At 39.0% G+C, this 60,421-nt stretch overlaps 2 protein-coding genes and 1 non-coding gene across 5 annotated transcripts; 2 read left to right on the plus strand and 1 right to left on the minus strand.

The window, feature by feature from the left end:
* The first annotated feature begins 20,174 nt into the window (after nt 1-20,174).
* On the plus strand, nt 20,175-23,470 carry LOC143849914 (UDP-arabinopyranose mutase 1-like). Its single transcript, XM_077359212.1, has 4 exons — nt 20,175-20,565; nt 21,601-21,851; nt 21,954-22,122; nt 22,936-23,470. The coding sequence occupies exons 1-4, from the start codon at nt 20,242-20,244 to the stop codon at nt 23,287-23,289; spliced, it is 1,098 nt and encodes a 365-aa protein (XP_077215327.1). The 5' UTR covers nt 20,175-20,241; the 3' UTR covers nt 23,290-23,470.
* Nucleotides 23,471-28,534: 5,064 nt separating this feature from the next.
* Nucleotides 28,535-57,426, minus strand: LOC143851473 (DNA binding protein). Of its 3 annotated transcripts, XM_077360928.1 has the most exons (15): nt 57,117-57,419; nt 52,408-52,515; nt 52,075-52,209; nt 49,249-50,007; nt 47,630-47,779; nt 44,234-44,381; nt 43,532-44,059; nt 42,320-43,045; nt 41,096-42,165; nt 40,906-40,991; nt 40,578-40,796; nt 38,917-39,045; nt 30,311-30,676; nt 29,449-29,564; nt 28,535-29,008 (listed from the first exon to the last, which is right to left on the minus strand). In XM_077360928.1, exons 1-15 carry the CDS (start codon nt 57,216-57,218, stop codon nt 28,893-28,895), a joined length of 4,758 nt encoding a protein of 1,585 aa, XP_077217043.1. In that variant the 5' UTR covers nt 57,219-57,419; the 3' UTR covers nt 28,535-28,892. The 3 variants fall into 3 exon arrangements, with proteins under 3 accessions (XP_077217043.1, XP_077217044.1, XP_077217045.1); XM_077360929.1 differs by lacking the exon at nt 52,408-52,515; XM_077360930.1 differs by lacking the exons at nt 28,535-29,008; nt 29,449-29,564; nt 30,311-30,676; nt 38,917-39,045 and having other exon boundaries at nt 40,613-40,755; nt 57,117-57,426.
* Nucleotides 57,427-58,752: 1,326 nt separating this feature from the next.
* Nucleotides 58,753-58,824, plus strand: TRNAC-GCA (transfer RNA cysteine (anticodon GCA)). Its single transcript has one exon. It is a non-coding gene; the product is annotated as a tRNA-Cys (tRNA).
* The last annotated feature ends 1,597 nt before the right edge of the window (nt 58,825-60,421 follow it).

Here is a 60,421-nt window from a genome sequence, read left to right on the forward strand (position 1 = left end):
TTAGATTTGGACTAAAAATTGAAAAGGAAAGGCAAGTTTTGAATTTAATAATCAATTTTGAGAGTTAATTAAAATTGTTTACTAAGTTTGAGTGGAGCATGTGGATGGACCCATCCACTCACTCCTTAGTAAAATCCTAAAACCTCCCTCTCTCCACTGTCTCTCTTACTTTCTCTCCCTTTATAGGTCATGTTTGGCAACCATGAAAAAATATTTCATGGAATATTTGTTCTCCTAGTGTAAGAGTGAGGGCAGGCAGAGCCGTGAGACAGAATGGTCTGAGGAGGGGGTGAATAAGGTGTGCATGAGTTGGGCCTGGAAAACATGGAAAAGAAAAGAACTTTCTTAAACAGGAATATTTTTTCTCTGTTTCCCAACAGTAACATATGCCCCCCCTCTTGTGAAGTCTCTTGCACTAGCCCCACATAATTCTTTCCCCTTGGATAAACAGTTATTCCATGAATTTTATTTTCACTGTTGCCAAACATGCCCTTAAGGAGTTGAGAAGGATTAAAAAAAACACCATCAAAGGTGGTTGAAAAAAACATGACAGGCTTCATACAAACCTGAACCAAGCAAAACTAATTAACCAGGTAATATATTCCAAACCATAAGATTTTCAAGATGAATTTCAGTCATCAACATTGGTGGCCTTGAAGACTAAGGTTCATTGTTCTTCAATTTTAGAGTAACTTCCTAGTGTATTTCAGATGTTAGTGGTTCCATATATGGTAAAATTTATGGTCCACATGCTCTTAATTGTGGAAGACATGGACCCATATCATTTTGAGGGTCTCAAAGCTCCCATACTGGAAAAGTATGTAAGCTCTGTTTCTTTTGACGTAAAATTGGGTGGAAAAATTGGCGTAAAATTTGTTTATGCCCATTTTAAACTGCTGTCTTTGTTGCTAGAGGAATTTTCTGGAAAAGTTTGAATGAATAATTACTAGCCCAATGAAAGAAGCAGCATGAACTGCTGTCTTTGTTGCTCAAGGGATGGGGAAAACATAGTTGAAATGAAAATCACAGAATTTTTAGACCTTAAACAATAGCACAGAATTCAAATACCTGTCTTTCTATGAAAATCACAACCCAAGTGAGAAATAATTTTGGACATCAAACATATCCGGAATTGTCAGAATAGCATTTGATCGAACGATCGAACCATGCAACCTTCCATCGCTCTCTTTGCACACCAAAACCTCCCAGAGCACAAAATACTTCTCATCCTGCTTGCACTCCTGAAGCACAAAATCCTTCTCGACTTGATTGAACTCCCGAAGCACAGAATTCAACTCAAAATTCTCGTCAATCCGATCTAAATCCTCATCCAATGTGCACTATCAAAGCAACCACAACCTCCCTTCAAAGTTCACCAACATACAAGAATCATGGGGCCTATGCTTTGATACAGTATCAATTACCTCCAAGTCTTTCCACCTATTCTCCTCCACATCATACCCCTTTATCTAAATCCTCCTGTTTCCATGATTACGAGAAGCTTCCCTCTCACATCTGCACAAAACTGGACATATTCATGTTCTATCCCAACCACAGGGCAATGCAGAGGCGTCCACAAGCCAAGAACCGGATCAAAAATGTCAGCCCACGAACCAGAACTAGATGTCAAACCATTGATAGCGTAAATCTTCCCATTCACAACAACAGCAGAAAAGAAGTTCACAGTAGGACTATAGCTCCTCTGGGTAGTCATCATGGGGCCAGAATTCCAACCATGGTTGCCAGAGCGGGAATCGAAGGCTCCCAGGGAAGAATCCTACTCAAGGTTGCTAGAGCGAGAATCGAAGGCTCCCAGGAAGAATCCTGCTTCCTTTCCCAACTATTAGTAATGGCGTCAAAAACCCAGATGTTAGATGAATGAGTGCGATTTCATTAGGACGATTAGGCAAGAGGATGGAGGAACTCTCCATGTCGTCTATTTCAACGGAGAGATTTGAAAAGGGTTCGGCAGTACCAAGGGTGAGGCAGAGCCGTGAGAAAGAACGACCCGAGAAGGTGGTGAAGAGGTGTGAATGAGTTGGGTAAATAGTTATTCCATGAATTTTATTTTCATTGTGAAGTCTCTTGCACTAGCCCTGTATTACCTTCTTTCCCCTTGGGTAAACAGTTATTCCATGAATTTTATTTTCATTGTTGCCAAACATGCCCTAATGGTCTGTTTGGTTGCCAGTAAAATTTAATACCTAGGAAGTTTTTAGTAAAATTTTCGTTCCATCCCATCTTTGGTTGCCTTTTAGCACTAGAATTTTTTTAATCCCACTCTTGTAATGATTGCTTATGAGTATGACATGGACTCCTTGTCCCCTCTTTTTCTTTCCTAGGGAATGATGTCTTTCCTCTCTTTCTCTTTCTTCCCTCTCTCTCATCTCTTCCCATATTTGGTAATGACACCCATAAATTTTGATGGGAATTTTAGGAATTGTAGGAAAGAAAAAAAAAAACCTAGCAAATCCCATTAACTTCACTGTTGGGATTAAAAAGCTCCTAGGAAAAAATATTTACTAGCGATATGAATATTGGTTAGTTATGTTTTGTCATGTATAAAAAAAGTAGGAACTTGTAGAAGTATTCTTGGCTCTTTCGATTTAAAATGGGTATAAACTAATTTTTCTCCACAATTTCCACCCATTTTATGTCCAAAGAAACAGAGCTTTGAATAACAATGAACCTTAGTCTTCAAGGGCACCGAAATTGATGGCTGAAAATTCATCTTGAAAATCCTATGGATTTTAATCTATTACCTGGTTAATTAGATTGCTTGGTTTGGGTTGGACAAACCCTGTTTTTTTTTTGTTTTTTTCCCAATCACCTGCCCCTACCCCTACCCCTCTCTCTCCGCTTACGAAATTAATTTATCATGAAATAAAATTCCTGGTTACCAAACATGGCCTTAATTGTGGTAAACAAATTCAGAGAAAAATTTCTTCATAAGAAATGTTTTTCTTGCTATCCAAACAGGGCCTAAGGAAATAAATCTAGCCCACTTTGGCTGACTTTCAACAACAAAATGCTGTTTTTTTTTTTTTTTTTTGTTGGGAAGAAGTCTCTCCAACACTGCTTTTCTATTTTGGTTCGGGCATCTTAGCTCTCCTCTTAAGCAGATAGACCATACAGGAAAAAGTACAAGTGGGGGTCAATTGTTCGATGATACAAACCATTTATCATTTGGGCCTTGCTATGGATCGGACATGCATCAAAATCTACTTCCATAGGACGTTTCTAACCCTCCAATTTCTTGTCATGAATACAAATTGTTGATTCATTGTTTTATGACAGTATGGGCGATGATATTTTCACTCCCCCTGCAGTACGCATTCGCGCCCCTTTTGACGTGAATTGACATAAAGTTGCACCCGGTTCACGTTATAAGGGGCGCGAATGCGTACTACAAGGGGAGTGAAAATATTTAATGGCTCCAAATTGAGAGGTTGAATTGTACAAGAATTGATTTTGGTACATGAACTATCAATAGCATGGCTTAAGAGACAAATGGTTTAAATCATTGAAAAGCAAAGCTGGGCTCTACTTGTACTTTTGCCCACTCTTTTTTTTTCCTTGGAAAAATATGTGCATCCATCTTATAAGAACTTATAAATAACACTCTCGTAGTAAAAATCTAAAGCAAAATGATAAAACAATCCATCACCCTAATCAATCAATGGATCATAAATTTCCTCCAAATGGGGGTGCAAGACTGAAATAAGAAACTGCATTTGAAATAGATAGTAAATACATGTCCAACAACCATTATTTAGCTAACAGGCTGGTAAGGAATTTTATGCAGGGAGAGGTGCTCTGGTAAGGCAAGAATGTTAAAATCAACTGCATAGTGAAATGTCTACTCTGGTATTATCGGAATCAACGCAAATATCCACCACGATAAACTCAAAAGATCATTATGGTTCAATCTGGATGAGTGCTGGTTCATGGCTCTCAATTGTGGCTTTTATGTTTACTGCCAATAACTCCAAATCAAGAGGGGTGCTATATTAATTTGACCCATAGCAGCTATCTAAACCTGCTCTGATGTTCTTACTGATGCCTTAATTAGGTACGCTCAGTTTGATCAGACCATAGATCTGTGGGCTTGAATTTTAGATGTCGGCAAGGTTAACTCAAGTAGCTCCATGGCTATTGACTCTAATAGTCTTGTAGCGACTGCCATTAAAGATGCAAAGCCCAATAGATCCACACTTTTAAGGATAGAGACCTTTCGTATAAACGGAAGGAGTGCATAGAATCTCAGGTCTTAACTTGCCTGTAACCTCAGAGACTTGGAGAAGAAATTTTTGTGGTAGGCCTAGGCTGCCTAGCAATGTATTGAACAATTCGCATCTGGACTAAGGACTATATGTCTACAAGGACTGTCCCTAAGGTCACACTGACATCTGGTCAAAATAGCCACACAATCCATATAGATATTCTGAGAGCATTTCTGTATTTATGTGATTTTAACTAGCATGAAGGTGCTGCTCTGGAGGTTTTAACATCATCTGATCATCGCCAATAGCATGACACTGGATAGCTTGTGGTTAAACAATCCACTAGTTTTAAGCTCTTGTGTAATTCCACAAACAGATACAGGACAATGGACAATTTCCCACATAGTATCAATCCATCAAAGAATAGCACAGGACTGAATGTTCTTCTCACCCTGATATACTTTGAAGTAGTAAAATAAAGATCTCATAAGACTTCATAGAAAACTATGTAACATTGGCAAATTGTCATAGATATAGTCCATATGAAATCTGACAGGTAAAATCAAATATGCAAAGTCACAGTTGTTGATTTTGATAGGGAGGAACCACATATGGGTATGCATGCAACAGTACAGGAGATGCCTACATACATCGAGATGCCTTTCAATTAAGAACAAAAGACTGAGCTTCTTCATTGTAATTGCAGACCACATACATGGAGATGCCTACGTATTCGGACACAAGCATTGGTATATAAGCAAGAATTTCCAAAAAGCAAGCCTTGAATAGCACAGTGTGACAGAATTGTTGGGCATGCGTAGTCTTCCACAAGGGAATCGGTAACCATAACTGCCAATTGGCTTGCCTTGGTAAAATATATGGCTGATTATCAGCAAAGCTGATTCCCTATGAAGACAAGTGAATGACTTTTATTAATATCCAAATGAAGTACAAGAAGGCCACATAAGGCTAGCGAAAAACAAAGCAAAGTTATTGATGCAGGGTAAATGCGAGAAAGGTTTGATATTGAAGGGAGGGATGTGTATGGGCTGAACTTGGAAGGCCAAGTAGTGGAATAATCTCGAATCAAGTAAGCACAATGGCTTCACTCTCTGTTCAAATTAGTTATTCTGGGTCTCATTCACATGATTCTGTAATTGTCCATTACTAACCATGTAGAGAACAAGCATAAATAGATTGTGAATTAACTACAAAGAAAAGTGGAATTCCAAGAGGCAAATTTGCTTTTCACGACAGAACTGTCATGTTTGTTTCCATTCACATTCTTTTTCTAAATTTTTTCTGTTCTGGTGCATGTCAAGAGAAAGTAAAACATAAAATTCAAGATAGATGTATAGAGAAAATGAAAAGGTTTTTAAATCTAACATTTCAATTCCTTATAGAATATTTGATTCCTCACAGACTCTTATTAAGGACCTGGAAAATGCTACCAATGCTCCCACAATTGCCATACATATCTACAAGGACTGTCCCTAAGGTCACAATAACATCAGATTGTTTTGTTTTATCCAGTGATGCACCCATTACCTTTCCTACAAGGCCCTCCAATTCTTTCAGATGATCTGAACCGAAAGCTCGTATGTAGTATAGACCCTTAGGCCTCTTTTAGAGATGTCGTATAGACCCTTAGGCCATCAACTAACCAAGGTCATATGTAGAGAATTTACAAATAATCTCTTTTTCCAGGCAACCAAAACCATGGAGCCCTAGGACCTGTCGTATATACCCTTACACAATTCCTGTTATTTTAAGGAGTGACACCTAAGACCAAATAAGAGGACTGATTTTGCTCAAAAACCTCTGTCATTGTATTTTAACTATCATGAATAGTTCCAAAAATTGAACTAGCCCTCACGTATTGAACTGAGCTGCTCCTCTCAAGGAATGAAGATCACCGGACCCTTGTAGCTGATGAAAACGACATAAAGGGCATGACTTGTACCAATTCTATATGGACGAAATTTAAAATCACAACCGATTAGGAAGCCACTAACTGCAGTTCGGGGCAATAAAACCATTGCTATTTTCCATGTCAGTAATGTTTTTGCCCTTCACACAACTAAAAACAAGCATTAGGCATGCAATTTGTAGCTCTAATAGGAACCCAAGCACAATAAGGAAAATCCTCTAAATCTGCTGTCATGCAAAAAACTTATTGTGGAGTTAAGGAAGATTGTTTCCTTTTTAAAGAGGGTTTGATAACCAAACTCAAATAGGCGCTCAGATTGAATGCAAGCTGGTCTTGGAAGAACACATCATGCATTTGAAGAACCCACCTAAACTTCAGATCTAAGCAGCGTAGATGGTTCAATAAAAGGAAACTGATCTCTTGCGACACATTCCTTTCATTAAATCCCAAATTCAGCAACCAATTCATGTTCAATTTGAGATCAATAGCTGAAGAACATATTGGGCTTAAGATCTGGGACGAAATTTAAGCATAACACCCCTAAAAATACATTTAGCAACAATGAATTGAAGTTTTTGAACACTTTAGTTAGTATAATGTAGAACTGAAAAGACTACTGACTTCTTATTTGCACGGAATATAAATCAAGAGAATATGACAAACACCAAACCCCTAGTCAGAACCACTCAATTGGATTGGAGAGATCGCCATGATCTACAAACAAGGGTGAGATTGGAATGGAATGATCGAGGGACTCTTGCAATGCATTCTATAGAGATTTCGTTCGGAAGATTAGGCAAATGGACCTCCTCCTCCATCTCTGAAAGGGTATGGCAGTGGGAGGGAAGGCCACACAACACATCGCATGGAGAAGAAAGCAACGATAACAACTGGGCATATAGCCACAAACAACGACAGGGCCGAAAGCAACGCTAACGACCAGGCACATAGCCACAAGCAACGACAAGGCCGAAAGCAATGCTAACGACTGGGCATATAGCCACCAACAACAAGGTGGATTGCAACGCATGAAGCTCATGGTAACTTACTTGCCTTCCCTCCCCCCCTCCCCCCCCCCCCCCCCCCCAAGATAATTCTTGGGTAGGGTAGGGTTTTGGAAAACCTGACCCGCCCGACCCGAGTTGCACCCCTAATTCCACCCCTTGGATTCCACTTTTTTTTAACGAAATGTCATAACTATAACCAAATCCCGATCCCAACACCTGATTCTGCTATAAGTTATATCGGTGCTGGAATACATGAGATATTACCTTTGGAATGGGATGAAATAAACCATTGAAATCTCAATTTCCCACATAGTATCAATCCATGAAAGAATAACATAGGACTGAATGTTCTTCTCACCCTGGTACGCTTTGAAGTAGTAAAATAAAGATCTTATAAGGCTTCATAGAAAACTAAGCAACATTGGCAAATTGTCATAGATATAGTCCATATGAAATCTGACAGATAAAATCAAAGATGCAAAGTCACAGTTGTTGATGTTGATAGGGAGGACCACATGGGTATACATGCAACAGTACAGGAGAAGCTTACATACATGGAGATGCCTTTCACTTACGAACAAAAGACAGTGAGCTTCTTCATTGTAATTGCAGACCACATACATGGAGATGCCTACGTATCCAGACACAAGCATTGGTATATAAACAAGAATTCCCAGAAAGCAAGTCTTGAATAGCAAAATGTGACTGCATTGTTGGGCATACATAGTCTTCCACAGGGGATTGGTAAGTAACCATAATTGGTAAGTCTTGAATAGCAAAATGTGGCTTGCCTTGGTAAAATATGTGGCTGATTATCAGCAAAGCTGTTTCCTTATGAAGACAAGTGAATGACTTTTATTAATATCCAAATGAAGTACAAGAAGGCCACATAAGACTAGCGAAAAACAAAGCAAAGTTATTGATGCAGGGTAAATGCGAGAAAGGTTTCATATCAAAAGGAGGAATGTGAATGGGCTGAACTTGGAAGGCCAAGTAGTGGAATAATCTCAAATCAAGTAAGCCCAATGGCTTCACTCTCTGTTCAAATTAGTTATTCTGGGTCTTATTCACATGATTATGTAATTGTCCATTACTAACCATGCAGAGAACAAGCATGAATAGATTGTGACATTGTGTGTTAACTACAAAGAAAAGTGGCATTCCAAGAGGCAAATTGCTTTTCATGAAAGATCTGTCACGTTTGTTTCCATTCGCATTCTTATTCTAAATTTTTCTGTTCTGGTGTATGTCAAAAGAAAACATAAAAGACAATTCAAGATAGATGTATAGAGAAAATGAAAAGGTTTTTAAATCTAACATTTCAATTCCTAATAGAATATTTGATTCTTCACAGACGTCTTATTAAGGACCTGGAAAACGCTACCAACACTCCCACAATTATCATACATGTGTACAAGGACTGTCGTAAGGTCACAATAACGTCAAGATTGTTTTCTTTTATTGAGCAATGCACCCATCACCTTTCCTACAAGGCCCTCCAAGTCTTTCAGATTATCTGAGCCGAAAGGTCACATCTAGTATAGACCCTTAGGCCATTATCTAACCAAGAAATCTCTTCTAGACATGTCGTATATACCCTTAGGCCATTAACTAACCAAGGAAATATGTAGAGAATTCACAAATAATCTCTTTTAGGGTCTGCGCAAGGGGTAGGTTTGCGCATGAGAGGGATGCGTGAGAGATGCGATGAATGAGAGATTTTAGGGTGAGAAGATCTTAGAGATTTTAGGGATTTGGTTTAGAGAAAACCCCAAAAAAAAGATAGAAATGGCTTGCGAGAGAGAGAGAGAGAGAGAAAAGGGCGTGAGATGAGAGATAAACTCTTCTTCTTTTCTTCCCTCAAGATATTTGCTCTGATACCATGTTGAGAATAAGGATAAGGTAAGAGAGGAAGAAGAATGGAGAGGATGGAAAGTCTCCACCAACTTAGGAAAAAAAAAAAAAAAAAAGTCTCCACTAAGGAGCTCTCCCATGACTATAATGTATAAATTCAGGCCCGTCTAGGCATACATGTGTACAACGACTACAATACCCTCCGCACATGCTCATAATGACCAATATACCCTTCTACACTCTTCAACAACAGTAAGTACTTGATGGAAGAAGTTCCAAGAGATTAGCTTCCAAAATCAAACTCCATACTTTTTACTCAGAGACAGCCAGAGGTAGAAACTAATTGTCCTCAACATGGGCTGCGGCCTCAGACCAGTCTCAGAATCGTCAACGTCGTCGATCGTCAGCTCAAGGAGAACTCCCTTCATATAATCATACTCGTCAAGCAACAGGCGAAGTTTTTTTTTTTTTTTTTGTTCCTCACCATTAATCTAATTGTACAATGCATGGGTTAAAAGTTATTTCATATTGAAAAGAGACCGCAAGAAAACACTCAGAAAAAGTCCATAACAATTTGGGTTACATTACAAAATATGACAGCAATCCATATCTTCATCTGTTACTTTCAATGAACGATATGAAAGAGAGAGTCACTCTGAAAGGGTTCTCTACTTCTCTCTACCCCTTTCTACAAACCCTAATCCCTTATCCAGTAACGATACTTCCTCTGTATTCAGTATTCATTTACGAATGGGCCATTGGGCCTTTCCTTGGGAGCTTTATTTGGGACAACTGGAGTAGGCGGCTCCATCACAAAAGGGTGCAACTGTGTTTTAAATTGTCTGGGCCAGTGGGCCCACCACATAGACCAGTCATATATGATCATACACGCCTTTCCACTGATTTCATGTTCTACTGAACTTATTCACATAGAGCTTGCCCAAAATACCCTTTATTTCTTCAATTACCATCCTGATTAACTTGGTAATTTCACCTTGAACGTTCTCGGTGGCCCAAAATCAAAAAGTCAGATTATTTATTTGTTGAGGATAAAATGGGTGTAAAACAATTTTGGGAAAATTATTTTAAAAAATGCAAAGTTTTGCTGAAATTGTGAATCAAGGACAGACTTTTGAAAATCATGAGGGGTTGTCGGGTACGTCTTATATGTTTTAGAACAAGAATACCCTTTTGATTTTCACTCCACCTTTAGGCACGGATCCCAATGTCATTTCACCTACTAGGGCTGCCACAAGGTCGGATTGGGTTGGGTTTTTCAAAACCCTAGCCCAACCCTGGATCCCATTGTCTCGGCCCTAACCTACCCTGACCTTGAGTCAGGGCAAAAAAACCTCAACCCATTGCCCGCCCTACAGGGCTCAGCACGGCCCTGGCCTACCCTAATTGGGCAGGGCCAGGGCAGGCTGGCCCTGATTGACCCTAGTGCAAATACTTGTTAAGACTGCCAAAAATAAAGCAACCAGATATCATATAGAACAAAATGACCATTTAACATAGAAATTGAACAAAATAAGGCAATATGAATTCAACAACATGACGGGCAGCAGAGACAACTAATTAATAATAATATAAAGAAACAACAAACCAAGATAATAGAAAACATTAGCAAAAGAAACTTGCACACACGGTTCAATTTTATAATAGAAAACTTAGGGTCAGGCCGGGTCAGGGTGACCCAAGGCATTAACCCAGAACCCGACCCGACCCTGAGTCAGGGCCTAAAAAATGAACCCTGACCCGCCTTCAGAGTTGGAAAATCTAGCCCAGACCTTGTTCGGGCTCAGTAGACCTGGCAAACGGGGGGCCGGGCCGGGTCAACCCGCGGGTGATGCAGGTGCGGGTCACATGGGTTGGGTCAGAAAATGACCCGCATTTTTGCGGGTCAGAATTTAGGTGACCCGGTCAACCCACGGGTCACCCGCAAATTCAAACAGTCGTTTATTTTGGGAAATGTTGTTACTGGATTTTGATGAGGGCGGTATGGCCGGCACCGTGGGATGATCCAAACCGTCCATTAGATGGCCCACAGCCTAAATAGGTTGTGCCCCAAAAATCATCTCAATCGGTTGATCCTAACCCTCCAATCTATAGAAGGTTAGGATCAAGTGATCAACCCTCTAACATTCAGATCGGAGGATTGGGATCAACCTATGGTGCCAGCCACAACCTATTTATATTCTATGGTGCTAGCCACAACCTATTCAGGCATCAAACACTTAAAAATAGATTAGCATGACAAAATCACCATCCTTTGCATTAGAAAAAAGCCATCTAACTAGATTAGCATGATAAAATCACCACCCTTAAAAAAGCCAAATGACCCGCAGGTTGACCCGACTCGACCCGTGTTTTTGCGTGTTGGGTCACCCGCGGGTCAGTTTTGACGGGTCACTAAAACTCAGACTCGTGCTCGCAAATTTGCGGGTTGGTTGGGTTGACCCGCGGGCTCGGGTCACGTTTGCCAGGTCTATGGCTCAAGGCGGGTCAGGGCTGACAGGGCCAAACTTTCACCCCCATCACCTACCCTTCTCACTGTTTATACTCTTCTTCCCCAAGCCTTCCAAACAGTAAAACTCCATACTCATTGCCATTGCCATTAGAAAAAAAAACTCCATTGCCATTGCCATTAAGAAAAAAACTCCATTGGCTCTCTTTATTTTGCTTTGGATAATAAACCTAGGGAAATGTTATCAGCACTACTGTATTTTGATGACGGCACTCCTCACTTTATCAAAAGTACGGTATGGCCCGCACCATAGGATGATCCAAACCGTCCATTAGATAGGGCAACCGCCTAAATCATTTCCAGAGGTTGATCCTAACCCTCTAACCCTCTAACATTCAGATCAGAGGGTTAGGATCAACCTATGGAAATGATTTTTAGGGCACAACCTATTTAGGAACCACTCTTTTCATAATGAAAAAGCCACTCTTTTCATACTGGAACCACTATTTGATATTGGAACCTCTTTTCATAATGAAAAAGCCACTCTTTTCATATTAGAACCACTCTTTTGATATTGGAACCACTCTTTTCATAATGGAACCACTCTTTTGATATTGGAACCACTCTTTTCATACTGGAACCACTTCGTTCGGGAGTCCAAATATCCCTTCGGACTTCTGATAGCTGTAGACACCCCATTTTGACCAGACCCTAATTCCCAAAACCGAATAAAAATCCTAAAATCGAATAAAATCCCAATCCCGAAATTCTCAAAACCAAATCCAAACGTGAGAAAAGTCTAAAATTTTATCCAATTTATCTTGTCCTTCAGTGGATGTAAAGCTTCCGAAAAATTGTTACTGCTCTAAGGAATGCCCCTGCAAATTTTTAGAAAAATCGAACAAAATTTAGAGGAAAAGACAAGACAAGTTTGTCTCATTATCAATTGCGCTAAGCAGAAGAAGGGTCAATTATTGAAGCAGGGGCGTGACACTACCAATACCCGTGTGCAAGCAAATAAAAAAGAAAAGAAAAAAGAAGCAAGTGGGGTGTGCAAATATTAAGGCAAGGGGTGCTAATATCAGCACACCCTTTTCTTATAAAAGGGCCCATTCGAATTAGGGTTAAAGCGGTGGCTTCATGATTTTTTGTGTTTTCTTCCTCTCGAGATAGGGCAGCCGCAAGAGAGGAGCAGAGGGAGATAGAGGGGCAAAAGCAGAGAGAGAGTGGAGAAGAGAGAAACCAAGAGAGCAAGGAAGGAAAGAGGGAGGGTTTGCTGCCACCATCGCCATCTTCCCACCCCCATCGCCACCTCCACCGACGACCATCCTCCTCCACAACCCATAGCCACCATCAAACCCATTTTTCTTTTTCTTTTTTATTTACAAACCCTCTTCCACCCTTCTTCAACCTTCAACCACCTTCCCGCCGGCCACCGACTCTACCTCCACCATCTTCCCCATCCCACCAACACCACCATTAAAAAAAAAAAACAACAGAGGAGCTACAGAGAGGGAGGAGCAGAGAGAGGGAAGAGGGATCTTCATCTTGCCGCCACCTCCATCTACGCCGTCCACCGTCTCCACCACTTCCCCACCGACCACACCCACATCCCCCCATCTCCATCTTCAACTTTTTTCTTACAACCCTAAACCCACTTCAAAAAAAAAAAAAAAAAACCGAATCCATCAAAACAGCCACCACCACTCTGCACCTCCATATCAGCCATAGAAATCCACCTCAAAACCCACTTCAAACTCACCTAGATCTGAACCCCAGTTCTGCCCAACCTAAGGCCCATCTATTTCATCAAAACCCATTTCAAGACACCTAAATCCGGCCACTTGGTCTTCTCCGATCCCACGCCACCGGAATCCGACCAAACCAACTCCTACCCTATTTCGCCCAAACCCTGCCACCATCATCCCTTTAAACCCCCATCTACATCTTATTCCCATAGCCACCATCACCTTTATAGCAAAGCCACCGTTCCCCTCATTCCCTTTTGCTCGGCCACAAACCCATTTTTGTCTTCCCTACACCCCAATTTCACTACCAACAAACCCCATTCTCAACAAAACCCATCTCAAGCCCACATCAACCTCCATCAGATCTCCTCATTTTCCTCAACCCCTCAAGCCATAGTCTGCAATTCTGATTCTCCTCTAATCACGCTATTTTCGACATCCATTTGTAGACGCTCAGGATTTTGGGTGGAATTTCACGGCGTCTTGGCAAATCTCAAGAGATATGAAAAGAGAGGAGGTGATTCACGTTCGGCTCCTAATTCCTTTAGTCCGGTAACTCATTTTACCCCTATTGCCTCTTTGTGATTGTCTCCTTTGTTGTATTTTTTTATCAAAAGATTTGGATTCATTATTTTTCTCCCTTCATTGTTTTATGAATGTCAACATCTAATAATGTTGTGCAGTTCTTCACCCGAATATAGCTTTTGTTGTTAGGTTTCTCCCATCTTGGTCATCCAATTCATCAAGCTTAGGTGTTATGCACATGTTTTCCGTCGATTCATATTGGTGTGCATATAAAAGGGCAGTCAGCGTATTCATTTCAGTTGGATTCGAAGTCATGAATCTGTCCTTCCTTGGCTAGGTGTCCCCATTTTCTTGTTGATTTGATTGGGCTTGAAACTTTGCTCATGTCTTATTTGAGGTCATTAGCTATATGTACGCAGGTTTGGCTGTAGGATTTTTGAAGACTAGGATGGCCTCTAGTTAGAAAAGCCATTTCTAAATCCATATCCTGGTCAAGGATTTAAGTCCTTCACGGATTGAAATGGTTTTGATACAAGTGTTAAAATCAGCCCATGACTCTATTAGTACCTTAAGCCGTTGAGTTGTTATCACTAAATTCTGGGAATGAATTTGATTTGGGCCTTCTGTTTTCCATTTGTTTTACTTGTATGTCATCTTCCTTGTGGGATTGGTGTTCGCATCGTTACTTATTTGTTTTGGTCTCTATTTGATAAAATTGTTTGGATCAGTGGGATGGCTCCCCTGTTGAGACCTTAATTACAGTGTAACCCAATTTATCTTGCTCTCTTTCAATTGAATGAATTAGTGGCATCCATTTGAGAAAAATGATAGTTTTGATTAATTTCTGGGTAAATGTAGTGTGACCATTAGGATATAGTGCATATGCTAGGGCTGTTGTCAACATGCATGAAGCATAAAAATTTATATGTGGTCTCTTGTTGTACCTTTTCATCTTGGTTTGTGTCCCTTAATGCAAATATTTGATTGATACAGACTTCGGGTTCGATTCTTTAGAGTCTTAGCTCTTAGGATTCCTTATAAGGTTTAGAGGTTCTTTTCATATCATCTATCAGAATTATTCTTCTCACGTTCCTTGGGATTCTCCTTGCATTTCGGGATCCCCATCGATTTTGGGAACACTCGTCGGGTTTAGGCTATGACGGACGGCAACCTCTTGAGCCAAAACCCCCCCTTTCGATCAAAAGGGATAAAAATACATAAAAATCAAATAACAAAAAATCCAAAAAACATCAAAAAACACTCAAAAGCGTTTTTCAAAAAGATGTTTCGAACTACGTTGGCTTGATCCCTTTCCACAGGGTACGTAGGCAGCTTGGGACCGTCATCCCAAGTTTAGTCAAACTTTTCAATAAAATCATTTAAACCCTTCAAAAAAATCATTTCAGCATCCAAAAATATCTTTCAAGCTTTTCTCAAAAATACAAAAACCAAAATGGGCAAGGATGGTGATTGCCAGGTCACTCGGAGCCTTCTTTTCATTTCATTTCCGATTTTAATCGTGGTTCGCCGGCTTTATCGGTTTTCCGACGTTTTATCAGGTTTTGGGATGGGCGACGACGTAGCGTGGCCCTTTTACAGGGATTGTCCTTGCTGAGCCCAACGATAGGCTATGACGATCGCGAGACTTGTCCGATCTTTAGCGGATCAGGATCATTGAGCTCGATTCCTTTAGAATCGCTCCCTGAGTCTATCGAATGTCCCATTTTCTTTTCCCTGGCATTTTGGGTTTGCGCATACCGTCTATTTTTTTATTCCTTTCTTCCCTCGCATCTTTTAGTTTATCGTGTGTTTGTCTTTGGTTCCTTGTGTGTTTACTTTCAGCTTGCTTATTCCTTGTGCGTTTAGTTTCACATGCTTAGCTGTAGATATTTACTGCTTTTCTGCTTATCATATCTGCTATTACTTGCTTAGCTGTAGCTGTGCATGCGGATGTTATTGCTTTCCTAGATGTGATGGGTTAGGAGTAGATGGGTGAGTTAGGTTCCAGATGTTTACTTTCTTTTGCCCATCTCCGGGTCATGCATGCTTAGATAGACATTTTCTCGGGAGTACTCGTTCCAATTTCACATGATTTTAGCCCAAAACTCTTCAAAATTAATTAAAAATGGCATAAGAGACCAGGTGCTTGCACTTGGGCGAATTGGAGGCGCTTAACACCTTCCCCATTCGTCACCAGGCACGGACTTTTGTATCTCTGGTTATCCGTTGCAACAGAGTATTTCATGGGATCCAAGGCCTACTTCCTTGGATGACGACTCTTCTTTGTTATAGGTATATCTTGGTTCCAGGCTAGTCCTTGAATCGAGAGGTATCTCATTTATATCGCCACCCATGCTGTGAGTGGCACCATTTCGAGAGTTCCTTGGTAGAGCTCTCCTTCACATTGTGGAGATCTTAGAGGATCGGCGCGGGATCTCGTATCCCTCGCCCACCCGTCCTCGGGATCGGGGTCCACAATAGGAGTCCAATAGTTTGTAATGGAAGTGGTACCCAATCGGGAGTTTGACTCGGACTTTCGATTGTTTCCGTTGGACTCCCGATTGAGTACCACTTCCATCACAAACTACTGGACTCCTAACGGAAGTCCGAAAGGTCATTCGGACTCCCAAACAAAGTGGTTCCAGTATGAAAAGAATGGTTCCAGTATGAAAAGAGTGGTTCCATGATGAAAATAGTGGTTCTAGTATGAAAAGAGTGGTTTTTTCATTATGAAAAGAGGTTCTAATATCAAAGAGTAGTTCTAGTATGAAAAGAGTAGCTTTTGCATTATGAAAGAGTGGTTCCAATATAAAAAAAGTGGTTCCCAAATAGGTTGTGCCCCAAAAATCATTTTCATAGGTTGATCCTAACCCTCCGATCTGAATGTTAGAGGGTTAGAGGGTTAGGATCAACCTATGGAAATGATTTTTGGGGCACAACCTATTTAGGTTGTGGCCCATCTAATGGACGGTTTGGATCATCCTATGGTACGGGCCATACCGTACTTTTAATAAAGTGAGGAGTGCCATCATCAAAATATAGTAGTGCTGATAACATTTCCTTAGGTTTATTATCCAAAGCACAAATAAAGAGAGCCAATGGAGTTATTTTCTTAATGGCAATGGCAATGGAGTTTTTTTTTCTAATAGCTGGGTATGAAGTTTTACTAGGAAGGCCTGGGGAAGAAGAAGATAAATAGTGAAAAGGGTACGTGAAATGGCATTGGGATCCGTGCCTAAAGGTGGAGGGAAAAGCAAGAAGGGTATTCTTGTCCTAAAACATATCCGACGCACCTGACAACCCCTCTCATGATTTTCAAAAGTCTGCCCTTGATTTACAATTTCAGCAAAACTTCACATTTTTTAATAATTTTCCCAGCAGATTTTACAATTTTTACCCCCATTTTTAGCAATGGATGTAAAATTTGCTATACCCCATTTTACAATGAAAGAAGAACCAGAGCCATGTCAGGGAAATATTTTTCGCGGTAAATTACTAGGGGTGCGACTTGGTGCGGGTTGGGTTGAGCTTTTGCTAAAAAATGAATAGGAATCAACCTGAACCTGACCCGATTTTAAGGTAAAAGCTCAACCCTAATTCCCAAAAATCGACCTGAGTTGCATCCCTAAAATTAGTGTCTCCAAGTGGTGAGAGAGGGTGGGGCATGGACCCACTGCCAGGTGTACAATGACCAGGTCCCATTCTTATCACCATTGGATCTGGACTCATTGGGCAGCTCTGTGATGACCCAGCAAATCAACGGTCCTCATCATTGGGGTTGTTTTCATTCACAAAGGCCACATCTTCTTGCTAGTAGATATCTTGTTTTCTTTTGGCTAATATATGGAACTGTTTGGATGCATTAAAATTTTTTACTAGAAACTTTATCCATAGAAAATAAATTGTTAAGTGTTTGTTAAACTTATTTTTCGAGAGAATTTTTCCAAAATCCAATTTTCTTGCTATTTTCAATAAAAAATTGTAAACCTATTGGACCTTGGAGGGTTTTTTTTTTTCAAGAAATATTATTTTACATGAAACTTACTTAGAAAACAGGTAAAATTTTGTGTTTTGAAAATAATCCATGAATTCATTTTCCTGGAAAAAAACAAAGAAAATATTTTTTCTTCGTTCCAACCATGGTTTAAAATTTCGACTGAAATCCGAAATTTCGGTCCACTGACACCGAAATGGCCTTTCCCCGAAACGGTCATTTATTTTCCGAAATTTCGGCCGTTTTTGCCCTAAATTTAAACCAAAAAACCTTTTTATTTTATTTTAATATTTTACCTAAATTTTGGCCGAAATTTAATATTAAATAAAATACCATTTTCTTTGTGGTACCGGATTTCGACCGAAATTTAGAAAAATTCCAGGAGTCTGAAACCGGTACCGAAACCGAAATTTTAAACCATGTTTGCAACTAGCTTGGGGTTCTTACACCCAACTTCCTTTTCATAATAAAGGAGACCCCAATTTGTTGAGGCCCACGTTGGATATGCCACATTATGGTAAATAAATAGATCGGACTAGCTAAATGATCACAACCATTAGATGAGACTCCTCTTACCATAAATTGTTTCATGATCAATAGTCATGCATCCATTCGTGTCAATAGGGACAATTAATTCAGATCCTATATTTTCGCCTTCATCTGCTCCAAAAAGTAACCGATTTTCTCTCCTAAAAAAAAGCAAATACCCTTAAAAAGCTCTTCCGTTTCCCAGACAAAGGTTTGGTAATGGTTTTATTACAGGTAAAATTTAGTGAAAACTAGTAAAAGTAGAAACTCCTCCCTCCATGATAAAACTGTCTCCACGAGAATCCCCTACAATTTTTTAATTACCAATGCTACGTTCTTATGCCTTAAATAGTTTTGAAATTTTTTTACCCCTCTCACTTCATTGGTAAAGGCAATAAGTTTGAAAATCTCTCTCTCTCTCTCTCTCTCTCAAACAAGAGGAATTATACGATGAACACTTACGCATCATCCCATCCTTGATATCGATCCAACAACACCTTTAAGAGTTCATAAGGCATTTCTTCATATATTTCTCCTCGAATAAAGGCAAGATTTTATACAGTGTCAACCGGTATAGTCCATTATTTTTCAAAACTACCTGGGCCACACCATAGGAAGATCCAACTGTCCATTTGATGGGCCACTACATAAATAGTTTGTGGCCTCAAAATCATTTCCATAGGACAATCCTATCCCTCAGTCAATAGAGGAATGACATATTATCGAAACCTCTGTAGATCATAGGGTTGGGATCATCCGATGGAGATGATTTTTGGAGATGCTAGTTTATAATTAAAAAAAAAAAAGAAGAAGAAAAAAATATTAATGGTAGCCAAACGTGCCATAGGGCTGACCTAAACTCCCAAAATACCCTTCCTCTGCACAAATGAAAGGCCGCTGAGGTTGGGACTACCATGTTTTGATAATTGCACTAACTCATCTTCTCTTTTATTATTTAAACCTCTGTCAAAGATTGTTACAATTCACTAGCTTCGTTTGGTTGCACAAAAGCTCGGCAGCTGTCGGAATTTGCACAGTTCTCATAAGCCAAAGTGCCACACCCATATAGGTTTACCTGATGTTTTGAATCCCCAGGGCTTACCTGATGCGCGTGGTTTATGGGTAATTGCATGCGTCCATAGGGAATACTCACACCCTAAAAATTGGGGTGGGATTAGGGGTGCAACTCGGGTCAGGCGGGTTAGGTATTGAAGAACCCTACTTAACTCTCGGGTCGGGTCGAGTCGGGTTTGGTTTTTTCACGTTGATGTGTTGTAGAAAAAAACAAATCTTCACACCAAAAATCTCTAAATTTATGTAATCAAGGTATAAAATTAAGAAGAAAACTATATTTCCACATGATCACCTCAATGAAAACAATTATATCGATATATTGAAAAATAATTTGCTATGTTATTCAAGAGATAATTAAAATTATCATAGTACACCTACATAAGTCAGGTCGGGTTTCGGGTTTCGGGTTTCGGGTTTCGAGTTTTTTTTCTTTAAACTTGAACCTACCCAAGATTGAGCTAGGTTTTTAAACTAAAACCCGCCCTACCCAAGATCCATGATTTCTAAACCCAACCCATGCTATTTTCGGGTCGGGTCGATACTTGCACGCCTGGGTGGGATACCCTATGTCATTAAGAAAAGAAAAAAAAGCTCTCATAAGCCAATAAAATAATTTTATGCACTTATTAAAACATGGTAGTGCCAATATCACTATCCCAAAAAAAGTACCCCATATGCCTTCAAAAAAAAAAACAACGGAGACTTTGAACGATTCGCCCAAACACACAAGTACACAACACCCTACCTAGGACACTCCACACGTACCAACCCACCACTCTAGCACGTGCCACCACGTATATTCCGTTATAAACGTCAAACCCCTTTCTTTTTCTTTCATCTCCCCTAATCTCTCTGCCCTCTGCTTCTGCTCTCTAGATTTCAATCTCAGCCATGGCAGGAGCTTCAATCCCATCAACCCCTCTCTTAAAAGATGAGCTCGATATTGTTATACCCACAATCAGAAACCTTGATTTTTTAGAAATGTGGAGACCCTTTTTTCAACACTATCATTTGATAATCGTACAAGATGGAGATCCCACTAAGAAGATCAATGTTCCTGAGGGTTTTGATTATGAGCTTTATAATCGGAATGATATTAATCGGATTTTGGGTCCTAAAGCTTCTTGTATTTCTTTTAAGGATTCTGCTTGTCGGTGTTTTGGTTATATGGTTTCCAAGAAGAAGTATATTTATACCATCGATGATGATTGCTTTGTAAGTTGGGTTTTTTTATTTTATTTTTGGGATTTTTTAGGGTTTTCTTGATCTGGGTTTTTTTTTTCTTTTTGGGTTGGATTTCTGGTTTTTTTTTTTTTCATTTTCGTGGTGGGTTGATTTTGGTTTTAGGGTTTTAGTTATTCGAGTTATTTGCTTTGTTGGATCTTGGATCTGGTTCTGATTTGGGATTTATCTTTATTTGTTTGTGTTTTTCAATGGCACTTGTTCAAATGACTTTGATCTTGATTATTTTTTTTAAATTCTGTTCACAGTTTTTTTATTTTCTTCATTTAATCTGCAATATGCCAGTTTCGATGTCACTAACCTGTTAGTTTTGATTTGAGAAGTCTTGAATTGAAGGTTGATATAGTTCCATGATTTTATTTTTATTTTTTTTTCATTTCTCTTTTGAATTATTTGTACTCGATTTGATATTAAGGATGGGGGTTCAATTGGTTTCTTGCTGATTTTGTCTGAGATCTAATGTTGACTTTACTTTTTAGATCGAAAATTATGTTACCTTTATAATTGATGGTTTGCCAACCTGTGATATGTGTTCTGGTGTAATTTTTTTTTTCTGGCTCCTGTCTAGATCTGTCTAATTGCACCATTGCCTCTGGTTGTTGATCCCACAACATAAAATTGAAAATGCCCTCTGGCTTTTAATTGCCAGTTCGTTTTTGCCAAATGACTTGATTTTGGCAGAGTGGGGTTTGGTAGTTCATTGATATGTATATCTGAAAATATTTTCATTTTGATAAGGTTGAGAGTTGAAATTGTTAATTTGTGCTTTCATGTGGAAAGCATGTGACTTCTTTTCTTTGTTGTTGGCTGCTCTGACCTGGTTGGTTATTATACTCAATAGTAACATGATCTTATTTCTTAAACAAATATGACTTTGTTTCCCTTTTATGAATTTACTTATCGATGACAAATAACATCATTTAATAAATTTAAACTTGTGATCACTAGGTTGAAATGTGGTTGGGTTTTTATGGGCCTAAGCTAGAAAGCTAATGTGGTTTTATATAGGTTGCGAAAGATCCATCTGGAAAAGAGATCAATGCACTTGAACAGCACATAAAGAACCTTCTCAGCCCCTCTACTCCCTTTTTTTTCAACACCTTGTACGATCCATACCGAGATGGTACGGACTTCGTCCGTGGGTACCCATTCAGTCTTCGGGAAGGTGTTCCCACCGCAGTTTCACATGGGCTCTGGCTTAACATCCCTGACTATGACGCTCCCACACAACTTGTCAAGCCTAGAGAGAGAAATACCAGGTATCATATCTCTTACATGGCAGAAAATTCTTTTGGGAAACTTCAAAACTGACTAATACCGACCTATTTGTTTATCTATTGATGTTCTCTTATTTATTTCAGGTATGTTGATGCGGTTCTAACGATCCCCAAGGGGACTTTGTTTCCAATGTGCGGAATGAATCTGGGATTCAACCGTGAACTGATTGGCCCTGCAATGTACTTCGGGCTTATGGGAGATGGCCAGCCCATTGGGCGTTACGATGATATGTGGGCAGGCTGGTGCATGAAGGTCTGCTATTTTCCTTCAATCTCAAACATCTTACAGTTCTTATATCTCATCTGTCTGTTTGAACTTTGTTTTCAAATTGGCATTTTATTTTAAAGGGTGGAATCATTTGAAGTGATCTACAACTTTTTTGGTGATATGATGATATCTGTTTGCTTCCTTTGCAAAGTTGATTTGATGCATCTTTGGTCATGATTCTTTAGTTTTAAGATTTCAAATTTCCATGTGTAACAGAAGTCCTTTACGGTGATTTTTTTTTTCCATGTCCTTAGATTTTTTAATAATTCCCTTCTGACTCGTCGCGCCTTCAAAATGTGATGATGCCATTCTGTACAGTTTTCTCAGACTAGCTCCTAATATTTTATTTGTTCTTGAACTGGAGGAAGAAATGGTGTTAAGGGTTGACAATGTTTTGGATCTTTATATTACAAAACATTCAGGGGCCGTTTGGATACTTGGAGGATTTTATAATCTAGGATTGTAAAATCCTGGGTTTTTAGCTTGAAAAATCAATGATTTTAAAATCGTAGATTATAAAATCCATGTATCCAAATAGAGTATTACAGTTAAAACCTCTATCAGCTTATGAATTATGATTATATTATATCTCTTAAAATCTTGGAATGATGGATGGGTGTGCCATTGGGTTCCTTGCTTTTCTCAGCCTCTCATAATTTTCCCAAATGTTACTGTCCTCTTCTAAGTAGCTGGTCATAATGTAATCTGATTATGGGTTTTGTTGGTGAACAATTAAAAAACAGTCTAGTTTTATCCTCAAACATGGAATTTCTGACGCCCAATCTCCGATTTTTACAGGTGATCTGTGACCATTTAGGATGGGGAATCAAGACCGGTCTCCCTTACATCTGGCACAGCAAAGCAAGCAACCCATTTGTGAACCTCAAAAAGGAATACAATGGGATCTACTGGCAGGAGGAGCTAATCCCATTCTTCCAATCTGCAACCCTTCCAAAGGAGTGCACCACTGTTCAGAAATGCTACATTGAACTCTCCAAACAGGTGAAAGCTAAACTTGGTAAGGTAGACCCTTACTTTCTCAAACTAGCAGATGCCATGGTTACATGGATAGAAGCTTGGGATGAGCTCAACCCTTCTGGAAATGCTAAAACTGAAGTACCCATTAGCGCTCCGAAAGCGCTGAAAAACTAAAGAACTGTTCAACACCCTTTTGCTATCTTTTGACTGTATCTTTCTTGTAGTTGTAACTGTATTTTTTTTCTTCCCCCTCTGAGCTTTTGGCAGAAAGCATTGGGGGTATTTTTGCAGGTAGATTTATGCAATCTTTTCTTTTCATTTAGATAAGAATAAAAGGTATTTGTTTTGATTTTCATATTTAGTTTGTGATGATCAATGCTGATGGGGGGGGTGTCATGTTGAGCTTATTAATTTCCATCCATTTTTGAATGCTGGCTATTTGGTCTCTACTTTAAAAGGATGTTTGAATTTGAATTTTGAAATGTGAGTGGTGGTTTTTTGGAGTGGGTGTTTTCCAGTCAGGCCTAACTTCTACCCAATGCACTAAAGTTCTACTAAAAAGAATCATTTGGACAGAAGGTTATGGCCCACAACCTAAAGACTTGTGTGGAAAAAGAGGCTGCAAGTTTGGCAGCTTAGCAACAGAGTAGCATGGATATATCTAGGGGTGCAACTCGGGCTGGGCTGCATTGAGGCAAACCCCAGCCTGGCCCAATTCGAGCCTCGGGTTGAGGGGAGTTAACCCTAACCCAAGGCTCCTTGAAATCTCTCAACCCTAACCCAACCCTTGTGATCTGATTTTCCAAAATAGGTTGGGTTGGGTTGGGTCTGGGCAAATATAGAAAAAAAAAACATTATGCTAAGATTTTGAAAATCATGGGGGCAAAAGTCGGGTTGGGTTGCCTGAGGCCTCAACCCTAACCCAACCTGAAATTAAATCAGGTTGGCTTTTCCCAACCCTAAAACAAGGCGAGGAAATAGCAACCCAAGCCAAGCCAAAATCGGGTTGAACCTGTTGGATTCAGCTTTGCCCAAGTTGTACCTCTACTGCATGACTATCCGAATTGATCGCTTTCTTTCCACCATTAACATTAACTCATTAAGAACCCCGAAATTCAACAACTCACAGTGGAGAAAAGTCATTGAAAATTTATCTTTGGCCAATCTAGGCTTCAATTTTATCATTATTATTTTTTGCCCCCTGCCCCCCCCCCCCCCCCCCGAAAGGATAATGCGCCCCCTTGTATTGTTATTTGACGGAAAAAAACGTAAAAATCTGCCCACAATTCATGTTGAAGGGGGGCAAAAAATCATCTCATTTTTTTTATGAAATTATAACTGCTCTCTCCAAATAAGGGAGGAAGAATAACCTCCCTTGTCCTCCCCACCTCCTCCCACACCAGCCCAACAGATCTCTCAGCCCTCCCGGCGAGATAGCGGAAAAATTAAGACAAGTAAATAAGAATAAGAACAAAAAAACAATCTACATGACTTTTTATGTGGTGTCTGCGCCTAGGTGGGCGTTTTTTTTTTTTTAAAAATACAGTGAAGCCCACCTTGTTCAAAGATCATAACCCATTATTCATTTTAACAAGCACACTTATGTAGCAGGTCCATATAGACTGGCTATATATATATATATATATACATATTCTTATTCTTCCCATTTATTTATTCGTCCTAACTTTCTTGTATCATTATCAAATCTTTCCCATATTTTTCCAAAGTATACAGTTTTTTTAATGGAGACCTGCAGAGTTGCTTTCTCCACTTATCCAGCTATGGCACAGTGAGCTTCTCAATGTTCTTTGACGGTCTACCCACTGCTATTGACTCTGGAGAATGACTAAACCAGTGGAGGATGTGAAAAGAAAACAAAACACTAAGCATTTTTGGTCGCACAAAAGCCAGGATGGCTTAGGAGTTTTGCTTGGCAATATAGCATTGACATCCCAGGAGACATCTCTTGACTAATAATTGCATATATGGTGATGTGTCACCCTTCTCCCCTACCTATGATAACCAAGCAAAATTCACAAAAAAGTGATATTTTGCTGGAATTTCTTGGGAATGAAGCTCTCTTTCTCTCTCATACCTTTCTTCTCCCTCTGTATTGTAATGACACCCCATACAACTACTCTATGAGGTCGACAACCAAACATTAACCACTATTCTCCTAGGTAAGTTCTAGGCAAAGCCAATGCTTGTCTCCTCCCTGTTGAATACTTATTCCACTGCTCTCCAAGTCTATGCTGCGCAACCCAATAGAAGATGAATGGAGAAAAGGAAAGCAAAGACAAAGGAAAGAGGGGGAAATTGCAGACATGGCGAGGGCTCGATGCCATATTCTCCAGCTGTTCGTCTTCAACTATGGAAAAAAGTGCGACCTTAGATCTGTCAATAGCTGCACAAATGGTGCGAATTATCCTACAGTGGGTGCAAATAAATCATCACCCTAAAATAAAATATAGCCTTGGAGATTTAAGCAAAAGTATTTTGGTCCCATTTCAAAATGCTCTTCAAAACCTTTTCAATTGTACAAAATACCTTTAGAAGAAGAGAAATTATATGATGCCCGACCCCGTGAGAATGTAAAGGGCGGGTAAAGACAAAACCTGCAGCCTTAATCTTTTCTTGAATTAAAAATCAAGGGAGAGATGGTTTTCTCTCTCTCTGCCCTTTATAATCTCACGGTCGGGCATCACATAAGTTCTCTTAGAAGAATATTCCCCAAAACAGGCAAAAGTTTTCAAATACGTGGTTTCAAACTATTTTCCAAGTATCCTATTCTTTTATCTAAGTCCAAAACTTTTCATAGGTCTATCTAAAAAAACAATACCTTCTTTATCAAATATCAGATCACTGTGACTCTTGCTTCATTGGAAAGATCTCGGATAGATGTACGACTTCACTCTTGGGTGGACCGTGACAGGTGATTGCACCATTCCGAGTCAATCACAATTCAAAGTAACTCAAAACTTCCTTTTTCCTCTTAGGAACATACCAAAATATCCCTAAACATTTACCAATCAAAATCCAACCTCTAGGGAAGCCTTGATTCGTGCAAATCATTAGTTTAAATCCTGACCTTAAATATAAGGCAAAAACTAACTTCTTCTATGAAAACTCAATCAAAACCTTTCAAACTCCTCAAAAACGCTTGTGTCTTCAAATTAGTGTCTAGCACGAATTAGAGCACACAATTGCATGCTCAAATTTATGGTCCTAGATCCCCACGTCTTTAAGAATGATGCTAAGGCACAAGAGAAAATATAAAACAAAGTACAAGAAGAAACTAAGGAGATACATCAAACTTCTCTATCAAAGGTGAGCTCAAGAGGTTGAAGAAGGTCAATTAAATGTCAAAGCTTCTTCATTCAAAGATGAATAACCACACACGATTTAACTTTTGTTGGCGATCCGCATGGTCTAGTAGAACTGATGATGAAGATTACTGATCTTGTAGGACATCATGAAGCGATCCACGTGGTCTTGGTCCCATCCCAAACAAACATCCCATGCATTAGATGAAGGACTACAAAAATCAACAATTGAGCTTTTCTTGGTGAAACTTAAATGAGGACTGATCAAGACTTGGTGGATTGAGGGCTTAGGGTCATCCCATCAAGTTGTTCACGACGGCATTTGATCGACCCTTGGCTGTTGTTCAGATCAAAGGATCTATTCATGCAAAAGAGTTCGGCCCTATTCTGTCTCATGGCTATTCATGAACTCAATTGAGATGGTCATTCTCAATTGGGGAGGATGACTTTTGAGAGTACTAGAAGAGCACTCTGAGGCCTTGTATCTTAGTATGGCATAGTTAGAAGGAGAGAAGTAATAGAATCTTCAATGAGAAGTCTTAAGCGATGGAAGGAAAATAAATGGAGATAAGAATAGATTTAATTCTTTGGGTAAGGAAGAACGGGGTGATGTCCTCACTCCTCACACAACAAATCTTAAGAAGTTGGAGGAATATTATGGAAATATTAGACCTGTTTTATAGGTTTAATCTAAAGTTCCCACCAACACATCTACAAATGAAATGGCATATATTTTGGTAAAAGAAGGATTTTTGGAAAAGATGGCAGAGAGAGTTCAGTAAGTACTAGCCTACTAGGTGATACAATCCCATTATAGCAGTTTTGATTTTTAAGAAATTGGGTAACTATAGAGACATGACCAGCAAGAGTGAGGTCCATGAACCCTAATGATTGTTTATAAAATACTCGGGATAAACATGGTAAGAGATCAAGATAAGTATGGAAATAGGTAAAGATTATCCTAATCTATCCTAATTGCTTAATCTAGCACTAGATGATCCAACAGTAAAACCTCACTAGATCTGATATATTCCAACAAAGGACATGTTACGAACCTAAATTGGATCGCAACGTAATTTTTAATTTTTTGAATGGTTGCAATTTCATTCAATGAGAAAAAGGAAGACCAAGATGGTCCGCCAGAAAGCACAACAATAAACAACAATAAAAAGCAAGAAATACAATAAGAAAAGAAAAGAAAACGAGATCAAGCAGGGAGGAAATCAAACATCTCCAACCCCAACTTCCCCACACCATCATTAGCAAGCCCGTCTGCCACACTATTGGTGGATCTTCTAATGTGTTTGAATATAATAGATGACCCATGCACCCGATATGATTTCTCTGGGCAAATCTCCACGGAGGGACTATCGATCCGCAAAGCCACCGGATCACGTTCTTGGAATCTCCCTCCAAAATCACCTTATTCAAACAAGCTTTGTCCAAGCATTTTATACCTTGATAGACTGCTTTAAACTTCGCCTCACTGGTGTCAGCTATCCCAATAAGACCTGAAAAAGCCCAAATAACGATACCACTTGAGTCTCTAAGAACACCTCATATGCTTGCAGAACCGAGCTTACCCCAATTGCAACCTGATTGATATTCTTAGAGGGAAGATCAGCCTCTTGACCTGCTTCGAGGGAAGGGTCGGTCCTTTTTGTGTAAAAACACAATTTCTGGATAAAATTCTTCATTCCATTACAGATAAGCTAGTGTGTGTTTATATAAAACACTCAAGAGATTAACAATGAAAGATCTATAAAGATCTTGTGATAAGAATGGAAATAACTAAATAAAGATCAACCTAATCTTGATTAGTATCCAAATCATTCCTCGTTGTCTAATCTACGCTATCTGTCTAACCTACAACCCAAGTAATCCAATGACCATATATATTCCGCCCTAGTAGGGCCCCATCTAGGCACCTAACAGGACATCTCGCCCCATGCTGAGGTTTTACTCAATGTTTTAGTTCTTTTATGAATAATGGGTTTTAATTTCTCAAGAAAAAAAAGGTCTTATGGACGACAGTGAAACTGACTTGCATGCATTTTCTTTCATAATAATTCTGTAAAAGCAGATTCTTTTATTAGAGACAAAAAAAAAATTTGGGGGGGGAGAGAATCATTAAATGTTTATTGATCATTTTATTAGAGAGGCACATTCTATTATTACACAACAAAATCAAGTTATAGTCAAGCTTCAGTTACGAACCTTGGATGAGATGGCAAAAGGTCTTCCTAAGTTTTTTCTTTTTAATGATGACATAGGGTATCCCCATTCCAATTTTAGGGTGGGACTATTCCCCACGGATGCGCGCAATCACCCATAAACCACGTGGAAAGCCCTGGAGGCTCAAACTCGCGTCAATAGGGAGCATATCCATGACTTTAAGCCAAAGAGTCACACCCGTACGGGGCTCTTCTTAAGTTCTTAAATTCTTTTTGCTTATCAAGTTGGCAAATCCCTTGAAGATTGTCTATAGAGCAGCAATTGACATTCATCACCAGCCACTGCCAACGCACCTGATTTTGCATCAGTAGCAATGCACGAAACACCACCACCACCTGTTAAGAAAACAGACAGAAAAACACAAAATCAATCTCCAACCAATAGACCCTTTGAGCTTTACTCGCGAACTCCATGAAATTACTTCGTGTATTCAAACCCTTTTAAAATATAAATTTCAGAGTACAAAAAACCTAATTGGTAATGACCATGTTTTTAAATTTCGTCAGGAACCGAAATTTCAATATTTCGGCCAAAATTATAAGATATACACCGAAACTGAAATTGCCACCTAAATTTGTTTTCGGCTGAGGCAGAAACTGAAACAGAAACTGGAATTTCAAACCTTGGTAACAACAGCCATAAATTTAGGCATTTTCACCAAATCAATTTTGATTTATTCAATTTTCTTTTAATTTTTGTACATATAAGACAAAATTCATGACTTGTCATGCCTAATTCTAAGGGTGCCTATACTCTATCACCCGACCCGGCTTACCCTTTAAATGATGCAAATCAGCCAGTTTTATCCCTGTAGACAATTCCCACTTGTACACGAGCCCATCACATGTGCCAATAATCCCATGACCACGTGAAACACCGGCTGCAGAAGCCCTGCACAATGTAAATGAACTTGTTATGCATGCCATCCAACAAAGTAGGTAATCCAATAGAAAATTACAAAATGTGTTTTAGTATTCACAATTCAGTATTTAAAAAAATCAACAAGGGAGTTTTCAAGTTCAGCAAACCATTTCTCGCAAGCAGATGAATACAGTTACGCAAGGATTTACAGTCATGTCATTATTTTACTGTTAATAGATGAAAATTCAGACGGAAACATTTCATCAGCATTGTCATTCATCAGAAGTATGAGTTGAGTAGGTAAATCACAAATTATTGAGAAAACCTAAATCTCTGCCAGATCTTTTTCTTTTCTGTTTTTTATTTTCATAATTTTGTGTGCTTATTTAGTATTTTAAGGAGCACATTTAGTGGTTTTCTGAAGAAAAAAAACCCAATATCTTTCTGCTTCTATGTTCCAGCAATTAATAATTGATTAGGAGCTAATCAATGGCATTATTCAAAAATTAATCTGTCCTTCAAAATGGTCAATTCCTGAGCCAGTGATCCAGGATGTTATTTGCTCAGGGACTTCAAAAGTGATACTTCACTGGAGAGAAATTATGAGAAGTAATCCTTTTACATATGAGATATCCGTATATATAATCATTATCTACAATGTGTAGTTTGGTCTTTTCGATGAAAATTAACAGGCATTTTATTGAATACCTGAAGAAAGACATCATCAGAGTACCTCATTCTAAAATTTCTTAAGAAAATACAAAATTTGTATGCACCTTGGATCCAATATGCTTCCCATAACCACCATATTTTTCACGAGTAGGGCTAGCCTCCATCCTGCTGAACTTTTGTTGAGGTCCCCCGCATGATGGTTGAGTTGAGCCTCTGAATTTGACACAGCAGAGACAAGAAGCCAGACAGCTATATCTTCCCCACTTGATGGAAGAAAGGCATGGTTTTCACCAGCCCCTGAAAACCACTTTTCTGTTGCATCTATGATCTCTTTGGTATAGTCATCTACCTTAGAACTTGTCACAACAGGGCCCTTCTTTTGCCAATTGAACAGGCCAACTGGGAGGACCTCAAAGATTGAACTGCCTGGAGCAGAAAACCTAGCCAGGAAGACGCGTTTGGAAATGTCCCTGAAAGAAATAAAACACAAGCAGTGCATTGAAAGGTTGTAGATGGGGATAGTATAAAATTATACTTTGGAAATGCAAAAAAGATCTATAAAGGGAACATAGAACAAGTGAAAATATGGAAAAGGGTAAAGGGAAGAGACAAATCGACCAAATCTAAAGATGACAAAAGGTGGGTACTGCAGTGTCTAAGAGTTCCGGTCTCCAATCAGAGATAAACACAAGGCATAAAATATTTTTAATACAGGCAGAGCAATAAATAAATGGGTCAAATTCCAATTTACAATGTCAAGCATCTAAAAATTCCCACGAGCATTTCTAAGTGTGTGCTCCTATCAGAGATAAACACTACACATAAAATATTTTTAATACAGGCAGAGGAATAACTAAATGGGTCGAATTCCAATTTACAATGCAAGCATCAACAAACTAGCACATGGGTAATGGGTTATTTCAAATATTTTGGGACTAATTTGGAGCTGATCTTTCCAGGGACAAGAACTCTTGGCTAAGAAGAAACATGGCCTATGTGCTTAACAGATGCAACTCAAAAGTTGCAATCAATTCCACAAAAACTGTTAAAGTATAAAAGATTAAATAATGCCTTCTCCAACAGCTTAAGCTTTTGGTGTAATTGGTAGTTTGACATGGTATCAGAGAAAAGGTCTTGACTCCTGAGTTCAAAACTCCTTGATATTAAAAATCACATGTAATGGCCAACCCAAAAGAGGGGTCGCATGTGTCACGTGTAGGCCAACCCAAAAGAGGGGTCACATGTGTCACGTGTAGGCCAACCCTAAAAAGAGGGGCCATAGTGAGGGGGAGTGTTAGAGTATAAAAGATCAAATAATGCCTTCTCCAACAGCTTAAGCTTTTGGGGTAATTGGTAGTTTGACAAAAACAAAAGGGAGAACCATGCACCAAGTGATTCCTTCTTGTTGAATAACATGTATTAGGTTAGTTTAGTCATTAGGTGTATGTTAGAGGGTATTGTTGTCATTGTACATCACTTGCCCTATGTGGGCATATATATACAACATATCCATGAGGAGCTCCCTAGTGGAAACTCTCCATCCTTCACTCTTCTTCTTCCTCTTTTCTAACATGGTATCAGAGCAAAGATCATTTGGGAAGGGGTAGAAGGAAAGAAGAAGAGTCTATCATCTCCATGCCATTCTCTCTCATCTCTCTTTGCCTTTACACGCAAGGTGTTGTTTCCTCTTTTATTTTTCCGAACATCTCTCCTCAAATCTCCCTAATCTTTCTCTCTTGGTATTCTCTCTTTCTCGCAACTCTCTCTCATGCATATCTCTTTTTTTTCATTTTCTTGTTTTTGGAGTTGCCACAAATAACAAAGAAAAAAAATATCCTAAAATCTCTCCCCCAAATCTCTCGAAAATATCTCTTCCCTTCTTTTTAGTTTTCCATCCCAAATCTCATTCTTCTCTAAGTTCATACCCCTATTGGGTTCTTTCTATTTTCTTTCACCTCTCTTTATGTTTTAAATCTTTTCTTTCTTTCATGTTTTGAGTCTCTTCCCCCATCCTCTCCATTCTAATCTTTGTCGTTTCTCCTCTACATTCGTTGTCTTTTATGTATTTTGTGTTGTCCTTCAAGGTGCCCACCAAGTGTTCGGTAAAATGTCCAAAAGAGATTTGGTGCCTTGGACGTCTTCTTTTCGTTTCAAGTTGAAGGCCCTTGGCTTCAACTTGAGGGGGAGTGTTGTCTAGTGTTGTCATCTCTTTCTTTCCATTGTTTTGTATGTCTTTTGTGTTGATGTCATCTCTTTCTTTACATTGTCTAGTGTTGTCTTCTATGTCTTCTTATGTCTTTATGTTGTTCTTCAAAGGTGCACACCAAGTGTTTGATAAAATGTATAAGAGAGATGTAGTGCCTTGTTTGCCTTTGTTCCTTTGTCTTCTTCTTCAAGGCGCACATCGAGTGTTCGATGGAATGTCTGAGAGAGGTGTGGTGCCTTAGTTGTCTACGTTTCGTTGCAAGTTGAAGGTATTAGACCTTCAACTTGAGGGAGAGTGTTCTCATGTAGTTCTTTGTGTCTTTTCTTTAGGGAGTGTTCTTTTTTTTTTCCCTTGTTTTTTTTTCTTAGTTGTCTTTTCTTGAGGGAGTGTTGTCATCTTTGTTGCTTTTTCTAAGGGGGGTGTTGCCTTAGTATTATCTTCTTGTGGAAGTATTGCCTTATATCTTCGTGTTGTCTTGATATTGTCCCCCTTGTCTTGTCATCTCCGGGCTCATGTAGTCTCGCCCGAGATGGAGTATTGTTCGTGATTATGTTCTTTGTCTCCTTCGTCATGTGTCTTCTTTTTCATGTCTTCTCTTAGCGTAATTTTTACGCATTAGTCTTTTTCGGCTTTATGTCTTATCCTCTCTTTTCCTAGCTATAGGTTTCCATTCCCATCGTTGGTCGGCTCTCTTACAGGCGACGGTATTTTCCCGTCGACCTCTCTTTTCCGAGCGATGGTGTCCCCATCGTTGGTCGGCTCTCTTTTCAGGCGACGATGTTCATGCCGTCGACCTTGTACCCAGACGATGGTGTTCCCATCGCTGGTTGGTTATCTTCTCCTTCCTTTTCTTCCTATCTTCAGGCGACGATGTTCATACCGTCGACCTAGTCAACAGACGATGGTTTACCCATCGTTGGTTGGTTATCCTCTTCCCGTCTTCTTCTTATCTTCAGGAGACGATGTTCATACCATAGTTACCGGATTCACCATCCGCCCTCCGATCCGCGATCCGGGGGTCGCACAATCCGAAACGTGGTTCACTAACGACCTGGATCGCCAAAAATGACGAACCGCGGCGACCCGCGAGAGAGAAAGAGAGATGCATATAGACTAGAAGAGAGATGGAGAGAGCTACAAATTTTATATATTTTGGGTTGAATTGGAACTAGAGCTTTATTTTGAAAAAAAAATATGGGCATACATGAGGTTTTTTTATTTTTTTATTAAATTGATGTAGTATGGACTATGGAAGGATATTCATATATTCCAACGGGAACTTTCTTTTTGAAAAAATATGTATGACATACACGAGGTTTTTATATTTTGTGTATCAAATGTGCGTAGTCTGTACTATGGAATGACATTCTTGTAAAAATATATGAAATTATATATATATATATATATATATATATGTATACCCTCATCGTACCGCGTACCGGACTACCATCGTACCCCGTACCCGTTCCCGTACCGCGTACTGGAACGAATCGCGTTCCAGGTAACCTTGGTTCATACCGTCGACCTTGTCACTAGACGATGATTTCCTCATTGTTGGTTGGTTATCCTTTTTTCTCTTTCTTCTCCTCTCCAGGTGACAGTTTCCCCATCGTTCTTGTCTCCGATGGTTTCCCCATCGGTGGTTATCTTCTCTTGGCGTTGTGCTGCTTCGCCGATGTTCACTGTACGCACCTTTGGTATGCCCTTTTTTGCTCGTTGGACCGTTACTATTCCTACCATGGCGCCTCCATTGCTCGTGATATGCTGATATGTTCGTTGTGCTCTCATTCAGGGGGATGCCCTGTTTGATCGCTCTCGCTGTTGTGCTACTTCAGGGAAGCTGCTTCTTTTGATGGCCTTTGATCTCGATGCTAGTCACTATGACCGTTACTACTTTTTATTATGCTTTTCATTATGTATTTACCACACCAGCTTGAGGAGTGTTATCCCAAGCTGGAGTGTGTATAAGCTTATTGTACTTTTTGTTATTTTTAGTTGGTTGTTGTAGTCTCCTTTGTAGCAAGCTAGAGTTCCTTAGTATATACACTCCAGCTTGAGGGGAAGTGTTGAATAACATGTATGAAATTCCAAGGGTGGTCCCGAGTACGGCAACTTAAGAGGAGGTAAAAATTAGGTTCCTAACAAGTTTTAACCTTTTGAAAGACACTAACCCAATTTTGAAGATTAAGAGATCAAGAATGAAATTATAAGCACACAAGCTAAATCCTAACTGCAATTGCAAAATATAGAGCAAGAGACAAGAGAGAGTGCACCCAACATTTAAAGTGGTTCGGTCCTCAAAATGCGAGGCCTACTCCACTCCACCAACCAAACCCGTTGATGGCTTCACTATTTGATCTTCTTAACTCCGGCGAAGATCGGTGCCGATTACAATTCCGAATGCTTTAACCTTGGTGGCAATCCTCACCACGGAGAGTGGGCTCCGCTTCTCCGAACACTCGCCCGAATACAATGTTCTTGAATAAGAAAGAAGGAACAAAAAATCCCTCACAAGGGTTTACAAATTGTAGGAGATGTACAAATTTGAGCATAATGATCCAAATCCTAATCTTAGAGGATGAGAAGCATAAACAAGCTTGAATCACTCTTAGGATGTTCAAATAGAGTTTTTGAGTGTTAGGATTGATAATGTGGAAGTAGGGAATGCCCATATTTATAGAAGAACCAAAATATGACCGTTTGGTGGCATTGTCGTAAATTTGGCAAAGTTACCAACGACTCTTTTTTCTTCCCGAAGTAGTGGTCTCGGAGTTCCGGGAATATAAACAGAAGTTGGAAAAAAGCTACTGGACCATTTCTCGGAGCTCTGAGGATTTCTCGGAGTTCCGAGCTCGGAGTTCCGAGCTCGGAGTTCCGAGAAGCCTATGTCAAGCAGATTTTCAATTCTGGTTTTTGGGCTTCCAACTATACACCAAGTTGGGATTGTTATGAGGGTTCCAAAGTGTTGGAACACCACAAGGACAATCACTTAATCATTTAGGGGTGTGTGAGATTAACTTAATTTATGCCTCTTAAAATCTAAACTAAGATTGGATCTTATACATTCTAAAATAACTTCGATCTTCAATTGCGATTCTTCAAGTCTTCATTCGTCTTGGATCTCCGATGTCTTTGGACTTCATTATGTGGTCCAATGAGAGCTTCTTGGCCTCAATCCAAGCAATCTTGTCTTTAAGCAATCATGATCTACAACTTAGACAATTAAACACATTAGTGATCCTAAATCACTTGTGTATTGGAATCATCAAAATAAGATGGGAATTGCCAAGGTGGGAACCATTGGGCTTACAATGTATTAGGGTAGTTTAGTCATTAGGTGTATCATGTATGTTAGAGGGTATTGTTGTCATTGTACATCACTTGCCCTATATGGGCCTATATATACAACATATCCATGAGGAGCTCCCTAGTGGAAACTCTCCATCCTTCACTCCTCTTCTTCTTCCTCTCTACCCTAATCTCATTTCTAACACTTCTCACTACATTAAAAGGCCAAACTCAGCCTTCAATTAAAGAGCATTCACAAGCGGGCAACAGGAGAAATGGAGAATGATAAAGGGTCCTTCTAAACTACAATCAGTGGGTTCATTAGAACATTCTCTCATGAAAGACATTCTCCAACAAGGCTGAATTTTGTCTTTGAAAGACCTTATCTTGGTTAAAAGGGTAATAGATCTCCCTCGCAAAGATCACCTTTGCGCGCAGAGTCCCTATCACGGCTCGTAGCTTGGGCTAGGGATATAGAAGGAGAATTGCGAGCAGGGCCACATAGGATGCTATTGAAATTACCTATGATTCTGATGCCACGTGTTCAATAGTTTAGCTGAGAAAGAGCATAAGAAATGGAATGAAAAGGAAATAACGGGAGTAGAACATTGATCCAATCCTGATGAATTGTATTGATTCTAACGACGAGTGGATTGCTAGGAAAGAAAACAATCTTTTTTCCTGCCGATGAGAGTGACATTGTGTCTGATGTCACTGCTATTCAATCAATTTTGTTCGATTCAGCTGTTGTTCTACTTTGACTAGTATCACAGAGAAGGGGGGAGGCGTGCTGTTACAGCTTAGGGCCAAGGGGGATACAGGGGTGAGCGCACGGGGGAAGGGGTTTATCGAAATGAGTTTTTTTTTTTGTGAGCGTGAATTAACTTGCGGCAAACCCAAAAAAGAAAAAAAAAAGAAGGGACAGAAATCAGGGACAAAGGATTAGTTGAGAGAGAGAGAGAGAGAGAGACACAATCGGAGATTGCGAGAGATTTTAGGCATTTGGGTGAAGTGGATAGCGTTAAAAGAGAGAGAGAGAGAGAGAGAGAGAGAGAGAGAGAGAGAGAGAGGATTTACGGAAAACCCAAAAGAGGGTTTGTGTGTGTGTGTGTGTGTGTGTGTGTGTGTGTGAGAGAGAGAGAGAGAGAGAGAGAGAGAGAGAGAACTCTTCCTTCCTTTCTTCCTTAGGATCTTTGCTCTAATACCATGTTAGAATGGACAAGGAAAGAGAAGGATAAGAAGAGTAATGGAGAAGATGGTGAGTCTCCACTAGGGAGCTCTCATGTAATATGATGTAAATATAGGAGAGCCCAAATAGGGTTACATTAGGGTTACAGGTACAAAGACTGTAATACCCTCCAACATACATATAAAGACCAAAGTACCCTTCAACTCTCTTCAACAATGATCAGTTGGGAGTAGTTATGGATTTGATTCTCAGTCTCAACCTAAGAGGAGAAAGAATGTTTCTTAAGTGAGTATACATTCTAAGTTTCTAGTTTTATAGAAATATACTCTAATTTAGGTTTTAGCTTTTAAGTTCTAGTTTTAATTTATAAGTAACTATTTTGCATATTAATGTATGTAACTATGTAAGGCTAAAGGTAAATTTGTAATTAATCCTCGTCATGTTAGCATCGATGAGTAAGAGTATAGTGATGAGGGTGATGAAGAGGACGGATATGATGAGGGCATCTACTAAATGATTGAAGATGATATAGATGATGAAATTGAGGACAAAGACAAGTCACTGATGAGTGTGAGTTCTTTTTTATACACCTTTCCATTTGCAACTTTTGTTTGTGAATGTTTGTGTTTTTTATCTGGAAAATTAGAAATGTAACGTAGACTTGTTAATCTCTCTATTTTGTATTATTTGGTTGGTAAATTGGTAGTGATGGTGGATGATGGGGCTGATACTTTATTTTCTTAGTGTAATGATGATTGGATGATCATATATTACTTGAAAACTAAGCACATGTTTTTCTCGATTTTGCAATGTTATTTTTTGATATTTTTCTTACCTTTTCTATTTTCTTTAAACTTTTATTTAAAAATACGATTGTTCACAAGGCTTACGCCTCGCGACTCTGCCTCTAAAAATACTGCTTCATACATTTTGAAACCAAAATATATTTTGCTGTTATGGACAAATGATAATTTGCAACAGAAAAAAATTCAATGCATATACTAATATTTGTGAAATAATAAGAAAACAGATTAGCCATCAACAGTAGCTAGACAAACTCTTTTATCATATAAAATGTTTCTAAACACAAAACATATTTTAAAAGGAAGTTATATTTGTTTACACCCAACGAAGATACATGCTTAGGAGCAACAAAAGAACCAAAGTAGTGTTACAAGCTCTCTGGTTTAGCTATAAGCAACGGTATCCCTCTCAAAACCCACTAATCCTATAAAACATGTTGCTCCACACACACACACTCCAGACGTACACACACACACACACACACACAGAGAGAGGTTCCATTTGCAAGGACATCCACCATAAACTATACAAAAGGTTGCTTTTCTACTCAGACATGAAGATGATAAAAGCAGAAAAAAATGCTTTCCTGACTATCCCAATGTGCAACGTCCACTTACCTCGTCAGTTTAAGATAACTAGTCCATCAAGATACAGGAGTCCAACAACCCTACAAACTCGAGAGAACCTATTGCACCATGTCCCTACAGATATTGCAATTGACTTTTTTACAGCTTTATATGGTCAATTTAGTCCTCGGTGTAACTTAATCAAGATATTTGGATTTATAGAGCACCCTCATTGCAAAATAATAATAATAATAAGGTGGTCACCTGGCTGAAAATTTGTCAGTATCATGGAACAAGCTCCTTGGTTCCTAGCCACTTGTTTGGCTGGGAGTTTTTGCAAGTTAACTAATGATAGTTTAATGCCCTCTGAATCTTTAGATGCCACTACAAAATGATGTAGATAAAGAATCTAATGAAGCATACAACACACTTGGATTTTACTAAAATAGGCCTAAAGCCAAAAATACATGTAATAACAAAATATCATATTTAGAGACAGTAGAAAGAAGTCAAATAAATACAAAATACATGTCAGAAGTTGAGTAACTTGCCACTATGAATATAAACATTAAACAAGTGAAAAAGAATATCAACACATAAAAGGTAAATTAATGCATTAGCAGAAAGACCATTCCGATGCGACAGAATGTAACTTACCATAAACCAAAGCCTCCAGCACCATCATGGCCGATGACCAGAGAGACACACATTGGTAACCTTCTCAACTCCAATATGGAAGTAGATGAATAATCAAAAGTTGGCAAAACGAATTCCTCTACATCCGCACTGCAAGTGAGCATAAAAAAATAAAATAAAGCTATATCATCAATATTCCACATGTTACTAAAAATCATTTCAAGCACAAGAGAAGCAACATATCAAAACATGAAAGTACTGCCTATACTGGAAGAGGGTTATTGATGTATGTAGGGGACAACTAACGTCTATTGGTGCAATATATTGGCTAGACAGGCTAGTGTCTACGGCCATTCGGCTCATTCTGCTACATACAAGTAAATACATAGTTACATACACAAACACATGTTATAATCAAAGTTAAAATGATTTTGAGAGGAAAAACTGAAGATAGAAAGAATAACAGTGAAGAAGAAGAGGGAAAGTGGAGAGAGGAACATTAGTGCTTCTTGAGGACAAGGAGTGAAGGGCAAGAGTGTTAAGGAAGCTATAGGTAAATGTGCATGAGAGAGAAAAAGAAATGAATTGGACCTTGAACCACTTCGCAAATGTTCCAATACAAGAGAGATAGGGGTCTTGGCATTCTCAAATGGCCTGAGAACCAACTTAATAGTGTTGTCATGATACGACTTAAATGGGGTCGGAAACCCATTGTTCCAGAGGTGGTATAATGGAACAGGTGTTGCAAGGATTGTCTAAAGCTCTCTAAGTCAAATCATTGACTTTCCAGAGTCAATTCCCTTTTACCTTGGCCAAGTTCTCGTCTGAGTCAAGTTTGGCCATACGAAGTCATTCAAAACTCTTTTAACTTGCCGAAGTTAAAGCAAAAATGATTGCATCAATTATTGGCTCACCCAAGCCTAACCCCTTTTCTATGGCCAGTTCTCGTCAGAATCTGAGTTTTGAAACACGGGTTGTAATTTGGAAGTAATTCAAAAAGGGCATCACCTAGTCTGGATCAAAGAACAGATCAAGCACACATATAGATGGGCAAAAGAGCAAACAGAAGACTAGTGAAATGACATTTTTCAAGCAGAAAAGTGATAAGCATCACATACATTTTGTTGTTCTGGTTACTATACATTTCCAGTTGCAATAAGAATTCACCAAACTAAATCAAATGCAAATTGGGAAATTGGATCAGGTTATCAGGAGTGTCATTTTTTTATTTATAAATTGGGATCAGACCCGCATCCTCTATGGATGAGCTAGTGTTCATAATTCATTTAAAGCTTTGGTATGTGACTTCTATATTATTTATGTGCCTACAAAAGTGAGTATATCTTGGTCTCCCGCTTGGATTCACCAAGATCTGAAAGCCTTAGATGCCAACTGAAAAGGTTGACAATACAACTGAGGGGAAAATAAGTTCAAATTATCTATTGCACGTGCCCCACAAATTAGAAACTTTATTATGTAGACTTCTTCAAAAGAGGATATAGAATATGCCAATATAACGAAAGAAGAATGAGAGGGGAAAATAAGTTCAAACCATCTATTGCACATGTCCCACCAATTAGAAACTTTATTATGTAGACTTCTTCAAAATAGGATATAGAATATGACAATATCACAAAGAGGAATGAGACTGCAAATGAATATATGGTCTAGAGAAAATTCACCTCCATGTCGAGTCCATGATCCACACATGCAGCCTCGCAGTTCCTTCAACAGCGACAAGATATCTTGGTTCACAAACTAAAATACAGTGAACAGCCGCAGTTGTCGTCAGCTTGGACACAAATGAAACATAACCAAGCTCTACATGCACAACTCTCACACCATTTTCTTCACAGCAATCTGACATGCACACAGAACACGTGCAATTAATGCTTTGTTCCCTGAAAAAGTATACAACAAATTAGTATCAAATTTGAGAGTCAAGATTCATAAACCAATATGCATTCACAATCCCCAAAAGGAAAAGGAAAAAATTGAAATATGTACAACCTGCAACAAGGTGCCTTGACACTACTAAGTAAAACAAGGAACTGGCCATCGGGAGTGAATTCTAATCCAGATCTTTCAAATGCAGTCTGGTAATAAGAATCACAAATTTGTGTCAGACACAAAATAATAAAATCAGTACATCTTGAAAAACCAACAAAAATATGAATGAAGTATAATAAAAACAACTTACATCTCTGTCAAAGGGGCCATGAGAAATTGGCAACATGATCAATGTGTAACCAATAAAAGAAGGAGAATTTTCCCTTGACTCCTTGCTTGGAATCTTATAGATAAAAAGGGTTCTTTCTTTATCCTTCAAAAGACCACATAAAACGCAAATACGGATATCATCTCCCATTGTGCTTAAAAACATAGACAAGACGGGGGTCGGGTGCAAATAGCATCCAACAAGCTCAATAGAGTCATCTATCTCATTGTTAGGCTTCATCACTTTCGAAAAGGAATTGTCTGGTATGAGACTTTTTTGCTTTAACTTGCTATCAGAAAGCATATCTTCACAGTTGTTATTAATCAATTTATTGTGGGGGTTCAAATCTGAATAAGCATTTATTTTCTGGATATCACTTCCTTTATGATCAGAATAAATCTTCTTGACCTCATTAACCGCATCAATGGAATGCCTTTCCACATCTGAAACAAATGGATCGACAAAGCTTGGGTTATGCATGCCTTCTGCACCATGGACAACCATTGGTTGATTCCGGGATATAAGGGGAGACAGATTGAACAGCCTGCCTTCAGATTCGGGGATACCATTCAGTGTGTTCAAATAATTGGGTTGTCCGCCAATCTTGGTTTCATTGACAAATGGCATTATTTTACTTGTGTCTGTAGCTTGATCAGAAGCTTGGCCAAATTCTGTTTTGGGTGAAGACTTCATAGAATATATTCCAGGACATACATTGTCTTTTATATTCCTGCAAATTATACTTTCTGAAAGGGGGGCATGGTACTTTCTCGAAGGGCAAGGTAAACATGGATGCTCTCCAACCTCGTGGCATAAAAAGCAGGGCTCTCCAGATGACGCAGCCGCATCTAGCATTCGAATCAGAGAAGAGGAATTGCATGGCTCGGTTTTGCCATCAAATTCCATATGTGGAACTGGAATACGAATAGAACCTTCCTCACCCTTCAAGTTAGCAGCTAATTTATCTTCCACCATGGATAACTTGGGGATATCAGAATCCGCTAGATTATCCTGAAAGCTGGTACATTGAAACTTTCTTTTTGTTGGACCATCTGCATAATGAGACCGGGAAAAAAATAGTTTCAGAAATTTCACAATTCATAATCCCCAAATTCTTGATAAACTTAGAAGGCAGCATAGGCTACTCAAGATATATTGCATCTTAAGGCAAAACATTCAAATTAGAGGAGAATTAAGTTTTCTTACCACCAAAGTCGAGACTATTTGGCAGTTTATGTGTAGGACTAATTTTTTGTATTTCAGATTTGCATAAGCTCTCAACGTGGGAATGTTGTGCGTCATTATGTGTCGCACGGATCAGTTCCAAATCAAGCATACCTTCAATACAATGGGGTACAATCTTGATGCCCACATCCACTGAACTCTTCAATTTGGGTTGCGCTTCAATTCCGCAACTATCGTTAACTTTTTCTTTCAAAGGGATATGGATACTGGGAGATATAAAACCAACAGAAGGAACAGAAATGAGATTTTCACCCTTTTCAATAGGCCTTTCGGGCAGCATAGCTCCTTCACCGCTGAAAATTCCATTGTAATCTTCACTTCCAAAATGCCAAGTTAGTGATTCTTTATCACCAACAGCATTACCATGCATCCCCATGATATCAGGATTCAATGGTTCCATTTCAAAAGGTGTTGGATCAGCACCACAAAAATCAGAATGCAGTGGCTTGCAGTTAGAGACATCATATGCAGATTGGTCATCCTCAAAGGTGTCTGGAATAACAGATTTGCCATCTTCAGGACTTTCTCTCTCAGTAAGTGGCATGTTAGTTATGCAGCCACCAACAGGGTCATCACATTTCTTCACTTCAAGTATGGCATCTGTCCCCAAGAGTGTCCCTAGAGCAGTCATTTCCCCCTTCCTACCCACTTTGGATTCCCCAATGGGTATTCCAGCTGCAAGCGTACCTGCAGAAACATAAACAATGGATTCACTAGCTATGTCACCAATATCTCTGATATTTTCAAAATATCACATTTTTATCACGACATTTTGATAAAACGGAAAAATCCCGAAATAATCCAGAGATTTTAAAAATATAGCGATATTTTCATTTTTATCATAAAATAGCATGATATTATGCCTATATTTTTACGATATTTTTATTTTATATTTTTTTCTTAAATTTTAAATTTTTATATATTTTTAAATAATTTTATTTTTACTGTTTTTCCCGATATAAACCCGAAAAATAAAATAAAAATTGATATATCCCAAGATTTTCCCTTGCCGAGAAATTCCTGAGATAGATATTTGTGACATAGTTCACAAGATGAAAAGCCTGTTGTCACCCGAAAGAGACTTAATATGCAAGAGATGACACAGCAGAAAACCAGAGCACAAGAGTGCATTTCGTACAAAGCATTTTATCTTAGAAGGTTGAGCATTTGTACCACGAGATATGGCATCAGTAAGGTGGTGGGCTCCGTCCCCATCCAAATTGAAACAAGACGCATATTTAATGAAAGAAGTTTCTTCATGGCTAGCTGGTGCCTTCTTCTTCTTTGAGGTCTTCTTGAGTAAAGGAAGCGCTCGTGGAAGCAATACTGTCATCATAGATTTTAGTAATTCCTGTCCAACAGAATCACATTCACTCTTCTGAGAACTTTCATTTGAAGTACCAGATGTGCCGCCTATTTCTTCTTCTGGATGCAATCCTGTAATCATTCCTTCAGAAAGAACTGCATTTTGTGTGCATGTAACAGGGCAGGACATGTCTTGTGAAATTGTAGGTGGAGCATTGATGGATTTTGAAGCACACTTTCCACATTCACTATTCAACGCATTTGGCGTATCATTGGAAACAATATGAGGATCATGTGATTTTAAGTTTCCCACCAATTGATTAGCTTGCATAGGCTCATCTGTGATGTTATTATGACTCCCCTTGTAGCTCTCAGAAGCAAAATCAGGAACATACTCTGCACATATAATTCTCTTTCACTAGAAACCAATAAAGCAGAAGGGAACTAAATTGTAAAGAGCGCTGAAAATGAGTTAAGCATTTGCAGAAGGCAAATAATAACGTTTTTTGAATGATAGAATTTCATTCAAATACAAAAGAAAATAACAACTGAAGAGATTGGTAAGACTACCTTGTAGAATATCCAATGTATCAGAAACATAATGATCCAAGTCCTTCCCAGAATCAAACCCTTTCAAAAATGGAATTTCTCGATCATCGCCTTCAGTTACCGGTAAGGAATTCTCTCCTTCAAAATTTGCATCTGATGACCTATCAAGCTGTAAGAATTTATCTCATGTTGTAATCAAAAGGAAGATGTGATCGATATTGTATAACAAGTTCTGTATCAGTGGTAGGTTCAATCCTCTAGAGAAAGAAAGGTGCTAAAGTTTTGACTAATAAGAATTGGACTTCAAAGCAGCATTAGTAAAATGAAAACAACCAATCAGATGAATTAAGAACAAAGCAATGAGTGCTAGTGAATAGTGAAAACATCCTACTTCTAGAGAGAAATTGCAAATATAAGGTAAAAACAGAATCTATATCCAGATATGGTTAGTCCACACAGTTGGAGAAGATGAAAGAATAAATTGGCAGCCAATCTTGAACACATGGACAAGAGTCTATTTGTGGATTATGGTGAGCCATGTTACACCTACATTTCAACAAACCAATTTTTTAAATTCTACAAAACGTAAACATAATGTGACTGTCGAAAAAAACGAATGGGCATTCAATAGTGCACACATAATTTAGCAACAAGGATAGATCATTAATACAGATCATAGGATAATTTAAAAAGCATCTCTCTCTATTATGGGTCCGCCAGGGAAGGCCATACCAGCCTTACTAATAGCAAAAGCCTTAGCCAAAGGGCATGCCCGTCCAAGTTGAGACAATTTTTCCCCAAGCCCCAGTTTGTAAGGCACTCGACGACCAATAAGTATCCAATGAACATGGCCACAAGAAAGTTACCAGCTTGTTAAGAATCTCATATACCATGAACCTTGGGTCACATCAAGAAAAGCATTTGACTTCATAAGAGTGACAAAAATAAATAAAAACAAAAAAGAAGTAAAATTTACTTCTCCGGGCAAATGTAGATCGAAAATATGGAGTATAAGTCACGAATGGCAATGCCTCATATCATGGGATAATCAAATGACAATTTACAGTGATATTGAGCAATGAAACAAAAGCAGCTCAACCATTCCAAAGGAGAAATCTTAAGAACTTTAAAAATTGGGTATGATAAAATGAGTTATTGCACTAAAACCCAGTATGTCATGTGACGCAGATTTGTGTTGGAGGGGTTGGGGATGATTATGGAGTTAGTTACAGGAAGATACTGAGTTAGTTACAGGAAGATACTAGTTAAAAGTAAGAAAGAAAAAGTATTTAGAGACAGGAATGCAATTGCATCAATACTAGTGTTGGAAGAGAAGAGAGAATACAGAAGAGAATGAGAATGAGAATGATATGAGTTGGAGAGTTTCCCCCTCACAAATATATATATATATATATATATGAGGAAAGTGTTCCTGCACAGGGAGCTTCCCTGCGCTTAAGTGGCTTAAAAACCCTCTCATTGGTTTGTACAGCGGGCTCCACCTTTGCGGGTCCACAAAAAGTGACCAATGGGAGGCTTTATAAGCCGCTTAAGCGCAGGGAGCTCCCTGCGCAGCTGCGCAGGAGCACTTCTCTCTCTCTCTCTCTCTCTCTCTCTCTCTCTCTCTCTCTCTCTCTCTCTCTATATATATATATATATATATATAAGAAAGGCAAATACGATGACCAAACTACCCTAAAGCACATATACACCTTCTAACACTCTCCCTCAAGCTGGAATGTATATATCATACATTCCTAGCTTGTTACAAATATCACCCAACTTTGCCTTCCTCAATAAATAAGTAAATACATCAGCTAGCTGATCCACTGATCGAGTAAACACTGTGCATATCTCGCCCTTCTGAATTCTCTGGCGGATGAAATGACAGCCCACCTCAATATGTTTGGTTTGCTTATGAAAGACTAGATTTGTAGCAATGTGAATAGCAGCCTTATTTTCACAATATAACTGAGTAGGCAAAGTGGAAACAAGACCAATCTCTGATAGGAGGGAGCGCAAGCAAATTAGCTCTCCACTTGTGTGTGCCATGGGCCGATATTCAGCTTCTACACTAGATTTACATACCACGTCTTGTTTCTTGCTTCGCCATGACACCAAGTTACCTCCAACGAAGGTGCAATATCCGATCGTTGATCTCTTATCCGCTGGAGATCCTGCCCAATCTGCATCACTAAATCCCACTATCATCTCATGACCATGTCTCTTAAACAACAGGCCTCTCCGTGGAGCACCTTTCAAATACCTGATAATCTGAAGCACTACCGCCCAATGAGATGTACATGGTGAGCTCATAAACTGGCTGACCACCAGTAAATGAGATGCTTGTGCGAGTGATTGTGAGGTATAGAAGCTTTCCAACCCGCCTCTTGTGTCTACCACGGTCATCCAACAATTCTCCCCCATCTGGAAGAAGTTTTACATTCAGGTCCATGGGCACAGCGGCAGGTTTCACTCCAAGAGAACTTGTCTATAATAAATCCACTACATACTTCCTTTGTGAAATTGAAAGGCCACTGCGTGAATAGGCTACCTCTATCCTAAGAAAGTACCTCAGGCGACCCACATCTTTGGTGGAAAACTCTTTCTACTGGAAAGTCTTCAATTTCTGTATTCCCATTAAGTCACTCCCAGTAGTGATAATGTCATCTACATATACTATCACGAGAACATGTCCACCATCAGACTGATGGCTTAATACGGAATGATCAACCGCACATTGTTTCATGCCAAACCGCATGTCGCATCATTGAATCTCCCAAACCATGCTGTAGGAGATTGTTTGACGCCATAAAGAGATTTCCATAGGCAGCAAACTGCGGAGGACATCTTCCCCTAAGCAACATACTCAGGAGGTTGATCCATGTACACCTCCTCGGTGAGGTCACCATGAAGAAAGGCAGTCTTAGCATCCGGTTGATATAAAGCCAACCTCAATTGACGGCCAAGGAAATCAACACACAAACGGAGGGAATTTTGGCGACTAGAGAGAATTTCTTGGTGCACTCAACGTCAAAGGTCTGTGCATAACCCTTTGCAACCAAGCGCCCTTTAAGGCGCTCAGTAGTCCTATCTGGCAAGGACTTAATAGAAAATACCCAACGACAGCCCACTGGCTGAGCTCCATGAGGGAGAGGGACCAAATCCTAAGTATGATTAACCTGGAGGGCACCCATCTCAAGATCCATAGCGGCACGCCAACCTGGATGAGCAAGGGCCTCTACTACCGACTGCGACAAAGAAACAGAAGATAAGGAAGACACAAAACTATAAAACACAATGGGTGATATGGTCATATGACACAAAATTAGAAATGATATGAGCAGTAATATGAGAACGAGTACGGGAAGCAACAAGGGAATCCACAGAGACAGTAGGAGAAGGAAGGGGATGTACCTGAGAAGTAGAAGGATGCATGCTTGGCTGGGAAGATGACTCCTCGGGCATAGCGTGAGGGATAGCGGGCCTCGGACGACGTTGATAGATCTGCGTAGGAGCAGGAGGCGGTGTCGTAGTCGCTTGCAAAGGAGGCGGGGCAGAAGTCACCTGCAAAGGAGGAGAAGTGAACGAGAATGATGTGAGCTGGAGTCTCCCCCTCACTAATATATATATGAGAAAACGGTTTCTACACACAAGTGTAGATAAGTTATCTACACACTAGCTTAAAATACAGTGGAGGGCATATTGTTTGGGTGATCCAAACCATTCATTTGATTGGCCCTTCAATAGATAGGGTGTCCACAAAAAATCAGCTCCATGGGATCACATTGTTTGGATGATCCAGAGCATTCACTTGATAGGTCCTCATATAGATAGGGTGTGCCCAAAATATCAGCTCCATGGGATCATCACAACCCTACGATTTGTGGAGTTAAAAATGGACGTGTATAAACCTTCACAAATTTGTCCATATTTTGCCTCCACGGTTTGAAGGGTTAGGATGATCCCATGGAGCTGATTTTTTGGGCACACCCTATCTATATGAGGACCTATCAAATGAATGCTTTGGATCATCCAAATAATGTGGCCCCTCTATGTTTGTGAGCTCTGCTCAGATAAGCTTATCCGAGCAGCTGCTCACAAACCATTTCCTCGTATATATATATACACCCTAGCTTAAAGTATACAAACCATTTCCTCGTATATATATATATATATATATATATATATACATCCGAAAAGCGTTCCCACACCGTAGACCGTAGTGGAGATAACTTATCTACACCCTAGCTTAAAGTATAGTGGGGGGCACATTGTTTGGGTGATCCAAAGCATTCATTTGATGGGCCCTCACATAGATAGGGTGTGCCCAAAAAATCAGCTTCATAGGATCATCCTAACCCTTCGAACTATGGAGGCAAAAACTGGACAGATTTGTGAAGGATTATACACGTCCATTTTTACCTCCACAAATCGTAGAGTTGGGATGATCCTATGGAGCTGATATTTTGGGCACACCCTATCTATGTGAGGGCCCATCAAATGAATGCTTTGGATCACCCAAACAATGTGGCCCCCACTGTATTTTAAGCCTAGGGTGTAGATAATTTATCTACACTAGGGTGTAGGAACTCTCTCTCTCTCTCTCTCTCTCTCTCTCTCTCTCTCTCTCTCTCTATATATATATATATATATATATATATATATATATATATATATATATATATATATATATAAGAAAGGCAAATACAATGACCAAAGTCGCCAAACTACCCTAAAGCACACACCTTCCAACAACTAGAAAAGCATTTAGCTAGAAGGAACACATGCACTACGAGTACCAGTCCATGTGCATCAATATGAGGTGATTGTACCAATGTACAGCATAGACGAACATAAAATAAAGATCAAGAAGGATGTGCTGAAGTTCTCTAACATATCACTACCACAGAATAATAGCAAACATGAAGCATCTAGAAAGACGGCGATTATATGTAAATTGTAACAAATCAACATATTCATAAAATGATAAATTGTTACAAATAATATTAGCAAAATAGAGCACTAGTGCTTACAAATTTCTTGTTCACTTTGGAAAGCGTATCAGATACACAAGCGATCCTAGAATCACCAGGGTCAACAAGATTACTCTGCTCCTGAGAAAAGACAGGTTCATCTACAGAATTATCACCACATTTAGGAGATTTTAGAAGCAACTCATCTTTCACCAAAAATGGACCATTTTGTCCCTCGACTAGAGCAGTCAGGCCTACTGGTACTGGAACAGTGGGCAGCTTGCCAGGTATTGAAAAAATACCATCTGAGGTAGAGGAAGTCATCCGTTGCCCATCACTATGATTTTCCTGGCCGGTTGGATAAGATAGCTCGCCATTTAAAGCAACAGGAATTCTTTCCTGTGAACCAACAAGATGACAGTGGCGAACCTCGCATTCAAAAGACCTGTCTAATAAACTGGATTTATTATCCTGACAAATATGCCCTTCACAACAAACCCGGTTAGTTTTTTTCGCAATGGCAAGATTTGCATCACTCAATAGATCCTGTGCCCGTAATCTTTTAGTACTGGCCCCACTAATAGCATTTATAGTCTTGTTTTTGTGTTTCCTACTTCTCTTGCCAGTGCTTTGCTGCTTGCCCAAGTATGGAAGTAAATCAGGATATGTACGTAAGTCTGGAGAAGGTGGTTCATGCTCTAATCTGGAAGCTCCACTGCAGATATTGGGGGACATCAAACTCTTTTCCGCAATTCCATTGACATTTGCCACAAGATCTCGGAGAAGCCTGTGGACAAGTGGGTTCCTGAACCCAAAAAGCTGCATGCCACCAATGAAAAGAAACTAGAGTTAACAAGATGATTACCAGGATTTGAATTGCAGCACTTGCCATATTCTGCTCCTAACTAATTATGTGAGTGATGTTATGAGGAAATAAGGATATCCACCATATTTGTCCAAAGAAGCCGAGAATTATTACGCGTGTAAATTTTTATTTTTATTTTTATTTTTATTTTTTTTTTTTGGGGGGGGGGGGGGGGGGGGGGAGTGTCAAACGTGTCAATCACACTAATTCCTAGCATGTGCAATGCTTCACAACCCTCCTGTCTATACAAAGATGCCTAGGAGGATAAGCTAGAAAAGCTCAGAGAAAATGCAAGTAAATAATAGGTGTTAATCATGATAAAGCATGTGGAATCTTTAACACAGATTCAGACGGATGCAGTATAGCACAAGGTTTTAAATTTCGACCGAAATTTCGGGTTTCAGTCGACGACGAAATCGAAATAGGGTAAAGTCGAAACATTACTTTATCGAAATTAATAGGGAGAAAAAATAAGCGTTTTATTGATTTCGTCTAATTTCGCCCAAAATTTAGAAATTTCGGCTGAAATGTCGGTTTCGGTGAGGACCGAAACACATTCCGAAACTGAAATTTAAAACCTTGGTTTAGCATGCTGAATTTGAGTCACATCAAATATCAACAGACTATTGCTGCATGGCCATTTAGTGTAATAATAGCCAAACTTACTTATGGAGATTAAATGCAATTATTCAGAAACAAACGAATAAATATCAAAGACTGCACAAAAGCCCCTTCATCCAAATTTGTAAACTAAAACCCCTCAAAACTTTGAATGCTAACCACAATCAGCCTAACGTAGCACAAAACTGTTACCTCCTTTGAGTGTTGTTTCTTCCAATCTTACTTGTTCCCCTTCTTTTCTAAGTCAAATCAAATATGATTTCATACAGGAAAATGTATTTCAACAGTGTTTATCCAATACAGATTTTAAGAATCGCTTAGCCCCATCTGCCGACTGTATGCATGACCTATCTGAATGGTAATCATACCAGTTAATATATTGAGTCATCACTAAACCATACAGGCAAGACCAGCTTCATACTGAATGAAAATAAGCAAGAGCTATATTCCCTGTGCATGATGTCCTATGTATCATACCATGAGCAATAAACTCCGAAAATAAACAAGAGGTATATTCCTTGGCATTATGAGATTGCGAAGAACAAATAGAAACACCGAATTGAGTTTTGGTCTCCATATAGAATGATATAAAAATTGCAAACAAGGAAAGGACCAAATTGAGTTTTGGCCTCCATATAGAATGATATAAAAATTGCAAACAATTCAGAGTGATCCTTCATTAAATATAAACAAGTCAACCTATAACAAGCATCCACAAAGGTAACATAACAAAATATTTACACCAAAAGTAAGAGGTGTCACAATAGGACCACTGACCACATACATCTGGATGAACAAAGTGAAAAGGACTAGAAACATGATTTATTGATTCCGCAGGCATGTCAAACACTTCAGAAATTAACAAAAAAAACAGAGGGGGGGGTGGTCGATAATATATCACGTAGTAATGGCAGACAAGTACACAAATAAATTGTGTTTTTTTAATTGCTCAAAATAGGAGATAAATTTTAAAAGCATGGTATCAATAAGACCCAAAAGCTTTCCCTTGAGGAAGAGTGACCCCAAATACTAAAAATTGGGCGTAGGCTGGCCACAATTTGTAAATAGATCCATAGCAAAAAATTCATCCTTTGTACACCATTTCTTCCATTTTTATATTAAAAATATACAACATTTGATACACCATGGCAAGTGGACTCAAACCATGTGGTTCAAGGCTCAACCAAGGTTATTTTGAAAAAATATTGTACCTCAATTCAAAGCCTATCTGAATTGTATGATTATATTTATAATTTAAACAATTCAAACAATTATTCAAAACTAAATTAACTGTCCACAATAGGAGGAATGGAACAGCATAATGATAAATGGTACGTCACCCATCACCACCTCTGTAGATGATTTAATAATAAAAGTTCATAGATGTCATTACTACTTGCCTCAATCCCATCTATCTTGCAAGAAAATCTCTTCCCATGCCACATCTTCACTCGGGGACCACTTTTCTTCTGAAAAGTCTCCCAAGCAATATCTGGGGTCTGCCCAGTACATGACTCTCCATCCATAGAAGTGATCTACAAATTTGAAGGATATTCCTTGTGTTTAGAAGCGAATGAAATCAGGAAAAAAATGAATATCAACGACTTTGAAATGAACAATGCTTATAAAACATAACACACACAAAGATAACAGTAATGAGCATAAGGTATGAACCACTGAAGAGGAAAAACATAACCCCTTGTATGTAAAGACAATTGCACCACTATACACACCACAAAAAGAGGCCCTTTGAGACCTTCATGAATTTCCATCTTGTAAGCATTCCCAGCATGAGTTCGAATAGCATAATAACCAATCGGATAAGGGTACCGATCCTTACCCTGCAAATAGCATACAACCACCCAAATCAAAAATTAATTTCATAAGATACTCAGAAGAAGGATAAGAAAATCCCATATTTAAACATATCAGCTTTGTGCATTGCAATGTAAATCAATGATAACCATTACAATCACCTCAGAACCATTGGAGCTCAAGCTTCGGTAGAATGGCAGTAGATACTTCGGATACCAACTAGGCAACTAACCAATTCACGGATTAAAATATCCAAATCCCACAATTGGATTAGGTGCTAGATGGCGTTGTTGGATTATATTAAGCTTGATAAGGAAGTTGGGAGGTTAGGTTACTAAGCTAGATTGGGATTATCTCTTTCCCTTCTTATCTTAATATCAAAGAAAAAGGATAAATAATAAAAAAAAAATTTGATATCATGAGAAATTATATGGTGGCCGACCGTCAAACAACAAGGGCAGAGAGAGAGAAAACTCTCCCCCTTGATTTTTGATCCAGGTCAAACCCCCTTTTTTGACTTTCCCCTTGATCAAGAATCAAGGGGGTTGATATTTTCTCTCTCCGCCCTTTATATGTAAAGGGCGGCCACCATATAATTTCTCTGATATCATAACATGATATATATAAGAGTTTTTATATGGTGAACTGCGGACATGTGAGTGTAGCAATAAAAACTATAGTAGGGCCCATAGTATTGGGAAATGCTGCATGGATTCTTTGTCCCCCAAGCCAAATCCATGTCGACACATTTCAACAGGCGAATCGGACAAGGATTCGCGTCGGACACAACCGGATTCAAGGTTCTGAAAATCGGAATCGAATCGTAAATCGTAACAGGGGTCGGATTGTATCGAATCGTAAATCGTAAGATTTTTTAAAATTTATATATAAAAATCAGAAAAAATATTAAAAAATATAAAAAGACAAAAAACTAAAAGAGCATGTATTGTACACTATCAGAGCATGTGATCATCTTGTTTCATCATCTTTCCTTTCAAAAAAACATACACTAACAGTAACATATAGTGTATTGCACACTAACAGAGTATGTAACCAGAAATAAACCAAGAAAAATCAAATTGGCTGTACAAAAAAACAGTAACATACAGTGTATTGTACACTACTAGAGCATGTATTGTATACTCACAAAACTAATCAGTTCTCAAAATCCAAAACAAACAGGGTTTAAAAATACAAGAAAAAAAAACTGAGGCCCTAATCGTTGAAGATTTTGTGAATCAATTTTGAGCTCAAAACTGATTATTACACTCAAACCTAAAGATTATTTTGAGCCCAATAATCAGTTCTGAACACCAAATTCAAGAATTGCTAAAAATTGTACCAGCATGATCATCTTGTTTAAACAAAACAATTAAAAAAAATCATGCGATCAACTTGAATCGTGTGATTCAGGATCGAATTGTACTATTCAAGGGTGAATCACACGATTCACAGCAAAAACAATTTAAGCATGAGATTTGAATCGTTTACACTATGATTCGATTTGAATCGTACGATTCAAATCATGAATCATACGATTTTCAAAACCATGCCCGGATTCTTATAGTAGCTGTGTCCCGTACCAATCTTATTTTTTCGGGAGAATCCGACACATCGTTGTCTCTTTTAAAATGTGAATCCTATATATTTTCCCTTTAGAAACCTTTTCTTCTTTTTTCTTATAAAGCATACCCCGTCATCTCTTTATAAAAATCCTAGCACATTGATCGTCCACCCTTGAACGTCAACCCCCCTCCCCCTTCTTCTACTCTCTTAATAAAAACCCTAATGCCTCGACACTCCACTCTAAAAAAATTTCATGAATATATATATATATATATATATATATATATATATATATATATATATATAATTTTTTTTATTTAATAAAAATTACCGAATCCATGTATCCTAGGTTTTGATGAGTCGATCCGCCTACACATCCTATATCGGGAGTTACTCCACGTATTGCTTGACGTAAAACAGATAGTGGATTTGTTTATGTCTTTTGTTGAATCTTTTACACGGCTCGATAGATAATTTGATAAGCCAATGATTTGTTTTTCCGTGTTTCAGAATACTGTTAACCAACTCATCATAAAACGGTGGTTCAAACCCACCCACCAACGATGTATGAAACGGTGATGCAGATCCAGCATTAAGTTATGCCGGTAGTCGTGTATCCAGGAGCCCAAGTCTTCCTCCATAAACCTAACCTTTCTTAGCGTTTAGGTACTTAAGGCCATGCAACACAGGTACTGGGTGATCTAAACCATTCATTTGTTGGGCCTCGACGTTGATAGGTTGTGCCCCAAAATACTCCCCATAGGATGATCCTAACCCTTCGATTTGTGGAGGTTTAAAATGGACTGTATAGAAACCTCAACAGATCAGAGGGTTGGGAACATCATATGAAGAAGATCTCAGGGAATGGTATATCTACATCGAGGCCCAACAAGTGAATGGTTTAGTTCACCAAATAATATGGCCCCCGCTGGCCCACATGCAGGGAGCGGCCATCCCCGGACGACGCCATCCCCGACGTCCTTCTAGTATTCCATCTATATAGGAGATTCTTTAAACACGCTCTCTTGAGGGGCAAAATTGATTGCTTTAATACTGGAGATTTTGGTATCATTATAAAATAAAAGAGACCATTCCACAACACTACAAAACTTGTGATTGTCATTATCGAAGCACCACCAACAAACTCCATATCAGGTTAAACTTTGAATTTAACTTGTTTCCCTCACCTCGTCTTTACAAATGTATCAATAAGTTATAATCTATTGTAAACTCTTAAGACTCTTATCATGGAAAACAGTTGTAACAGATACACATTATTCAAATACAATCAAATTCTCAGTGTGTGTGAGAGAATTCAACCTTGACCATGAATTTGAATCTTATGACGGTATCATATAAGCCATTTTGACTCCCTCCGTATTCATCCTCCCTATCCGTCCTCCTCTACCTTCATCCTCAAGTGTCTTCTTCTTAAATCATTTTTTGAAGGAGCAAGTTGAAGCCAAGCCTCTGATTCTCATTTCATTTCTAAGATTTTCTGTTTGTGCGCTGATTTGAATTGTTTTTTGGAGCAATTGTGAATCTGAGTGTTTATTGAAGGATTGATTTGAATCAGTCAATTGCATCCCCCGATATATTGATTTGATGGAACTCCATTACCGGACCCCACTCCTTATAAGAGTATCATTGGAGCTCTCCATACCTAACCTTGTTAAGACCAGATATAGCCTTTGTTGTTAACAAAGTGTGCCAGTTTTTGCACTGACCAATAGAGGAGAACTGAAATACAATCAAACTGATGCTTCAATATCTCAAAGACTAATTTTCACTTGCCACCTTCCTTCGCTCCACTTCTACCTCTAAACTTAAAGCTTTCACCGACATAGACTGGGTTGGATGTCCCCGATTATCAACAGCCTACCAGTGGGTATTGTGTCTACTGAGGATCTAATTTGATCTCGTGGAGTTCCAAGAAACAAAACACAGATGCTCAAACCTCCATTGAATCAGAATACAAAGGGATTGCCAGTGTGGCTGTCGAGATTATCTGGATTCAATATTTGTTGTGTGATATGGGACTATATCTTTCACAACCTCTAATTTGACGATGTGACAATATTGGAGCCACTTGGAAGCCAGCCCAATTTTTCAGGTTCACACAAAGTATGCTGAATTAGATTCTCACTGAATTAGATTCTTACTCAGACCAAAAATAGGTTTTCAACAAACAATTGAGTGTACCATATATCTCCACCACTGATCAACTTGCGGAGATCATAGGAAAGGGTTTTCCATCCTATCCAATTCAAGCTACTGAGGGACAAGCGCACAATCAGCAACCAACAGTTTCACTAGAAGGGGCATATCGAATCACCATCAACCAACTTATCTCAAATTAAATTTTGAATTTAGCTGGTTTTCCTTATCCTTTCGTTCTAACTATCTTGATCAGTTGGTATCGGCTGTAAATCTTATAGATCTTACCTTGTAAAACAGTTCTAAAGATTCACGCTTTAAGTACAAACAAACTCTCACAGTGTGTGTGTGTGTGTGTGTGTGTGTGTGTGTGCGCGTGTGTGTGTGTGTGTGACAGATAAACTTCATTTGAGTCTCTGAATCCATATCTAGACTGGATCACGCAAAGCAAATCACTGTCAAAACACTGAAATTTATTCCGGATCTACAACGAATCATCGCCTAGATAGTAAGCAACTAAGGAATCAAAGCAAATCACTGTCAAAACAGTGAAAATTTTTCTGAATCTATAACGAATCATCGCCTAGAAAGTAAGCAACTAAGGAATCAAAGCAAATCACTTTCAAAACAGTGAAATTTATTCCGGATCTATAACGAATCATCACCTTGACAGTAAACAACTAAGGAATCAAAGCAAGTCAGTGTCAAAACAGTAAAATTTATGAATCAAAGAAAATCACTGTCAAAACAGTGAAATTTATTCTGGATCTATAACGAATCAATGCCGAGAGACCCTAAGAAACTAAGGAATCAAGAAAAACAATTGAAACTCTAAATATAAACATGTAAGGGAAAATTATAAGACATTATTTAAAGAGAGAAGAAAAAGTGGAAAAGATCAAACCCTAGAACTGCTCCAGTACTTTTTCTCCCAAGGTCCTTTGTACAGAGCTCCAATGGAATTTATTTCCAGTCCGTCCAGCTTCTCTTCGTCGGAACTTTCCATGGAAAAGTGATCAAAGAATGGAAAAAAGAAATCTAGGGTTTTAATGGATCTCTCTCTCTCTCTCTCTCTCTCTCTGTTATTTGCCCGCCAAGACTCGAAAAATGGGATTTTGTCTGCCACTCGCAAATCTATTTAGCGGGAAAAAGAATAGTGGCTCGCGGTATCTCCTTGAATTCCACTCCAATCTTGACCGTAGATTGGCTCCGGTCTACAGATGAGGGATGGGCCACAGAACTGTGACGAGGGCTTTGGAGAGTTTCTGGTATTTCTTGCGGGCCACCATAAAATTAAATCGTTTCCAGAAATTATAAAAAAGAAAAATCGCCGCTGCCGGGGATCGAACCCGGGTCACCCGCGTGACAGACGGGAATACTTACCACTATACTACAACGACTTTTGATGTACAAGTTTCATAGTTATTTCTAAATATTTAAATCGCTTACGATATCCAAATTCGGGTAATTACAACATTATAATCATGGATTTAAATTTCGATGGGGACCAAAACCGGTATTTGGCGAAATTAAATATTTCGCCATTTACCAAAGGAATTTCGGTCCAAAATTTCAAGAAAATGCATTTTTTTATTTTTAAAAGCGTTACGATCGAAATTGACAGAAATTTCGGTTTTCCGGAAGTCCGAAACCAGTACTAAAATCGAAATTTTAAATCTTGATTATAATAAGGCTCTATTTGGCTGCAGGTAGTTACCATGTGGATTAGTAGTATAAGTGGTCAATATGGAGGTAACAAACATTTGATTTGCCCAGAATTTACCTCATAGAATAGTGATGAGTAGTGTTTGGTTGCCACCTTGTAGAGGAGTGGTAAGGGTGTCATTACCAATATAGGAAGAGAGAGAGAGAAGGGGGGGAGAGGGCAGCATTCTCCAAGCCAAATTCAACCTTTTTGAGAAATTTGGCTTGGAAGATAAGGGGGACATGGATGCCACATCATCAGAGATGCAATAATTACCTATGAAACTTGTCTAGTTGCCTCTAGGGATTTGGATGCTACATTGGCAATCAAACAAGAAATTATGCTAACATGAGACCCAAATGCAAAGCAAAACCCCTAAATTATCCTGGCTTTTGTGCAACCAAATGCAGGAATTTTGCGGAAAGGCATTTCGCAGCTGACTTTTGCATGATCGAATAGCCACACAAGCTTAGTTTTCAGCCGACTTGGTCTTGTTCATTTAATTCATCCGGTGGCTAATCTCTCATGCATAAGTCAGCATTTCGATTTTGAACGTTTCTAATTCAAATGGGTTGCAGTCACTTTCCCAAAACTTCTTTCTGTGATGGATTTGAGCTTTGCCTTTCATTTGGTGGGCCTCACCTTGGAGATGCCAATATCAACTTTTTTTGTGCGATCCAAACTATTGGATGGTTAGGATCTTTTAATAATGTTTTGAGTTATATGTTCTCCGCTAGGGCCACATTAAGACCCTTCTTCAGAATTGGAGTTGTGTTCAAATGCTCTAGGTTTTAAATGTTTTATAAAATAAAATAGGACAGTGCTAACCATCAAAGGGTCCATAGCTCAGTGGTAGAGCATTTGACTGCAGATCAAGAGGTCACCGGTTCGAACCCGGTTGGGCCCTGTATTTATCATTATTTTTTTTAAACTTTTTTGTATCATCTATTATGGGAAATGTTATCTGCACTACCGTATGTTGATGAGGGCACTCCTCACTTTATTAAAAGTACGGTATGCCCGTACCATAAGATGATCCAAACCGTCCATTAGATGGGCCACAGCCTAAATAGGTTATGCCCAAAAATCATTTCCATAGGGGTTAGGATCAACCCTCTAACATTCAGATGGGAGGGTTAGGATGAACCTATGTAAATGCTTTTTGGTGCACAACTTATTTAGGCTGTGGCCCATCTAATGGACGGTTTGGATCATCCCTATGATGCGGGCCATACCATACTTTTAATAAAGTGAGAAGTGGATAACATTTCCCCTATTGATTTACTTAAATGCTATAAATAGACTCTGTTGGATGGTTCTTTCCTAACAGCTATTTGTTGGGTCATGTGGATGATTGGATGATCCATCGTGCCTCTTTTAGGGTTTCGCCAGTAAAAAACTAAACCATTGATTTTAGTATATGTTTATCTAATTGGTGAAATGTCGTGTCAAATTACATATATGCACCCAAAGGTTGATAACCAGGATTGATCTCGACCACAAGTGCTTCCTCTTTCTATTATCCCACCTTGATCGGATGATCCTAGCCACTCGATCAAATAATCATGCCTCATTTGGATTTTGCCAATAAAAGCTAAACAGGTGAATTTCTAGGCATTTATCTAGGGGATGGAATGTTTGTAGCTGATAATGGGGTGGCAATTGCAGGACCGCTAAGTGTTCTTGTAGAGGAATCTGGATCGTCCATTAGCTGTTGGCCCATGTTGGCCCTACAAACCACTCACCATACACCATTGATGAATTATGTCATTTGATCGCGAATGGGATATGAATTGCCCTAATTTTGGACCATGGCCTATCACAGCTCTAATGAACGGTCAATATTTGGAAGGGCAGTGATAAATTCACTCCGTTTTTCAAAACGAAGTGTATAGCCCACATCATAGGATGATCCATATTGCCCAATTGATGGGCCACAATTGGTGCAACTTGGGTTGGGCCGGGTTGAGCTTTTGCTGAAAAATGAATCGGTAGTTTAAGGTAAAAAGCTCAACCTGAATTCCCAAAAATCAACCCAAGTTGCACGGTCAACGTAAATAGGTTGTGCCCCAAAATCATTTCCATAGGATGATTCTAACCCTCCGATCTAAAGAGGGACACACATTGTGGAAACTTCTATAGATTGACGGTTGGGATCACCTATGGAAATGATTTTTGGGGCACAACCTATTTACAGTGTGGCCCATCAAATGGACGGTTTGGATGGTCCTATGGTGTGGGCTATACAATCCATTTTGAAAAATAAGGGTTGAATTCATCCTAGAAGGGGTGAATTTATCACCGTTCTATTTGTAATCTTTCATATCTTTCTCTCTACAATCTAATTATAGAAAGGAAAATGATATATTCACCCGTTTTTCTTCCCCGAGCCACCCTACAGTGTCAAAAGAGTAGTAGAAAAACCCTAGTAGCGATTTCAATGGCAAAGCAAAACGAAAGAATCAAGCACAAGCAAACGCACAAAGGCATAAAGATTTACGTGG

Source organism: Tasmannia lanceolata, unplaced genomic scaffold (genome assembly GCF_043159265.1).
Source record: "Tasmannia lanceolata isolate RefF3 unplaced genomic scaffold, GAP_Taslan_0.1 ptg000018l, whole genome shotgun sequence".
Classification (NCBI taxonomy): Eukaryota; Viridiplantae; Streptophyta; class Magnoliopsida; order Canellales; family Winteraceae; genus Tasmannia; species Tasmannia lanceolata.

Coding starts and splice junctions, on each gene's coding strand:
- LOC143851473 (XM_077360928.1), bottom strand. CDS start 57,218: ATGGAAAGTTCCGACGAAGAGAAGCTGGACGGACTGGAAATAAATTCC. Junction 40,992..41,095: donor ATGGCCCCTTTGACAGAGAT/GTAAGTTGTTTT, acceptor TCTTATTACCAG/ACTGCATTTGAAAGATCTGG. Junction 39,046..40,577: donor ATCATGGACTCGACATGGAG/GTGAATTTTCTC, acceptor GCTCACTTGCAG/TGCGGATGTAGAGGAATTCG.
- LOC143849914 (XM_077359212.1), top strand. CDS start 20,242: ATGGCAGGAGCTTCAATCCCATCAACCCCTCTCTTAAAAGATGAGCTC. Junction 21,852..21,953: donor CCTAGAGAGAGAAATACCAG/GTATCATATCTC, acceptor TATTTATTTCAG/GTATGTTGATGCGGTTCTAA. Junction 22,123..22,935: donor GGGCAGGCTGGTGCATGAAG/GTCTGCTATTTT, acceptor CGATTTTTACAG/GTGATCTGTGACCATTTAGG.